Source organism: Mauremys mutica, chromosome 8 (assembly GCF_020497125.1).
Source record: "Mauremys mutica isolate MM-2020 ecotype Southern chromosome 8, ASM2049712v1, whole genome shotgun sequence".
Lineage (NCBI taxonomy): Eukaryota > Metazoa > Chordata > Testudines > Geoemydidae > Mauremys > Mauremys mutica.
The window spans coordinates 88,129,769-88,200,727 of NC_059079.1; the positions used below are offsets into that span (position 1 = coordinate 88,129,769).

Below are 70,959 nucleotides of genomic sequence, written 5' to 3' on the forward strand. Positions count from 1 at the left end.
CATGATGGGGCACTATGACGATCTTCTCAGACCACATTAGCTCAGCTTTGAAAGCCTGCACTGGCTCCCACTATTTTACCACATCAAGTGTCTAAGTCTTTGCTTTTCAGGTTTTACATCTTAGTCACACCATACATGCCCATCCCATCTTCATTTTGCCAGCCAGAGAGAATTGAGTCAATGGGAGTTAGAGCTAAAGGAGTTTGGCACTCAGCTCACCTAGGCTACCTTAATCTCTCCTCAACACCGACTTCTGTCCCAACACTTGTTTGGGAGACTCAAGTGAATGATGGTGCAGGTTGTACATGTCAGTCAGCAATAGCAAAAATTTCAAAGAAAAATACAATTGCAAAATGACTGATGGTTACAATTGCTACCTATTAAATATATTATTTTGGTTTGTTTCCTCTTGCTCCCTCCTCCCATTGTGAGGCACTCACTCAATTTTGAGTGAAACAATCTAGTTATGCTGCACAGGGACTACTGTTTATCATTTGTGCATAAAGTACAATGGGGCACTGATCCTGTTTGTATTGTAATAGCACCTGAAGGCCTTGTTCTAGCCCCATGGAGAATGTTGGCTCTTTGCTTCAGAGATTGCAGGACTCTCTTAGCACTGATTTGTGAAATTGGTTGTTAGGAGGGGTTCACACATACTTGGAGGCAGCTCAAACTCACATTTGCCAGATATTATCTAGTTAGTCCATAGAAATTACAGCCTATTTGATTTAAAAAACAAATTCTACTTAAAATTGGGAATAGGCAAAAGCAGCAAGGCAAGGTAGTTTGTTTTAACACTACAGTAGCCAGAGGGTGTCTTACAATAAACTTGGTTGTTTTTGTTCTGCATTGAAACAAAACCTTTCAAGCATTTTTGTGAAATGGACCTGTGGTGAAGTGTATGTTTTCTGATCAAAAGTCAGGTTTTTTACTCAAGTCTTTAATTGAAGAGCCTGGGATTTCAGAAGACTTCCCAACTCACTCAGTAAGTCTCTGCAAAAATATTTTGCTTTGGTGATACATTGACAAAAATGCATTTGGTCAAAAAAAGGTGCCAACCAGCTCCAGTTAATGCACTACAAGGTAATGTGCAAGCTATACTAGAAAATAATGAATAAACTGAGCTTCAGAGTAACATTCATCCTGAAGTCAACCTACCTACCCTGATTGTTATTTGACCAGTATGCTGGGAAAAGCTAAGCTAATTTTATATTCTGCTATTACACCTGCCAAAAATCCCTCTGTTGTGGAAGATTCCACTGAACTAAGGGTTATGCAAGCAGTAAGTTACTGAACAAAGTCATATTGATGGCAAAAGGTTGTTTTATTGTCAACATGCTACAGCTTCTGAAAAGGTAGCTGTACAGCCCTATTGTGAAGGCTGCTACATTTATTCAGCTGTGGGAACCACTGCTGATTTGAATGAACTTGACAGGATAGGAAAGAATGAGCAAACTGAAGTTTATTAGCCCACTGCTACATGCTCTCTTATTTTAGTTTGATTGTGTAGCATCAGTTAGGATTTCTGAAACTCTGTGCCTCTTTCCCCACTAAGCATTTACTTAATGCATGGGTCTCTCTCTAAAGGGGGAAAAATAAAAATGACAGTTTGCATGTATATTTCGTGTTACAGGAGATCCTAGCAGACAAGAACTGTTCAACCCCTAAACAGGGTTAAGCTGCAGGGAAGGATGACCACTAATTTTAGATTGAAAGTGTAGCTCCTTCACTAGTAATAGTGAGCTGGCTTGCTCTACTTTAGATAAGTAGAAGAAATGCTTATCTAACAAGCTACCAGGAAAAGCAAAGCATTTACTCTGCTTGGCAGGAATTAGTGAATTTCATTGTATAAATTGCTTATATAATGTCTTAGCACAGCTTGATTGTTTTCTGTCCTTGCATCATGAAGAAATCAAATTTAATCAAAATCTGATCAATCACTTACTCACTTGACATCAACTCAAAGCCTCTGGCATGTCTCAGCTGGGATAGGGCCATGTATCTCCAGGTCATTTGCTCTTCTTTTAATCAGAGTGTGGTAGTCAGCCATTACCCTACTGCTGAATGCAGGTCATTTCCATTTCAGTTAAGGGACACAAAGAACTTTTCTCCAGCTATTAAGTTGGCATTTACTGACAATTAACAAAAGAGTGAAAGTAACAAATTAGACTTACCACTCAACATGGGACCCTATACCAAGACCTCCAAAAAAGCAAGCACCAAGGGGAGCGCCTCAGACAAGTAAGCAGTCTTGTTTGATTCAAGTCAGCTTTCTGCAGCCCTCCTCTGTAAGACTGCTCCTCCTAGAAAAAAATGTGGGTGGGCAACCAGCCCACTCCTTTTATGATTCCTCATGCTCTGAAGAGGAGAGTGTCAATCATTATCATACAATTTTAATTTAAACCAGTTAGTAGTAAGACTGAGTTTGGTTTCAATTGTAGTTATCCTTTGATACTGCACTAATTGCTGAAGTCTCCCCCATGCCAATTAGTCAGAGGATTAACTTAAATGGTTATTGAGGAAATAACCATGTTGTGAATCACCTCATTGTTTTCACTGGCTAGTGTAGCCTGTACATATTGGTGTCACTTACAGCCTTTGCTTGAAGTTCAGCTCAGCAGACTACCTCCTTCACTATCATTTGATTTTGTTATTTGTAAACAAATACAAAGTTTAAAAAGGAGTATTAATTGCTTCATATTTTCTGCATAACAAGGTTAAGATCTCAGCTGGAATAGTACTGGTCACTGCATCTCACAAAAGGGGACCACAGAATCAGGAGGCTCAAAGAAGGGTAATAAGAATGATGGGGCACAAACAGGAGAAGATTGAGAAGCGGATAAGGAAAATGTATATTAAAAAGGCAGATGAGACTGTGCAGGTGAGACACTCCTTAAAGCAACAGCAAGGGGGGGGCGGGGAAGAACTTAAGCAACAAATTCAAGATAGTAGGAAATGGTTTATGTAATGCAGAATGTAGAGGCCAAGAACTCATCTGGACTTGGTAAGTGACTGGACATTTATATCCTTATGAGAAGTTAAGCCTCTTGGAAGCAATGTGAGAATTGCCTACTAGCTTTAGCTGGTCACCACTCCTGAGGTAGACACCAGGGCTGGAACAAGCTATCCAGCATCTGTTAATTGCAGGGTTTCTTGTATGTTTGTCTAAGTGGTCTGGTGCTGGCTACTATTCAGGCAGCCTACCAAACTAGATGGATCATGGCCAGTACTGGAATTCATATGCAGGGCAGTTGCTCTAATACCTAGCTCTCATTTAGTGCTTTATGAAGCTCAAGATCACCACTATCAGTGAATAAATGGAGGAACAGAGAAGTGAAAGGCCATCTTCAAGGTTACCCAGGAGGCCCATGGCAGAGAGCCAGGAGTAGAACCCAGGTATCCTGATTCCCAATCCACTAGGCTGGATATTCACTGCAGGGAGGAGAGTTGTGTTCAATTTAAGTGAAGGACAGGGAGAAAAGGGTAAAAATATGTATTTATGCTATTGTACCTAGCTCATCCAGTTGTTTTTGGCTAGTATTTCTACAGAGAAAAGAAACTGGATGCTTAATGCATGGAGTAGCATCAAATGCAGCAATTACCAAGGACAGTTTCTTATCTGAAAAGATTAGAAAGTGCCTACCCCAAGTCACCTTTGCTAGAGACCTGAAAGTTGTAACGAAAGCAGTAGGAGCTCCGTCTCCACCACAACCCAGGAATAAAGCCATTTCAGTTAGGCACTCAAGTTGAGATTTTGGCTAAAGTTTCTTTGCTAAGACAAAAGCCTAGCTTTGGTTAGATTTCAGGTGTTGCTCAATTGAAAAGCAAGACTCTAGTTTTGCTGCAATCCTTTGTCAAACTAACATTCTGTCACTGTAGTTTCTGGTAAGCCCCTGCTGCTGAGGCAAGATTGTTTCTACACAGATCAGACCCAAGTCTTAGGTTATGTTATGCAAGTTAGTCTAGTTCTTTATTATTAAGGGATACAAAAAGATTCAAGCTGTTCAGTGCTCAATAAAAACAAGCTTCCAAATTCACTTTTAGAGTCATGACAAAGGTGGCAAGTCAATGATTTCATCCAAGGTAGAGAGAAAGTTGGCAGTTGATTGTAGCAATTCTGGAAAAGTTAAAAAGGGAGCAAGTCAATTTCTCATGAAACCCCACATGCTATTAAGTAGGTTAGACTCCCAGTAACTGTTAAGGGTCATTACCCATGCATTCCCTGTCCTCCTATCCACCCACCACTCCATCAAACAAAACAAGGTCTTACTTACCACATTCCCATGAAATGGGAGACAGCTTCACAGGTGAAGCGACCATGTTTATACATCTGTCAGGTATATTTTTGTCAAGTATCAACAGAGGAACCCCAGTCAGGGACATGTGGCTTAGTCTGTGTTCTTCAGGAACGTCAAAACTCTCAAAGTCTGTTCAGAGAGATTAGTTTATTTCAAGTTTGACAGAGTTGCATGGCTTTCCACCAGACTACTGTTAGTGTGAAGCCTGTCCCCTTAGACCTGACCATGTGTTAAAGACTGATAGTTCACAGGAAGCTAGATGCTACAAGTATGTTTACTCAGTTCAAGATAGCAGGTACTAAGAACTTGACAGCATATGGAATCATGTAGGCAAAGGCTGTGCAATTCATTTGCCTGCATCTTCATTGGTGTTTATGCAACATCCCTGTGGGATGTCTCATTATGCAATTATTTAAGTCCAATTTAGCATAAGGCATGACCTGCCACTTGTTGCACTAAAATCTCTAGCAGGCTGGGCACTAAGTGCTCACCCCCCAGTGAATAAATGAAGCATTTATTCAGAGCTGGCATGAAAGCTCAAGGGTGCCTATCATCGCATTTTGTGTGACAAGACATGGAAACACTTCATCAAGGTTTGTTTTTTTTAAATAAACATGATCTCATTCTCTTGAGATACCCTTCAAACTACTTCAAAAGTATTGCCAATATCTACCAAGGTTCCCATGTGTGTTTTAATAAGCCTTACTAGAAGTACCATCAGCCAAGATGGTACTAGTTCTGAGGAAAGAAGAATCAGGAACATAAATGCTGCATTTGGAAGACTCAAACATCTCCCTCAAGACAAAAAACTGAATGTTTACAAAGCAATTGTTACCACCATCACAATATATAGCAGTGAGACATGACAACTTACCAAGAAAGATACACAAAAGTTGGATGCATTTCATCACAAAAGAATCTGAGAATATTGGGAAGTACATAGAGATAGGAAGACTAATGAAATAGTCAGAAAAATTACTTGACAAGGCACCCTCTCACAAATAATCTACAAAAAAAGATAGTGGCTGGGACATGTGCTGAGAATGGAAAAAAGAACCACTTACCAAAATACTGCCCTTGAATGGAAGCCAGAAAATGCAAGAAGAAAGAGGAAGACTGAATAACATGGAAACAAACAGTTCTGAATGACATCAAGCACCTCAACTAGGAAGATCTGGAGAGAAGAGCAGTTGACAGGAAAGGATGGCAAATGTGGGTAGCCCAATGTGCAGCAAAGCATGAGATGGACCAAGGTCTAAGATAATAGCCAAGGGCTTTCAAGAGTTACATCCTAAGCTAGCTCTACAACAGTCTAGCTAAAACCCTCCTTTGGAAAGCAAGGTTAGCCTGAAAGTCAAGTCTTATCTTTAGGTCTACTTAAGAGGCTAGGACAACAATATTTTCTTATATTTACATCAGTTCTCACCAAGAGGATTGTAGGGAAAGAAGTTTTCAATTTCTGGATAGGCTTCTTCCGTGGCCACATTGCAGCTTTCCACTTGAGTTGTCTTTCCAGTAATCTAAGAGAGTTTGATTAGTCATCCTCCAGTAGTCTAATTTAAAGTGTTTGTCCTCTATACTGATGAATTGCCTCCCAAGGTGTGTGCACATAAGCAAGACTCCTTAAGCTAGTTTTGCTTTTAATAAAATATTAATGTTCCAGTTTGATTGCTGGGAGTTCCTATAAGGCCATAGGTGACGCAAAGGACTCTGTATCTGCCAGATGACGACGACATGTAGTTCACTCAGGGGTGAAAGTAACTTACAGGACTTACCAGTACTCTTTGAGTCCTGAGGGGGCGTGGCCTCTCCCGGAAGAGGCGTGGCCTCTCAAGATTTAAAGGCCCTGGGGAACCAGCTGTGGCTGGGAGACCCAGAACCTTTAAATCAACCAGAGGCTCCCAGCTGTAGAGGTGGCTGGGAGCTCCCTGGGGCTCAGGGGCAAATTAAAGGGCCTGGGGCTCTGGCCACCAGGGGGAACCCCGAGCTTTGCAGGGCTGGGGCAGGGATTTAAAGGGCCCAGAACTCCTGCCACCGCAGGGAGCTCTGAGCCCTTTAAATCCCAGCCCCGGCCTGGCCGCCAGAGCTGCAGCCGGGACTGAAAGGGCTCTGGGCTGCCTGCAGTCACGGGCAGCCCAGAGCCCTTTCAATCCCGGCCGTGGAAGTCAATGCGGTCCAGCACGGCGTACTGGCTCTTGCCAGTACGCTGTACCAGCTTACTTTCACCTCTGAGTTCACTAGATACTGAGCGAGACCAGCTCATTTTACACAAGGCAGACAGATTTGGAGGGCAGGGTCTAGCTGATCAGGTAGATAACGTAGTATGTTGGATCCCATTACTGGGGATTTGAGTTAGGGTCACTCCCTTCCCTAACTGCTTTTCTACCAGAAAAGAAAGTATTCCCTACAATCCAGGGAAGATTTTTGGATTATTAGCAACAGGCTCTTTGGCTTCCATAAACATGGAGTCTTACTGCACTCAGACACCATTTCCCTGTACAGAAATACCAGTATCCAGCCTCTGTGCTTATTTCCAGGAACTGAGTAGGCAGAAAGCTATAATGCATGTTCAGTTCCTGCTGAAGCCTTTATGTACGTACTTTCTTGGCAGGCAAAGTCTGTTTTTTCTGTTTTTGAATTTCCTTCTTGTTTGTAGTTCCCAAAGTTCTGTTTACATTTCCCAGAGCCTTTCTGACAGACTGAGACCTGGCTGGAGTTGCATTAACTGTTCTTCCAACAAGTGGAGTCTGGGTCTGTGATCTTTCAGATAAGACTTTTGCTGCAGGGAGAAATTTAGAGTTTTACTTAGATGAGTCAGTACATAGCTTTGCAAGTGCTTGAGACAGGCTACTTTTAGCTATTTCAAGTTTTCTGCCTAGTAAGATGACTACATGACTTAAGTGCAGTTAAATGCTTCCAGAGTTAAGAATCAAAGGTGTTGTCTACATTTAAAACCTCTATTGGCATAGCTACACTGGTCAGAGCTGTGAAAAACCCCACACCCAGAATGCCAACAATGCTGACAAACAACCCGAGTGTTTATACAGCTATGCTGACACGAGAGAACTTCTGTTCATATAAATAACTTTGTTTGGGGAGGTACTGTTCCTATACCACCAGAAACACTAACAGAAGGAGCCTAACCTGTGTCTGCACTAGGGCCATGCCAATGTAGTCATAGCCTTAAATGACTAATTATCTATAGTCACATCCACTCCAGTGGACACAGAGGGTATGGCTACACTTACAAATCTGCAGGGCCAGCGCTGGTGTGTGGCCACATTTGCAGTGCTGTTGGGAGTGATGCATTATGGGCAGCTATCCCAGCATTCAAGTGGCAGCAACAGTGCTTTTCAAAAGAGGGGGGTGGGGTGGGGCATAGTGTGACAGGGAGTGGGGGGAGAGAGAGAGGGGATTTTTGGAGCCAACACTGTGTGTTTAGCTTCCTGACTTGAAAAATCAGAACATGTTCCTGATCCCTTACCCTTAACTCTTAACTGCAAACAGCCTGCAGCCAACACCACTCCCTTTCTCCCCTCTGCCCCCACTGTTTCTGTCAAGCAAACACTCACTCCCTGCCTGCCTCATTATCTCATTTGATTGTTCACAGATTGATCACAGCAAACAGGAGCTGTGTTTGTAGATAAGCAGCTCCGGGATCAACGGAGCTCGGAGTTCACAACAAAACAAAGAGAGGCTGCATAACAAAACAAAGAGTAATTTATAAAAGCATTCTGGGATACATCCTTATACCCTGGAGGCCAATCACAGCGCTGGTGTGTGGCCACACTTGATGACCAGCGCTGCAGCACCAGCGCTGGAATCCTTATTCCCCATGCTGAGTTAGGTGTACCTGGCTGCAGCGCTGGCCGGAGTTGCAGCACTGGTAGTGCCCTGCAGGTGTGGCCACTTACTAATTGCAGCGCTGGTGGAGGCTTTCCAGCACTGCAACTCGCTAGTGTACCATACCCAGAGGGAGTTAGCTCTGAACTCTCAGTTACAGGTTCTCCGTATACCCCTTACAAGAGACAATGGGAAGGTAAAAGTAGCTTACATGGGGTTCTGAGGATAGGTGTTTACAACACTGAATCTTTGACACAACTTTCATGCTATTTTTTCAGATCTGAAGAAACAGTGAACCAAGCATGTTCCTGGTTTATTACACTAGACATCTTGTTTTGGTTCACAGATTCAAAATTTAATTTCTATAGCAACATATACTCACAAGATACTGAGGACAACCTTAGCCGATCCTTAGAAGCAGCACCAACATCTCCTTCATTCTCTTTGTCTATGAATATAAGGGTTGTCATCTTCAGTGACGAGATCACTGCAAAAAATAAAATAAAAAAAACCCCAAACACCACACTTGTTTGTTGAGTTACTGCCAAGTCCTCAGGGAAAACAAGCATTGAGGACAGTCATGACTTTGGTGCCTCTCCTAATACAAGCATGCATTGGGGATTCTGTCTTTAAGAGGGAGTATTTATGACTATGCTGTCCATTTGTTTCCTAGATGAGAGTCCGTTTAAGTGAGACCTGTCCCCAGTTTGAAAAAGCTGTATTTAGAGATGTATACACACACCTTATTTTGGGCACCATATTCTTGCTGAGTTTTAAGCCTGACATCTTATTGTAGGAAGTCCCATTGCCCAATCTTGATTACTTTTTCAGAAATCGTTGGTAAATTAGAAGAAACCCATCAACATTAACCAAGTTGCTTAATTACATCTTAATATGTTCTGTTTATTCTCTTATTAAGAAGACTACTTGCGAGTGCAAATTAATGTTGCCAGTATAATGCCAAAAATGACAAACTGTCAAGTTTGGAAACCCAATCACATGATTTCCCAGCCTGCTTTAGTAGTCTGCAGTCAGCTCCTGACTAAGTTAAAGGGTTAGTCAGAGGCAGTTTTCAATAGAGACTTCAAAGTAGGCATCAACTTGAAAATTTCCCACACAAGCATCATTTGTGCCTATAGTTCACACCTAATCATACTATAATTTAAGGAGCTAAGACAAGTCTGTTTCCTCAGCCTTGGGTTAATCAGTAGATCATGGAAGTCTGATGAAGGGAAAACATTTCTGGAAGATTGTTAAACTCAGATTAGTGTTACTGCACCTGAACAGCTCATGCAATGAGGTGGCAGTAACTAGACCGCCACTAGTGTTAGCACTTTGCATCTTATTAAGTGGAAATGGGGACAGAGGAAGAAACTCAAAACAGCAAACCAAGGTAGTACTTGCACCATTTACCTCAAGAGATGAGAGGGTGAAGATTGTGCCCTCAGGGATGTGACAAAGGAAACATTGCCCAGAATGATGCTATTTGCAAGGGATTACAGTGAAGCAGATTATAGTTTGAAGATATCAGACACTTAGAACAGTCCCCCCTTCCACCCACCCATGCACACCCACACCATCAAAGGAGCCTGCATTTACCTGGCCAGAGTCCCCAGGAAGCGCTAGGGGGAGCCAGAACAATGCAATTCTTAGGGGAGACAGCAACATGTCAACCCACTGAGAGCAAAAGAGCATAGGCAGCAAGTCATATGGGCCCCATGCGCCACCAATGTTCAGGAACATGGGCTCAGCGCCACTAATGTTTGGGCTTATGTTTTCAGAGCCATTCCAGCCACAGGACAGACTGGGGCAACTGCCCTGGGTCAGACATTTTGGGGACCCCCACACTTCAGGGGGACATGGGTCCAAGAGGACACAAGGCATTAGTAGGGGACCTGGCCCCAGCCCCCCTCCATCCCCTCCCACTTCCCCCAAGCCCCCACCCTGCCTCATTCCAGCTCTTCCCTCAAGAGGCACCACAAGCCATCAGGGTAGAGTTACAGCCAGCTTATGCACTACTCCCAACATCCCCCTGAAGTACAGTATCCCCCAAAACACAGGGCTCAGGGCAAGTTCCCCAGTCCATCCTATGGACTAAACAGCTTTGCTTGGATCCATTCTGGGCACCACCAAAAAAAAAAAAAAAGCCACCACACACAACCACCACAAACCTGGCACCCATACACCAGAGCTTAGCCACAGCTTCATCCCAGAAGCTGGGGAAGCCTCCACTCCATACCCAGGAAAAGCCAGAAGTAGTGGAGATTAACGAGGCAGGAAGACAAAGCCAACCCAAGCCCTGCTCCCCACCCCCTGCAGGGGGGCAGCTCAGCAGCTCACTGGAGCAGGCAGCCGCCCGTAGAGAGAAGGAAAAGCACTGACACCTCCACAACCCAGAGCCCCTGCAGCAAACCAGCCTAGAGCAGCCTCTCCACAGACCCAGCCCGCAGGAGGAACTCGCGCCCCCAGCCCAGCGCACTCACCAGCTGTACGACGCAGACACCACCTGAACCTCAAGCCATAACACCCCCCCACTCGCGGGGCCGTTTTTAAACATCAACCGCTTCTCCCATTGGCTGCTTGACACGGCGACTAACGTTCCGGCTGCTCATTGGCTGAGCCAATGGGTGACGGGATGTTTCTGGGCCGCTCTCCACCAATAGGGAAAGGAGGAGCCGTTGTCAATCGGGGGGGGGGCTGTCAGGCCTAGGTTACTGAGGGTCACCCTTGCGCGTAATTCCCAGCCTGTGCTGCTGTTTGCCTGAGAGCTTTAAATCCCTTCTCCCCTGACTGCTGTTTATTGTTTTGCATTTCACTGAGGCTGGGCAGTGAAAGTGGTTCGGCTTTCGGGTTCTCATGAGCTATTTAGCTAATAATCTAGATCGCTACTAACCGTGGTACTACTTTATACGTAGGACTGATCTGTTACGCACAATCTGCTTGCTGCAGCTGCCCTGGCCACAGACAACCCCCGCCCCCAGAAGTTTACAATCTAAGGCCTGGAGGCCCAATCCTGCCAAGCGCTGAGCAACTCCTGGGAGGCACTGGATGTGCTCCTCTCCGGGAGGCGTAGCGAGTTCAGCCCCTCCCAGAGCTGCTCAGCCCCGGGCCCTCAAATCAGGGCTACACTGGCCACAGTGACATCTCAAACGCTACCCCGGGCACAGGACCCCAGCCCTACAGCCCTTACTTCATACACGCGGCAGGGACGTGTCCAAATCCAAGCCGGACCCGTTTGGGTTGGGGTTTACACACAGAGCGCGTGGACGCATTTAATTCGGTGCCATTCCGAAGTATTTTATTGCCAGGGAAAGCTGCGTAAGTGCTGCCGAAGAGCCGGAGAGGGGACGGCCGGGGGGCCTGGCGGAGAAGGCTAACGCGCAGCTAGCGCCGGCTGCCGCGGGCAGGGCTCCGCAGCGTCGTGGCCGCTCTCAGGGCGTGTGACCGCCCGAGCCCGGAGCCCCCCGCACGCGCAGCACAGACACACGCGAGTGTGGGGCGCGGGGCGAAGGGGAGGCCCTTCGGGGCACGGCTGCGCTCGGAGCCGCCCGGGCACGGCACGTCTCGTGCGGGAGAGGCGAGGGTCCGCCTGGCGTTGACAGGAGCAGCCGCCCACACCAACAGGCTCCTTTAAGAGGCGGAGCCAGAGCCGGCGGTGCGGTGCATTATGGGATAGGGGAGGGGGAATGACTTGAGGCCTAGTTGGTAAACACGGAGCCGGGGCCTGTCTTGTGTCGTCTGCGCTCTCCGGGTAGGTCCGGCTGCGTCCCGCCTGCTGGCCTGGCCGGGTCCGATTCTCGAGCCTCAGGCGCTGCGGTCGCGTGCGGGGATGGAGTAGGGGCAGCAGCCGCCTGGACATGAGGCACCGGGCCGGCAGCTGCCCTGCCGGGCTAGGCACAGCAACCCCCCCCCCCCCCGACTAGGGACCCTCCCGCCTGGAAAGGGGATCCATGGATGTGCGTCCCCCTGCCTCGGTGCCCCTAGGCCGCCGCCTACGCGCGATTCCCCGCGCCCTCCCGAATCACGGGTCCCCAGTAACAGCGCAGGCCGGGCCGTGTGGACAAGAACCGGCATCGGGTCACTGCCCTCAGCGGTTAGTCCCGGTGCGCTGCGGGCGAGTAGCAGACACGGGGGAGCGGCTGGGGCAGGTGTCAAGGGCTGCAGCTTGGGCTCTCTGAAAGGTTCGTGAGCCTGGTTAGTCCAAGGCCTGCTAACGAAACCAGGTGACTTTTCATAGGAGGTTTCTATGATTTGAGACAGGATTCCTGAGTTTCTTAGCCAGCTTTGCCCCGATTTGTCCTCTTGTGTAAAGTATCTGACTTTACTGTGCGTTGCTGTTTTTCTGGCTGTAAGATTGGGATAACACTTGTGCTACTTTACCTGACTTGTGCAACTTTACCTCTTTTATGCATGTTCATAAAAGGCCCTGAAGCCTTTGCAAAAGTACTGCATAAGGGCCCGGTGTCTGCTCGCATCCCAGAACAGAAGTTGGTCCAGTAAAAGAGATTCCCTCACCCAACTTGTCTCTAAAGTTTATCTTGTTCTTTACAAGACCTGTATTTTGTTATCTATGATCTACTTGGCCACCTTGACATGCGATTGATAGTCCTGAAACTACTTGCCCTGGTTTTTAAAAACATATTTTGTACAATTTTCTACTTTATTTGCAAGAGATAAGAAAGTATCGTGTATTTTTCAGTACTAGTTTCTATACTTATTTAACTGTTTAACATGGTTATAAATCATAAATGCCAGTGATTTTTGTCAAGCATACTGGCTTAACTAGAAAACTGGAAGGAACTAAGTGATGTGAAAAAATATAAAAGATTGTTGTCAGATAAAAATAACTAATATATTAAAGATTGATTTTCCTTTAGTTTTTAATAATTCTATATAGTGTTAAATCGATTGCCCTTTTCAATATACCCATATGTGCTCATGTCAAAAGGAAAAAGACAATGGCATCTGGGACTGTTGAAATAATTAACTCTACCCCTGCGGGAGGGTCGAATGATGTAAGCTTGGAGGAACCAAAGAAGATGACAAGAGAAGACTGGAGGAAAAAGAAGGAACTAGAGGAACAGAGAAAGCTGGGTAATGCGCCAGCTGAAGTGGATGAGGAAGGAAAGTAAGTTTCATCTAAGACCCATGCTTGATTTTCTGTTACAATAAAACACACTTGCCCTTCTCATTACTAAAGAAAATGTTGAGGAAAATGGCTAAATTCCAGTAACGCTGGGGAGACTTTTTGTGAAAGCTGAACTTTGTGAATTAGCTGTTAAAGCCTAAATCATCCCCACTTTTCTGCAAGTGTAGAGTTTCCTTTAACAAACAAACAACTAGTACTAATCTGGTGTACAGTGGGTGGAGATGCCAAATACAGATGGGGGCTCTTGTGGTTGCGTATAATGGAATTATGGTGTTAGGCAGAGGGTGGGACTGGAGAGTCTGTTATGCAGATTTCCATTTCTTTTCCTCTACCTCCAATCTGTACTAAAAGCTATGTCACTACTTTTGGCTGGAGTAGTAGTCATGGTGAAGTAGTCAGTTTTGCACCTCAGAAAAGGGTATATCCCTGGTATACTGTAGCATCAAGCCCAGTTACTTCATTTGGAGGCAGGATGTGAGCCTGTGTGAATTGACTGTAACAAAAGAAAGGAAAATCATTGTTTGCTTATTTTGACAATTATAGTTAGTTTACATTCATTAAGATAATGTTTACTGCGGCTCATCTGTCACAAAAAGACTAATGCTGAATGTAATAGACATCTTTAAAAGAAATTGTACTGTTTTTCACTTACGCCACATTGTTTACATCATTAGCATGTGTCTAAATATTTTTATATCTTTTTACAGAGATATCAACCCTCATATTCCTCAGTACATTTCTTCAGTGCCATGGTACATAGATCCTTCAAAAAGACCTACATTAAAGCACCAGAGACCTCAGCCAGAGAAGCAGAAAGAGTTTACCTCATCTGTGGAATGGTACAAACGAGGGGTTCAAGAGGTAAAATATCTTTATGGTGTAGCAAAGATGAGACTTATGGAACATATTTTTGGAAAGGGAAGAATTGTGACAAATATATGAGAATCTTCTTTGAATGAAATTGATTTATCCTTGTGATGATTTTATTCTGAAAAGTGTTTCACTGTAACTAATCTAAGTTTTGGTAACTCTAGTGTTCAGTTTTGTCCCCACTTATCCCACATAGAAATATTTGTTCCTTCTTTTTCACTTGCTGGAAGAGCTGCACCCCTATAAACAAAGACTGAAGAGCAATAACAGTATATCTAGTCCTGTTTTTTTTTCTGTTGTGATCTTATCTGACTACTGAAAAAAAATTTGGAGCGGACTATTAGTTTCTCTCTTCATAGAGGAAAAATTGGGGATGTGCACTGTATTTTAGTGTAAGAATTACCAAGCAGGGCTCCCAACAAGTTTGATCTTCGTTCTCCTTTGATATCCAGTGGTTTCCTTAACTGTATTAAAGAAATGTAAAATTTCCTGTAATCTCTCACTAACCCTAAAATGGTGTTGGATTGTAATCCAGAGGTTTAATTTCATAGTTTATTTAGACACAGGGCTCCACTAATAGGCTTCAGATCTCTTCTAAAGGGACTGTTTCTGTGAGAATAGTTCAGTCTTTATTACTGTTTTGATTCTTTGCATCTGTACAAAGATCCAACAAGGGTGGAATTGCTTTCACTTTTCTTGGTAGTGTAGAAACTGCTACTAATAACTGAAATGAGACCTCTGTTTTAAAATAGGTCATTAAATAGCAATCAAATTAAATTACTTTAATTTACATGCAAAACTGAATGTATTTAATTGAATAATCCAGTCTAGAGGAAAAAATCTGAGAGCTCAATCCAGCACTATTGAAATCAGTGGGAGTTTATAGATTTCTATTATCAATTATTCTGAAATATCTATTCCCTCTTGTTCTGTACTGATTGGGCAGAGCGGGGGAGTGAAAGGGGAAACCTTTGCCATAGGCTTTCCAGAGCATTTGGGAAACAACTGAAACTGTGTGTTTTGGCTTTGTAGAGCTGATTTTGTGTACGCAGATTCACCTTCACTTAATCAGGCTAATGAAAAATGCAAATCAGCCAAAGCTGATTCTTGGGAATGTGTGTGTCCATCATGCTATTTATATCACAGTGTTTGTTCCCTTATGTTTAGAATGCTGTTACAACTAGGTATCGCAAAGGAGCCTGTGAGAACTGCGGTGCAATGACACATACAAAGAAAGACTGCTTGGAGGTAAACTTGACTATTTTTGGTGTCTGACTGTTCCTTGGAAAATATTGCTGTGAATTTGCATTGATGGAAAATATGTAGTTTGGCACATCTAAACTGGCAATTCAAAGTGATTTTAATCAATCTCTCACATACAGTTTGAGGTGTTTGAAGGCTATTGAATGAAACCAGTTTTATGTAGGAGGAATATGTAGGGGAAAAACTCAGTTACCATATCAAAAGACTTATCTTTTCAAGGTATTGCGGGTCCACTCATTTATAAAAATATTTGCCAATATGGATAAGAAAACGGACTTCAGTCTACCACATCTCACCCATGCCTTTCATTGTATAATTTATTGAAGTAATTGTCTTACACTGCTTTGGGTCAAGCACAGTCCAGGATACCTTTTTCAGCTCCAAATCTGTTAAAATGGGATTTCTTGAAAGTACACTTAAATGTCTGATGATGGGACCAACTTTAATCTGTTCAGTTTAAAAAGTAACTTCATGTACTGCATTTGCCTCTGAGTCTTTGTCAACTTTTTTTGGGTGGTTTTTACAATCTCACTTTATTTTAAAAAAAACAAAACTTTTTTTCCTCTCTCCTTTGAGTGTATGATCCACAAAAACAGGGGAAATTGACACAGGTTTTGCTCACATGTATGACTTTGCAGAAATCATCTCATCTTTTTTTCTAGCACTGGACTGGTACAGCTCCACCAGCTCTAGTGTTAGACCAGCATTGTTCTACACTACCTGTGTTCTCCAGATCTCCTCTGATTGGCATTATTAGTCAAAAACACCATTGTTAATCTATACTAGTATTCTTGCCATTTCTAACAGTGATCCAATAGTGGGAGAATTCCAAAAAACTACCTCTGTTGATGCAGCCTAACTGTCTAAACAGGGAAATGTACAGTTAAGGAACTGAAAACTAATCTTCCAGTTAGAGTTTTTTTCGGTGTTATTGGCAGCAGTAGATAAAATAAAAGCAGCTACACTTTTGTCAGTTGTTTTAGTCAATACCTTTTTAAGCCGACTTCAGTGTATAAAATCTAGAAGTAATAATGAACACACTATTTGCAACCTACAGTTCTAAATATATATCTAAGAGGAATTAAGTTTTGTAAAGAGATGTATATAGGTGAGTAATGTGGCTGTCCTTTAGACTAAAATAATGCAAAAGTAATGGTGGCTTCCCTTTTTCAGAGACCTAGGAAAGTTGGAGCAAAATTCACAGGCCTTAATATTGCACCAGATGAACATGTGCAGCCTACACTAATGTTTGATTATGATGGGAAGAGAGATCGTTGGAATGGTTATAACCCAGAAGAGCACATGAAGATTGTAGAAGAATATTCCAAAGTTGACTTGGTATGTAGGTATTTAGTTGAATAGACTTACTAAACATTCTTCAGCATGTGCTGCATTCGTAATCCAAAAGATATGTGGATTCTCTCTTTGATTGCTTAGATTTCTTTTCTTGTTGAACTAAAAACTCAAAAATAAAAATGGAATTGCAGGGAGATTCACCCGGTAAATGAACTGCAGATCAGAGTTGCATACACACTATTGCAAGCACTTCTTACATTGACTTAATTTTTCTGTATATATAATCACCCACAGTAAATACTTGATATGGGGTAGGTAATATTGATAATGATTTACCACAGAATTAAAATATTTTAGCTTAGCTGGACTTTTAATGTTTTCAATAGCAGATATGAATGCCAATGCTGAAAGCAGACACTTTTAATTTTAACTCCGTGAAACTGACATGCCGTACTGTGTCAGCCCAATGAGCCTGAGTATTTTAGAGAGTATGCATCTGTAAACTTGCTTATATTAAGTAAACTGGTTGTGACGGTAAGATGGCCTTTAGATGCTCTTCCCTCCCTCGAGTGATGTAGCCAGTAGCTAGAGATTTGGAAGAGCAGTATAAAGACAAACTTTGGGGCACTGGATCCTTTGGATAAGTCGACACTGCAATAAAACACCTGAGGCTGGCCCGAGTCAGTTGACTCAGGCTTGCGGGGCTATAAACTTGCAGTGGAGATGTTTGGACTCCAGCTGGAGCTTGGGCTCTGAGACCTTTTTCCCTTGCAGGTCTCAGAGCTCCGGCTCCAGCCCAAACTGAAACATCTACATTGCAGTTTTTTAGCCCCACAAACCAACCTCTGCAAGCCTGAGTCAGCTTGTGTTTCGTTGCAGTATAGACATACCTTGGGGGGCTATCAAAGCTGGAGACTGTTCACTACCAGTTGGTTGGTAGCAACAAATTCGGGTCCTAACGAGTGCATTTAAAGTTCTAAATGCACCCAGAGGTGCTTATGATGAGTGTTTTTGATCATTCACTTTTATTTAACAAAATAAAATAAAAACACTCTTTCCATATTTAGGCTAAACGTACTCTGAAAGCCCAGAAGTTGCAGGAAGAGTTGGCTTCAGGAAAACTGATGGAGCAGGTGGTAAGTAAGCTAAAACCTGGCACATTTTTCTTAAAACTGAAACAAAAGAAGTGCCTTTTTTTTCCTGTTCTGAATAGAACAGGTCGTCTCTGCCTTCAGATGCTGGTAGCCCAAACAACTAGTAGAGGGCATTACGACATATATGTGCTTCATTTGCTGTCTTGTATCTTTTTGTGTTTGTGCAGATCTGAAGCTTCTGTTTTGCATCTGCTTGCTTTTCAGCATATGCCGTTGATAGGATTAGCACCTAACACTGGGGCAAGGGATAGAGCAATGATTTTTTTTTTTTTTTTTTTTGTCGGTCATTTTTATGAAGTCTGTTTATCCTATATTATCCAATACTCTAATCATTTTTATAAAGTAAGTACACTAACAAGAAAAATATACTTTACTTTAAAATACTCTCAATTAAGTGAAAATGGGTTAATAGTAAGGCTCCCGTCTCCTGACAATTGATGGCCTTGCCAAGACATGCAAAACAGAGCTTAGAGAATCTTGCTGTCAATTAGTAACTTTTATTCAGGGAATACTTAGACTTAAGAGGTTTTATATTATTTGACTAACTTTCTAATTATGAAATCTTCCCATGGATTCATTTGTCAATGGTTAGTATAAACATGTATGAACTCGGCTCACTATCTGAAATCTGCACTTTACATCTTGTTCAGTTTTTTGTGCCAGTATTTGTAGGTTCTTGGTTAAGCTTTATTTTGAGGTTGAGGAATATCAACACACATTCCTCTTGGCTTGCAGATCTCTTTGCCATGGCTTTAGTTTTCATTTTCCTTCTCGCTAGTGGCTCTTGGATTATAATTAGGGCCTTAGTAATGAAATTAACTGAATATTCTTGTAAGAGGATTTAATGGTAACTTTGCATGTCTTAAAAAAAATAAACATAGAGATGGCTATAAGTGAGGGCAGTTCTCGGAATATAGTATACTGTGTTTACTCTGTTACTGATCAACAACAAACCAAAGAATTTATGCCATTCATCCTCCATTTTCTAGGGCAGGGGTCGGCAACCTTCCAGAAGTGGTGTGCCAAGTCTTCATTTATTCACTCTAATTTAAGGCTTCACGTGCCAGTAATACATTTTTACGTTTTTAGAAGGTCTCATTCTGTAAGTCTATTACATATAACTAAACTATTGCTGTATGTAAAGTAAGTAAGGCTTTTAAAATGTTTAAGAAGCTTCATTTAAAATTAAATTAAATAGCAGAGCCCCCCCCCCCCCGGACTGGTGGCCAGGACGTGGGCAGTGTGAGTGCCACTAAAAATCACCTGTGCCATAGGTTGCCTACCCCTGTTCTAGGGAATGTAACCACCATTTTTGTGCCTAGATTGCAGAGTAAACTTGGTCTCTAATCCTGACACAGGATTACTCTTCTTCCTAAGGACTAAACAGAACAATCAGAGCTAATTAAAGATAGCTCCCATCTCTTTCCTTCTCCCTTCCCCAGCAGGAACCTCCATCTCCCTTTCAGAGCCAAAAGGAAGGCCTTGTCACTCCTCAAAACAAGCCATTCTCTGAGGGTGAAAAACTTCATGCTCTTTGTTTCCCTTCTCTGAATGGTCAGACACACTCTCCATAGTTTGATCCCAATGCCAGATCTCCTTCAGCCTCCCCCAGTGACTTCTGGCACAAGGGAGGTGGCAGAAGTGGAGCATGTCAAGAATGCAGGGCAAGATTTCTGGGAGAGGGAATGTGGAGTGGGACTAGATGGGTTTCTCCCAGGACTCCTGGTCCTTCCACCAGTGTCCATGGATCTTCCCTCCTCCTCCACTCCAGAGGTCACCTCAACCTGGAAATTAATTGGTCCCGCTTAAAACACTTTATCTGGCTTCCTCTGGGTTAAACTATGGGATCTGGTCTCTAAACAAAAAATGACCAAGGTACTTTGCAACCGTGTTAAATCATCAATTCCAAACTATGTTGGGTTTTTTTGGTTGGTTTGTTTGTTTGTTTTAAATAACTTGAATTATTAAAGGTCTCATGAGAACTGAATTTGGAACTATCAGTGTTGATAGACAGTAGAACTGACTTTATGCTACACTCTCACAGTTCAGGGACTCATCACTCTTGCGAGATATATAGTGGTTTGATGTGAAAATAATTTAAAATATTTTTCAAAAAGGTTTCTGTGCTGTAAGAGGCTTGTAAACTTTAAAGCAAAAAATGTATATCACAATGATCTGTTCTGCAGTTTGTTCCATGGTTATCACGTGTGTCTTCCACTGCCTTTGGGGTAAGCGCTGCTTTGATTGTTTGTTTGTCCAACAGTTTCCTCTACTTCACTCTCCCAAATCTCTTCCCACCCTAAAGTTTTGTATTTTCTGCTGATGTGCTTTTTTTTTTATTTTTTCCCCTGCAGAACTCCCCAAGACACCACTGGGAAGAGGAGGAATCAAATTCACAGACAGTAAGACACTTATCAAATGCATCACTCAAGGGAAGGAAAACCAGATGCTGGAAGGGGTTGGAATAGGACCTGCTATGGTGGCTTCATGCCATCTATGGATTCCTTGAGCAATGGGAGCTCAGCAGGGGCCTGGAGTTACTGGCTTTGCAGCTGCTTTGTACTCCCAGAGTGGTGCAAAGCAGATGGAGTTGGGTTCCAAGATCTGGCTCTTTGCCTTTGAATTTTATTGTGGTATTAACTCTTAGAAACAAGTTGTCAGGCAGGAGAATAACTGACTTGTAAAGAAAATCCAGGCCATATCAAGAATAGTGGTCATATTTTTTTATTGCAGTTTTATTTTAAGTGTATTTTAACTCTTGGGTCTCATAAGTAGAAATGGAAATCCTGTAGCAGATTTATTTCTAAATTTTTCAGTGTAACTGTAGAATAGATTCTAACACTTAACCCAGAATTTACATTGGAAATGCCTAATTAGAGAAACAGGGGGATGGGATGAGGGGGTTCTTGAATTTTTTTTTTAACTAATCAATTTAAACTAATAATCAGGTTGTTGTATTTATTCTTAGATTGAACACCCATCATTTTACTTAGTAGTTTTCTGACTCTGTTTTCAGGAAAGAGATCATAACAGTGAAGATGAAGATGAAGATAAATATGCAGATGATATTGATATGCCCGGACAGAACTTTGACTCCAAAAGACGCATTACAGTCCGAAACTTGCGTATTCGGGAAGACATTGCTAAAGTAAGCCACAGCAAATGAACTGGGTTATATTATTATGACTTTTTTTCTTTTTTTTTTTTAAATGTATTTATATAAACTTATTGTTTCTAAGGTTGTGTTCTCTTAACTAGTAGTTACTACTAGTGGACTCAGCATGGGGCTTGGAGCCTGTGGACTTAGTTTCTGGTCCCAGCTCTGCCATTGATCTTTCTATGTCACCTTGGGTAACTCATGACCTCCCTTTACCCATTTCCCCTTCTGTCAACATATACAAATTCTGACTTTTTAGATACTGCTTTTCACCTACAGAGCATCAGGTGCTTTACAAAGGTAGGCAACCTATCATGGTTATCCCAACTAAAAGGAAGCTGCTCTAATAGCAGTTGAGGCATGTCATCTAACACTTTAAAAGTGTCTATGAAGGGATTACAGTAATATTTTCAGTTCTGTTAGAATCCCAAATTTCTAAGTAAACATTTTGTATGTCTCCTTTATTTTAGTACTTGAGGAATCTAGATCCAAATTCTGCCTATTATGATCCCAAAACGAGAGCAATGAGGGAGAACCCATATGCCAATGCAGGCAAGAATCCAGACGAGTAAGTTTGAAACTGGGATTTTGGCTACACATCTCTAACAAAATGAGTTAAAGTTAAAATTGTCTTAATATTAAGCTTGTTTCTCTTTGCTGTCCTGTGTATCTTGCTACCAGTGAGCAACTAGTCAGTTATGGAGGAGGGAATCTTTTAATACTTTCTTGGTTATGTTCTTCTGATTATTTTGTTTTTTTCTTCTAACTTACAAGTTGACACACACAATGCTGATGAGGATCATTTAGTTGAGTATTGATATTTAAAGTGATCTTGTCAATTTAATTACCATGGGATTGATACTAATTATTTGAATACAAATTGTAAAATGGGCAGAACAGCAAATTGCAGGTTACAGCAGAACCCCTCTGTAGTAGAGGTGGTATCTCTAGACCACAGTGATGTATATGTAAATGTATTTCAATAGTTGGATGTTTGCAGCTATTCTCCTCTTGATCTGCAATTATCACAGCAAAAATACTCCCAAATTCAGATATCCCACTGTCCAGAAATTGAACTTCATGCTTCCCTGTCACAGACTCGTTAGAATCCATAGGTTGGGCCAGTAAGCATTCAGAATATTGCAGAGCTAACGTGTAAACTCTCAGGGAGAAAGCGGAGGAGTAGTGATGTGAATGACATTTGTGTGTTCTTCTGTGGCCCAGGTGGGGAATAGAAACAATGTTGCAAGAGGGTCTCCCATTTGGGGAGTGTTGGTGACATGTCCTTTTCAAGCAAGAGAGATTCAAAGTTACGACAGTAACAAAATGCCAGTAATGGATGAAAGAACTTAACAGGGAGTAAAGGTGTTGCACATTACTTAAATAATTGGGGTGGATTTTTTTGTTTGTTTTTTTTTTTCTAGAGTCGGTTATGCAGGTGACAATTTTGTTCGTTACACTGGAGATACCATTTCAATGGCACAAACTCAGTGTAAGTATTTCATTAAGTCAGAAAAATCATACCTTTAAAAATTGAGGTGCCATATTTCTGTGCCAAGGCAGAAATGTATCTTGTTACAGATAAACTTGACTGCATGATGACTCTTAGCACCTTTAATCTATTCTTTGTCTATTTGAAAAGCATGTATAGGATTCAGAATGATCATTTAATTAAGTGATGGCTCTTTGTTTTATATATAGTGTTTGCTTGGGAGGCTTATGACAAAGGCTCTGAAGTTCATCTTCAAGCAGACCCTACAAAACTGGAGCTCCTGTACAAATCCTTCAAGGTGAAAAAAGAAGATTTTAAGGAACAGCAGAAAGAAAGCATCCTAGAAAAGGTAACACAGAGAAATGTCCAACAAACAAGAATGCTGTAAAGAGGGGGTCCAGCTTGGGTTTTTGCTTTTTTTTCATTTAAAAAAAAAATCATTAATAATGCTGGTCAAACCACCTGTTAACCTGATCAAACTCTAAAATTATGTAGCCTTTATACCTGTTGGGTCGGGTAAGTATTTTTTTTTAATATAGACACATCAGTATAGTTGTAGGTCAGTTAGCATTTCTTTCTCTATAGGTCACGGGGCTCAGCTGTCAGAATTTACCTCTGGTGAAAACTTGGCAGTGTAAGCTGTGGGGGTCCAGATTTATGTTTTAAAATACATACAAGTGGTGGAAAATAGTCTTTGTATTGTTAAAATTGATCTTTTAGGAAGAAGGTAACTTGGGATAGTTTAGACTAAGTGTTTGCAAATATTTCACAACTCATACAAAATAAATGCTTTTCAAAATCTCATTTTTCAGACTTTGGTATCGCAACAATGAGCGCTGTTTCCTTTTATATAAACATTTTTCTATTTTGCTGTATTGTCAATTTTACTTAGACAACGTGGTAAAAATCATGAAGATGCTAACATTTGTTAAGCACAAGTTGACAACAAACAACATATTGTCTAATTGTTCTATATTTGGATTGTTTTTCTAACTTTGTTTTGCTTTGAAAACTTCTAATCGTTTAAACAAGATTTTCTATACTTAAATTGGGATATATCACTGGAGCTGGTAATATTTCTCCGAACAAAAAAAAAATCTGAAGTGTTACCACTGTAGCAGAAAATAAGATCTTTTAGCTAGCAAGTCAGAAGCACAAAAAATGGATCCTTTTCCATTTTAATGTTCTAAGTGCTTGCATAGCACCCAAAGCACAGGGAAGGTAGTGAGGTGATGTGTTTGAAATGCAGATATAGTTGCAAGTCTAAATTACTTTTTTTGCTATAGATCTTCAAAAATGTTGCTTGTATTGTTGTAGTATGGAGGACAAGAACATCTAGACGCTCCACCGGCTGAACTGCTGTTAGCCCAGACAGAAGACTATGTGGAATATTCTAGACACGGAACAGTCATCAAAGGACAAGAGAAAGCTATTGTCCGTTCTAAATATGAAGAGGATGTAACTATCAACAACCACACAGTAAGCACCTAGACTAAGAAACAATAGCAAGAGCTAAATTTCCTGGTAAAGCAGAGGAAATATGACCAAGTGCCATGGGAACCGATGCACTGTCTACTAAAATAGTGAACTTATCTTTTTGGATTAGTTGCTTGCTTAAGTCTCTCCCTCCAAGCAGGAGAATTTAATTACCTTTAACAGGAGCTGTGTGTGAATCAAGTGGAGAGTGTGTAGGGAACTTTCAAAGGCACAAATGGCAGTCATGCTTCCAACTCCCCTTGAGTTGTTCTGGGAGTTGGGCACCTAACTGTCCTTTGCCTTTGAAACTCTCCCCCACTTACTAATTCTTGTGGATCTTCAAAGTTCATCAGTTTTCCCTCCTAAGATTTTTTTTAATGAACTACTATTTTTCTGAAGAGAGTTAAGCAAAAATCTAGCATGATTTGCAATGTTCCTGTTACGTGATTGCTTCAGTACTGTCTCTGTCTTGCAGTGTATATGGGGTTCATATTGGAAGGAAGGCAGATGGGGATATAAATGCTGCCACTCGTTTGTCAAGTATTCCTATTGTACAGGAGAAGCTGGGAAAGAAATCGCTGTAAGTAACATTTCATTTTTAGACATTAGAATAATGGGATGCTGCTATAAAAATGTCTAAAATAAGGCTAGTAATTCAATTTGTCTTTCCATTTTGGTACACGCATAGTGAGTTTTCATGCCCTTTTTTATCTTCATTATGCAGAATACTGCATCAGACTTACCAGAGGAAAAACCTACAGAGGAAGAGTATATGGCAAAATCCAAAACGTTGATGGAGGTAGGTTACCTCCCCTCCCACGTGTCTTCCCTTTATAAAAGGAAAACTACTTGAAAAGATTGTGGGAAGGAAGATTTTTTTTTTTTTTTTTTACATTCTGTTTATCTGGAGTTTTAAAAGGTGGAGTGGTGTAGTGATTGTACTACGAAGTTGCATGGGCCATCTCTTCTGAGCTTGACTAGGAGATTTATAAAGTATTGGATCATTAATGTCCCATCTCTCAATGTTCCCAACTAAACTCCTGAGATATAGAGTTGGAAGACCCTAGAGATAAGTTCCTTGGACATGCATGTGCATAACCCTTGGCATTTCAGTCTCAAACTCCTGCTTTTCTACCTCCCAGATACATCAAGAAAAACAGAAAGATGAGAAAAAAAAGAAAAAGAAGAAGCAAAAGAAGAGTCCAAATTCAGATAGTGAGGGTGAAGAGAAAAAGAAACATGAAAAACTGAAAAAGGTGCACTGTGTTTTTCAGACAGTGTTCTTGTTCTTATTAAGAAATATTTGATCAGTAGTATGAGGGTCCCAAAATCATGGTTCTTGTGGCGTTGTATATAGGGTTTCTCTGCTGGTGACTGAGTTGAAGTGACTTTTAGACAGAGTTGTTTAGCTGCTTTGAAGTAAATGGTTAGAACAGTGGGTGATGATACCAGAAAAGTGGAATACTAACCTAATTAATTGTGTGAAGCAAGGTGGGAAACAAACCAACAAAATCCCTCTCTCCTTAAAGTGCCTTTTATCCCAAGGAGAAAATTAGGCTCTATCCTGAAATTGATGGTGTGCATGAGTAGATTACGGTAACTGTACAAAGTCCCAGTGAAGTCACTGAATGGGGCTCCACAGAAATACAGCAGTCTGCCTGTGTACTATCAGCAAAATTAAAACATTAGGCATGACAAATGCTAATTTGGCACTTTAGTTGGAGGTTAAACACTTAAGGCTTGTAGGTGTAAAATGAGAACTAGCAGTAGCTGCTTTTGTGTGGATTATAGAATTGTACTGTTCTGTCTCCTGCTCATATTTTAGTTGAAGTACTAGAATCTGTCATGATTGTTACCTCGTTTCTGCTTTTCTTCAGGCATTAAATGCAGAAGAGGCTCGTCTCCTCCAGGTTAAAGAAATCATGCAGTTAGATGAGAGGAAGAGGCCATATAACAGCATGTATGAAACACGGGAGCCTACAGAAGAGGAAATGGAGGCTTATAGAATGAAACGCCAAAGACCTGATGATCCCATGGCCCCCTTTCTTGGACAGTAATTATGTGAAAGACATTCCAGCACATAGTTCTTGGCTATTGTATACGATACTTGGTAAACTAGTAACTGGAACCTTTCTGCCTGCGTTTCTGTAAAAAAACTGCACAAGTCTGCTTTGCAGAAATGGCCTGGTTTTTGCCAGGGAAAAGAAGTCTATGAATGAAGCTAACGGCTGGTGCTATAAGCATACTAGTGCTTTCTTTTTTAAAAAAAGTATACTTGGTACAGACTTGTACTACTGAAAGGGTAAGTTGATACCTTCTAAAATTCATCATAACAAGTAACGGGAGAGAGGAACCTATCAATTCAGGAAAACAAACTGCATCTAAACCAGTTGGCCAGCAAGTGTCACTGTTATGTAAAAATTGATGAATGTAACAGACTATGGGCAGGTCTTTGCTACCCACTGGATTGGAGGGTAATGATCGATCTATGCGATAAAAATCGATCCCCGATTGCACTCCCTGTCGACTCTGGAATTCCAGCTTGCGAGAGGTGGAAGCGGAGTCGATGGGAGAGCAGCAGCGGTCAACTCGCTGCCATCCTCACGGCCAGGTAAGTCGACCTAAGATATGCCGACTTCAGCTACGCTATTCACGTAGCTGAAGTTGTGTATCTTAGGTCGACCCCCCCCACTAGTGTAGACCTGGGCAGAGTCTACACTAGGGACCTCACAGCAGAACAGCTATACCGCTGCAGCTGTGCCACTGTAAGATCTCCTGTGTAGCCACTCTATGCCAGCTCTACAGCAAACAGCTCTACAGCTGGCATAACTAAACCATCCCCAACAAGCAGTGGTAGCTATGTCGGCAAGAGGCGCTTTTGTCGGTGAAACTTTTTGTTTGTTTGTTTGCGGGATATTTTTTTCACACTCTTGACCGACAAAAGCTTTGTTGACAAAAATGCTTATGTATACAAAGCCTTAAAAGTGGTAGACTATAACATCTCTTAAGAGTTTTTTTGTGTGTGGCTCAGTGGGGGGAAAAGTAATTCTTTATCATTTGATAATTTTAGGAATGCAAAAATGTGTAAAAACTGATGTGATTGGATGTACAGACTTGGTTGAATATAATATAAATGTTAATGCTGTCTGTTAATTGGGAATATTTGACTCTTGTCCTGAAGAGATTACAAGAAGCTGATATTCTACACAGAGCTTTGACATTCTTACTGTGTTTTAGCTAACAATGTAGCTTTATATGCGTACACCCCATATGCAATGCTGAGATCCTGTGAGATAAATTGCATTTATTGTGAAACTTTGACTGCTTCACCTGCTCTGTCCCTATTCATGCATATCCAACAAAATTCAGTCTCACATTCCAAACATTTGAGCAGTTCAACCAGCCAACATTATTATGTATTTTAAAAATAAAAAATGACCACATTTCTTTAACCCTTTGCAAGATGGGGTTCTGGTAGGGGCAATCTTCAATATTAAGTGACAGATTTAAGGTCCAATATCTTATGGTATCTCAGTTTAAAATACACTATCTACACAGTTGGAAAGGTGTGATTCCTAAATTTCCAAAGGGGCAGAGATGCAGCTTTTGGTTCTGTCCCTGGATGGCTGAGATATTGGATATGACATTTTCAGTGTAAACTCTTAAACATTTTTAAGAAATATATAATCTCTCTCTCTCTCTCTCTCCCTTAAAAGTCTGTATTGGTAAATTAATATTAACAAAACCTGACTTTACAGCTAGGAGGATTAAGAAAGTAGTCCTAACAGCGTTTTTAAAACATGTAATATCTTTTTTCTCTTAAATATATGGATATATTGATTTCTAGTGGTGTGATATAGGAATATTTATTAGCATTGTTTGAGTTATGCAGGTCATCCCTGAATAGGAAAGTTATACACGTGGGAGTCCTACTCACATGCTAGTCCTACTCACATGCTAATAAAATCCTTTCTACCCTAACCATATTTTTCCTTTTTTAATCTTTTTATAAATAGAAGCCCAATTACAATATAGAAAAAATACTGTGACATAATACTATTTCAAATAACTGATATACCATAACTTTCCTAGTTAAAATCTAGTGTGTTACAGTATACAGTTGGGTTGATTTCTTGTCACTCCATTTTGTATTGCATTTGTCTTGTCCCTGTTTTTAACACTCCTATCAGTTCTGGAGCATCTTTTACTATCAGCCCATTCGTACAAAAACTTAAATAAAAAATAAAATAAGCTACATCTATCTAAAACATAATGCAAGCAAGTGAAAAGAAAAGCTTTTGGTAACAGAAATAGGGGGAAACGGTTGTACTCTTTTTTTATTTTTACACTTCCCTTATATGGTCTAACCAGAAATCCCATTAGAAATATTATGCACAGATGCTTTCTTGCTTGTGCCAAATATTACCACAGTTTAAGCCTCTGTGGAACTGTAAAAATCTCACTCTGCCTAATGATAGCTGACTAAAGTCTATGTGGGCAGATTAATGAGACCAAACACATCCAGCCACTAGGCACGAAGTGGAATCTCTGGTAGCTCACAACAGCCCTCAGAAACAACCACCCAGATTCTTATTTATATGGTGCTTTTAAGATCTGAACATAGCCATTGGCTTACAGCTCTGTAACCACACACAGCCTTACTCCTAATTAGGCCATTTTCAGACTTGTGCGTGTCAGTATTAGGTGTATGAAAGTTTATATTTAACAAATACAAAACTAGCCAATTTCAAATGGATACAGAGATTCGACTCCACAAGCAACTAGAGGCAGAAACGTAACCCACAATCACTCCTTAGTCAAAAGCCATTACACTGTCTGCGGAGGTCTGTCAGACCAAGAAAAATGAGTGCCAGAGTCAAAGGCCTTTGACTGAAAATCCCCCCTGCAATACATATGCAAACTGAGGCCCTGTGAAGGAGAACGTCAGCTGTCATAGCAGGGCAGGAAGAGAAGGAGTCTCCTAGGCTTTAATCTACATACAACCGTGGTCGTAGTGTAAGCTTAGTCTGGACAGGGTTCTGGCCTTATACCTCTGTGGCAGGACAAACAGCTAAGTGCCCCTAAATGAAATCAGGGTTGTGATGAACTTGAGAGGAGGGTCGAGTCCCACAGAGAGAGCAGCAACTGGAGAGAAGACCTTCCACTTGTGACTGTCTATTATTTGTCAGGCCTTCCTTTGTCTGTTTAACTGGGACTCTTCTTGAAATCTGGAGACTCCACTCTTGCCTGAAGAGCAGAGAGATTCTACCATAACATTGGACTAGTGACACGAGTTAATTGGGTTTACTGGCCTGTGCGAATGCTACCATTGTAACTGGATTCGCCCTCATGGTGTATTGAGGAATTCTCCATCTTTCTACAATGGACTGAGTTTTTACCAGTCATGTCAAATGCTCTAGTTAATATGTTTATAAGTTTCTTAACTTTGGCTCCACTTCACTGTAAGACATCTGTTTTCCCACTGGAATGTGGAACTCTAATAATAGTGGGAGCTGTTTATAAAACTCCTTGAGTACTACAAGGAAAAACTGACCCTTTTCCATTTACATCAGCATTTGATGATTAAATTTGCATTAGCAGCCAATCTGAGGTCATCCCAACTCCTGACATTTAGGGGATAGTATGGGATATGGTACAAAAATTCTTTAAAAAATAATATTCTGCCTTTGCTCAGCAGCAACTATTTAGCTGAAGTGTGGAACCTATAGAACTAATTTCCCTATTGAGTTCTGCAACTGGCTTTATTTGTACCATCACCATCTCTCCATAAACACTGTGATGGTGACACGACAAGGACAAACATTCCTAATTCACTCCAAACAAATTTCATCTTCATAGATTTTAAGGCTTGAAGGCAACATTATGATCATCTGATCTGACCTCCTTCATACTACAAGCCATAGCACCTCACCCAGTAATTTCTGCATCAAGCCCATAACTTGTTTGAGCTATAGAATATCTTTTCGAAGGACATCCAGTCTTGATTTAAGGATGTTGAGAGATGGAGAATCTACCACATCCTTAACTAAATGTATTCCTCTTGCCAATTTTCCTCACTATTAAAAACTTGCACCTTATTTCTAGTCTGAATTTGTCTAGCTTCAGTTTCCTTCTGTTGGATTCCATTGTGTCTTTTTCTGTTAGATTAAAGAGTTAGCAGACCTTTTCCCATATAGGTACATCTAGATTGTCATCAAGTCATATTTTAACCTTTTCTTGGTTAAACTAAATAGACTGAGCTTCTTTAGTCTCTCACTATAAAGCTGATTTTCCAGACCTTGAATCAGGCTTGTAGCAATTTTTCAACAACCTTTTTGAAGTGAGATTGGAGAATGTGGGGATTTTCTTAAGGCTTTGTCTTTAGTTGTTTGATTAGATATCTAATATGTGCCTCACCTTGGCAGGTGGCAATAAATCATTTTATTCACCTTGAAGTATAGAGAAAAGGCATAGAGAAAAGAGGACAATTTAAAAAATACACACCTAACACTCACTTTCTTCTGCATTCCCTGCTTGCCTTGTCTCACTCATTTGTTGGTCTGGTTTTCACTACCATTTCTCCCCCACTATCATTTCTCCACTGATGCAGCTGCACTGCTGTAGCTCATCTGGAGAAGATGCTGTCTGCCGACGGGTCAGCATAATAAAATCTCCAAGAAGCAGTAGCTATGCTGACAGGAAAAGCTCTCCCACTGACATAGCGCTGTCCACACACCAGTGCTTAGGTCAGCATAACTTACGACACTCGGGGTGGCTTATTCACACCCCTGAGTGACACACCTTCTATGAACATAGCCTAAGTGCTTGTCTACACTAGAGGATGTCTACCATATGAGCGAGGGGTGCGATTCCCATTTGTGTAGACATACACTAGCTGTCATCGAGCAAGCACCCTAAAAGTAATAGTGTAGTCACAATAGCATAGGCAGTGGCAGCACAGACTAGCCACCCCTGAGTACAAAGCCACTTCAACTTTGTTGGTATGTACTTGGGGTGGCAAGCCTGTGCGGCCACTGCTGCTGTCCATGCTACCACGGCTCCACTGCTATTTTCATCATGCTCGCTCACGGAGAGCTAGCGCAAGTATGTTTGCTTGAGCTGGGAACCCCACACCCCTAGCTCATGGTGTAGGCATAGCCTGTGTGTGTTAAGATTGCAGTTCTTAAATAGCAGAGCTGATATTGTCAGTGGCATCTTTTAAGTTAAAGGCAGAGCTTCAACGCGCTTTGTCAGGGTTTTTGGACAGAGACAATCATTCACTAAAGATGGTGCAGGGACCTCTAAACTCCTTTTAGCTAGGGCAATAAAAGTGACTCAACGGTGAGTCCTGCAGACAGAAAATGTCTTTGCCACATCAACATCTGCAGATAAAAAGTCAATCTCCCACATCCCACCATTTATCTCTGAAAGTACATACACTTCCCCTCTTCCTTTTCTCTTTCCCATTCTATGCCATGCATCTATATTTTAGGCTAGCTGCAATCCATCTGTAAGCTAGTGAAATGACTCAGCAGAAGAAAAAGACCTTCAGTCAACACGGTCTTTTCCACAAGGCCGGTGTTTCTAGCAAGACAGTAACATATATTAACAATCATAGAGTAAATAAGAAAAAACAAAACAAAAACCACCCCAACTCAGTCCAATCCCATTATCTCTGGGTAGGGAACCCAGAATTATCTCACCTTTGTCGCCCAAGCAGCCACTTCTAGCCCTTCCCCTGAGTATGTTTAAAAGGAGAGAGATAGCTGAGCTAGAGTTAACCCTGCCTCAGTTGCGTCCCTGCTTCTTGTCATACAATTTGTCTGTATACACATTAAAAGTTGTAATCTCACTAAACAGTTACAAATTCAAGATTACTGTTCTCTAGGGCACTGTCTACACTAGGGATATTTACCAGCCTTGCTAACACTTCTTCAGCAATATTGCAAAGTTAACTGTGTTGGGAACCCTAGTGTAGATGGGGTCTTAGCTGCTGATGCAATTTTCAGCTCCGTATGGATTAGATTTGCTCACAATGATACAGTGTTTAAAACTGTGTTAGCAGGCAAAGCCCCTCCAACTGAACCAGTATTAGCAGTGGTGGGATTTTTTTCCTAAAATGTCTCTAATGTAGACAAAGCTTTGATCTCCCCATGTAACTCTTAAGCAGTGACTGGCTAAAAATTCATAAAACTAACATGTTTATTCTGTTTCATATTATGAAAGGCTAGTTTATTTATTTAATACAAGGACATTGCCAAATATGTGCTCCAGCAGAACTTTCTGAAATCCTCTAAGTCAAAACGCGGTGATCCCAGGCTAAGCATTACAGTACAGACATATTTTCCATCTACAGATAAAAGCGCTAGAGAAAGGCATGACTACTCAAAACTGTTTCCTTTCTATGCACACAGTCTAAGTAGGGCAGAATTCAACTCTCTCTGCATCTGATGTACAGCAGATCTGAACATGAACTAATCAACTACTGATTGTTAACAATATCCTGGATCAAATATTACAGCACCCATCTCCACACTGTACTTTACCTTTTCCTCAAGTGCTGTTGAGCATTTTGAATTATCCACAATTACTTTTATAGCCTTTGTGTGTGTGTTTTTTACCTCCCTTGTACACTGTGCCCTTGGCCTGCTTCATGCTTGGAACAAAGTGGAAGGCTTTCGCTATAATAATTATCCAGTCTGAACAGCCGAATATACGCGGCCTCAATCTTTAGCTCACATCTGGTATGAGCTCACAATTGCTGGGGGGGGGAAGGGTGTGGGCTAAGGCATGTTTTAGCAATAAATAGTTTACAACATTTTGACACCCTCTGCATCGACGCAATATTTGGAGGAAGGTCAAGAAGAATAAGGACTTTCAAAGTAGTTTACAGTGGGGACTTCTTTTAATGTGGTTTTTAGGAGAAAAAATGATCCCCACAAAAAATTGTATCATTTTAATGGCTTTTTAATACCTTAGCATTTTATTATGATTTATTTGTATTGTGGTGGCACTGAATAGCTTCAGTCATGCTGCAGTGGTCTGTTATACTAGGTGCTATACAAACACAGAATAGAAAAATGGTTGGTTGGTCGGTCCCTGCCCCTAAGAGCTTACAAACTAAGTGTTGTTAATACAATCTAGGCACCATCTTAGTATATAGAATTTTTTTCAAAGTTCTTTCTGAGAAGGAATCCTGAGCTACAGCGGTCAAAGAAAAGTGGTAAGTGAGTAGTTGGAATCCATCTCAGGTGTGCACAGAAACCCAGTGTTTTAGTCCTAGACAATGATGAGGCAGATTGAAATTCTCTGTCTCATCTGGCTCTGTGAAGACGTCTTTAGCTTTATCTCTTTACCCTCTCGGCTTTATTTCACTGCCTTGATCTCTTCAGGAGGTGCTATCTATGCAGACATCTATTCCACATACATCGCTGTGGTATTTTAGTGCCTGACTCAAGTCTAAGTGACTTCAAAGCAGGTTATAAATGTGCACTCTCACCTTAATTGACACAAGGGATCACTTTCCTCATTCCAAAGATGACTTTCTAGTTCATAAGGCAGTCACATTCTGCTCCTGAGCCACATGTACAAATCCCAGTGACAAAGCAAGAGCTTGGCATGGGTCTTCTGAGCCTTGAGGTAATGATATCAGAAGGACAGAACAGGTCATGCTGGTGGGGGAGTGGCACTATATGTGAAACTGCATGGAAACTTTTTAAAGAGACCATAATAGAGGCTCAACTTAAATATATACCCCAAATTTAAAAAACATAGTCAGAGAACCAAAAAAGTGCCACTGTGGCTAAACAGCAAAGTAAAAGAAGCAGTGAGAGGCAAAAAGGCATCCTTTAAAAAGTGGAATCCTAGTAAATCCTAGTGAGGAAAATAGAAAGGTGCATCATCATCATCATCATCATCATGTTCCCATTATGCCTCTGACATTTAGGACAGCAAAGCAGCTCCTCCACTCCTGTCTGTTTCTTCCAAGTCTTTCAACGGTTCCCTGGCTGTGTCCCAGGTTTTTCAGCTCGGCTTCCACAGCTCTTCACCATGTTGTTTTCAGGTGGCCTCATTTTCGCTTGCCTTCAGGTGTCCATCTTATTGCTACTCTGGTGATAGAATCAGTTTCCATCCGAAGCACATGGCCACTCTATCTCCAACGCCTCCTGGCATTGATGGTGCTCATATCCTCTTGGCTGAACTGTGTCAAAAGATCTTGGTTTGAGATTGTTCTGGGCCAAAAGATATGGAGGATTTTTCTGAGGCAGATTGTATGGAATGAAGATAGTCTGACATGTCCAAACTTTCTCATTCCCTAGCATTCTGCACTATAAAGTAATGTTGAAAGTATGCAGCTCTGATAAATCTTGAGTTTGGTTTTGGTGTTGTATTTTGATGATTTCCAGACTGTATTTAAGCTCCTGAATGTGTTCCTGGCTTTACTGATTGTGTTCCGGGTGTCCTGACTTGTTCCACGGTCCTGGTTGATGGTGCTGCCCAAGTATGTGAATGTTTCTACATTGGTGAGACCATAATCCTCTATCCGTACTGGTGATGGTGAGGCAATATTAAAGGCCATGATATCTGTCTTATTACGGTTGATTTTCAATCCAATTTGCTGGCTGAATGTGTTGAGTTGAGTTGTTTTTTCTTGTATATGGTGTTGGGTATGTAATAGGAGAGCAACATCATCTGCGAAGTCCAAGTCTTCAAGGGATGAGAAGGGTGTCCATTTAATGTCTCTTGGCATGTCTTCTGTTGCACGCTACATTACCCAGTCGATGGCAATGTTGAAGAGGATTGCAGACATGACACACCCCTGACATACTCCTGTTTTGACTTCAAAATTGAGTTCACTGTGATCAACATTGCATGTAAAGTTGAAATAAAAGCTTTTGATGATGTTGATTATATGGAGAGGGATTCCATATGCCTGCAGAATGCGCCATAGGCTGGTCCTGTGAATGTTATCATAAGCCTTCTCAAAGTCTATGAAATTTATGTAGAGTTGCCGTTGCCATGCTAAGTATTGTTCTATTATGTTTCACAGAGTGAAAATCTGGACTGTGCATCCACGCCCTTTCCAAAAACCAGCTTGCTCTTTTCTGAGAAAGCTATCAACTGCGTCTGATATATGCTGGACTATGATTTTACACAATACTTTGCTTGGCACAGATTAAGATGTGATACCACACCAGTTATTACAATCACTGAGAGTTCCTTTTTTTGGTATCTTCACTATAACCCCATTGGTCCACTCATCTGGCACTTTTACCCTTCCCAGACTGATGTAAATAGAGGGGCCAGGATAGATGCTGCTAACTCTGGATTTACTTTGAACAATTCTGCATTCAAGTTATCCTTGCCAGGAGCTTTCCCATTTTTAAGGATTTGATGGCTTCAATTATCTCGTCCATAGCTGGGGTGTCTGTGTTGATATCAAGATCTTCTTCTGCCTCCTGGATGTTTGCTTCCTCTTTAGGTGGCTCCCTGTTCAGCAATTCTTTGAAATGCTTTGTCCAGCGCATTTCTTGTTCTTTTTCTGTTGTTAATAGGTGGCCTTGTTTGCACCTGATGAGAGTATTTCTTGGTGTCTGCTGTTTATCACTGATAAGCTGTGTCATTTTGTAGATGGTTCCTTGTTTACCACAAGTAGCTGCATCCTCTGCTTGTGTTGCCAGATTATCAATATAATGTCATTTGTCCACTCTCACAAGGCATTTGACCTCCCGGTGCACCTTGCTATACTGCTTGTGGTATTTGTCCTTTGCTTCTGGGATTTTCTGTCTAAAACTTTTTTCTTCAGGGCTTATCTGGTTTCTGTGGCATTCCATGTGCTGGGTGTAATCTACTCCTTCCTTCTCTTCTGCCTGTAGCCTAGACAGGCTTCACTGCTCTGTTTATACATTGCTGTTACTTTGTCCTGCTTCTTATTGATCTCCTCATCTGCATTCCCCTCCTCTTCATCAAGATCTGCAAGTGCTTGAAATCTGTTCTTTAACTGCAGAACGAAGGCTTTCTGTATTTCAAGGGACTTTAGCTTGTCAATGTCATAACATCTACGTCCCTTGTTTGGTGGACTCACACTTCTCAGTTTTAGCTTGATGGAGGCTGTCACAAAGTGGTGGTCACTGTGTACATCTGCTCCCCTTCTCACTTTCACCTGTCAGTGAGTGTCACCATTTGCCACTGATCGTGATATGGTCAACCTGGTTTTTATCTCTGCCATTTGGAGAACACCATATCATCTTGTGAATTTCACAGTGTTGAAATAGGGTTCCGCCAATGACTAGGACATTCATATTACAGAAATCATTGTACCTTTCTCTGTTTTCATTCATGGTGCCACACCCATGTCTTCCCATTGCTCTGTCATTGTTTGTGTTGTCCTTACCGACCTTGGCATTCAGGTCTCCCAGGACGATAGGTAGGTCGCACCATAGTACTCTCACTAACTCCGCCTGTAATGTAAGGTAGAATGTGTCCTTTACTTCTTCATCACTGTCATTTGTCGGAGCATAACACTGAATCGGAGTGACGTTAGTGTGTTTCCCTTTCACTTTGGCTCTCACAAGTTTGCTGGCATGAAGCTACTGGCATGAAGGCTGAAGTGCTCAACATTGAGAGAAAAACCAAACTTGGTTTTTGAAACATACGGACAATGTATGAAACAGGGAAGCTAGCTCAGGTCACAGCAGAGATGAGACACTACAGCTTACACATGCTGGGGGTCAGCAAGAGCAGATGGACGGGATCATGAAGATTAACAACCACCTTGGGAGAAACTTTGCTGTATTCTGGATGGGATGATGTACAACACCATGAGGGTGTTGCCATCCTTTTGAAGAAGGGAGTGGAGCATTCCCTGCTTGAATGGAAGTCCATTAGAAAGGAGCATAAACTCTGGCAAGATATAATTATATATAAAAGATATGATTAGGAAGGCCAAAAAAGAATTTTAAGAACAGTTAGCCAAAGACTCAAAAAGTAATAGCAAAAAAATTTTTAAGTACAACAGAAGCAGGAAGCCTGCTAAATAATCAGTGGGGCCAATAGACAATCGAGATGTTAAAGGAACACTCAAAGATGATAAGGCCACTGCGGAGAAACTAAATGAATTATTTGTATCGGTCTTCACGGCTGAGGATGTGAGGGAGATTCCCAAATCTGAGCCATTCTTTTTAGGTGACAGATCTGAGGAACTGTCCCAGATTAAGGTGTCATTAGGGGAGGTTTTGGAACAAATTTATAAACTAAACAGTAATAAGTCACCAGGACCAGATGATATTCACCCAAGAGTTCTGAAGGAACTCAAATATGAAATTGCAGGGCTACTAACTGTAATCTGTAACCTATCATTTAAATCAGCTTCTGTACCAAATGACTGGAGGATAGCTAATGTGATGCCAATTTTTAAAAAAGAGCTCCAGAGGTGATCCTGGCAATTACAGGCCAGTAAGCCTGACTTCAGTACTAGGAAAACTGGTTGAAACTATAGTAAAGAACAAAATGTCAGACACATAGATGAACATAATTTGTTGGGGAAGAGTCAACATGGTTTTTGTATAGGGAAATAATGCCTCACCGATCTATTAGAATTCTTTGAGGGGGTCAACAAGCATGTGGACAAGGGGGATCCAGTGGATATAATGTACTTAGATTTTCAGAAAGCCTTTGACAAGGTCCCTTACCAAAGGCTTTTAAGCAAAGTAAGCTGGCATGGGATAAGAGGGAAGGTCTGTAATGGATTGGTAACTGATTAAAAGATAGGAAACAAAGGGTAGGAATAAATGGTCAGTTTTCAGAATGGAGGGTGGTGTCCCCCAGGGGTCTGTACTGGGACCAGTCCTATTCAACATATTCATAAATGATCTGGGGAAAGGGGTAAAAACAGTGAGGTGGCAAAATTTGCAGATGATACAAAACTACCACGATAGTTCAGTCCCAGGCAGACTGCGAAGAGCTACAGAAGGATCTCTCAAAACTGCATGACTGGGCAACAAAATGGCAGATGAAATTCAATATTGATAAATGCAAAGTAATTCACATTGGAAAACATAATCCCAACTATACATATAAAATGATGGGGTCTAAATTAGCTGTTCCCACTCAAGAAAGATCTTGGAGTCATCGTGGATAGTTCTCTGAAAACATCCACTTAGTGTGCAGCAGCAGTTAAAAAAGTGAACAGAATGTTGGGAATCATTAAGAGGGACAGATAATAAGACAGAAAAAATCATATTGCCTCTATATTAATCCAATGTATGCCCACATCTTGAATACTGCCTGCAGATGTGGTTGCCCCATCTCAAAAAAGATATATTGGAACTGGAAAAGATTCAGGAAAGGGCAACAAAAATGATTAGGGGCATGGAACGGCTTCCGTATGAGGAGAGATTAATAAGACTGGGACTTTTGGGCTTGGAAAAGAGACGACAAAGGGGGGATATGATAGAGGTCTATAAAACCATGACTGGTGTGGAGAGAATAAATAAAGAAGTGTTATTTACTCCTCATAACATGAGAACTAGGGGTCACCCCTATTTAATGAAATTTAATGAAATTAATAGGCAGCAGGCTTAAAACAAACAAAAGGAAGTATTTCTTAACACAACACACAGTCAACCTGTGGAACTCTTTGCCAGAGGATGTTGTGAAGGCCAAGACTATAACAGGGTTCAAAAAAGAACTAGATAAATACATGGAGGATAGGGCCATGAATGGCTACTAGCCAGGATGTGCAGGAATGGTGTCCATAACCTCTGTTTGCCAGAAGCTGGGAATGAGCGACAGGGGATGGATCACTTGTTGATTACCTGTTCTGTTCATTCCCTCTGGGGCATGTGGTGTTGGCCACTGTCGGAAGACAGGATACTGGGCTAGATGGACCTTTGGTCTGACCCAGTCTGGCCATTCTTATGATGTTATGTGAGCATTTTCCATTCGAGGAAAACAGAGCTGAGCAATTATGGCAGCTAAACTGGGCTAGTGGGAGTCCTTTTATTTGGCAAGATGTGATCCACCACCTGTATGAATTGATTCTGATTCATATGGGGCAGGGTGATATGTCACCTTATAGTTTTCATTTAATGGGAACCACACATGACAACCCATCTAATAAGTATTCAAGAATCCCATGAGTGTTCCATGCCCATACAGTACCTTTTTCTGCAATCAAATGCCTTTTTTTAAATGTAAGGATTGTTTTTTAAATGGGAAGGGATCATTGTCTAGCATCTAGAGAACAGGGAGCCAGGACTCTTGGGTTATAGTCCTAGTTTCCCTTGTCTGACCTTCAGCAACTCCTGTGGACATTTCTGTGCCTCTTCTGTAAAATACTTGCATAGCCAGGGATGTCATGAGGCTTAATTAATTAAGAAAATAAACACAGCTGGACCCAATCTCAGCATGTTCCAAGAGCAGTAGGAGGTGAAAGTTATGAAAATCAGAGTGCTTTGGGGGAAATGATTCTAGCTGAGTGCTCACAACTCACTGATAATCTCCACTGGATAGAAAACATCTCAAGGTTAATCATACAAACATAGAAGCACAGCAGATTTACCCCTATGTTTTGACTGAGGTGATTACAAGTAAATGAGACACATTTGTCTGAAGTAAACAGATTCCTCCATCATTCTGAGCAGTGTGAGCAAATAGTTAATGTAGCGCTCAAGAAAGGGCTATGACTCAGAACCTGGAGGCCTCTATTTATCCTAAGTCCAGAGAGAGCATGGGCAGCTGCAGGCAGACTTGACTTCTACTACCCCACCTCCGATGTGGAGGAGACCATGAAGGACGCAGGGTAGTTAGTTCTGCATCCATTTCATTGCTTGGGCTCTGTGTAGTACATGTAGTCAGTAGGATGTGCAATTCAAGTTTGTCTCTCTAGGTCTCCTTTAGTTTGTACTCTGACCTTTATACAGGATAGAGCAGTGTAGCTTTTAAGTAAATGGATGGAGTATGTATTGCAACAGCTCTGGTGTCAGCTCCAGCATGGGCGGCAGGTACCACAGGCTGGGGGAGGCTGTGCCTCCCGAAACAGCCAGGCGTGGTCTCGCTCACACTCTGCCCCCAGGTTACCCCCCACCCTCTGCTTCCCGCTCTGAGTCTGTGTGCAGCTCCAGTCCCCCAGTGCTGGCCCCAGCTGGGGCAGGGCCGTGCCACTCATCCTCCCAGTGATCCACAGTTGGGAGGGCTGCGGCCACACACCACCCGCCCTCCTGGCACTCCAGGCCATGTGGGGAGGAGTTAGCCTGGGGAGAGGGCCAATGGCCACAGTGGGCAGGTTCTGGGCTCCAGCGGGGGGCACAGAAAGGGCATGGCCTTGAGTGGAAGGGGCGGGGCTGGGGGCTGGCACTACTATAATATAAATAAATAATAATAAAACTTCCATTGACTTCAGTGTGAGAAAGCTCAGTGCCTGTATAAGATCAAAAGGCTATATTTTCTCCTTATCATGAAAAAAAAATCAAATAATTAGTCATGCTATCTACGTGGCTATATGAATTTCCCTCATTGTCCCTAGCAAACCTAGGCCCTCATCACAAACAGTATTTGATGGACTCAGACCAAAATTTAATAGTATTATTGCACACCATATGTCCACCAGATGATGAACTTTGAGCAATGGGGTCAAAGGGAGAAAGAGAAGCTGAGAGCAAAGAACAGATTGTGTTTGTGGATTTCCTTTTTCACTCTTATCTTCATCAGGAACAGCAGCTTCACATTATCACCCCGGAAGAAGGGCCCCAGTTGCCTGCAAAATGTAAACAGTTCAGTTCTCCTGATTTATTAAATCAACTCTGGGAAGCAGTGAAACAAGTCTGATGCTGGTGGGCACACATGCTGCCAGCTGTCACTATGAGTGTCATTCTATCAACACCAGGGTGGTGGCCACCAGCAGAAGACTCAGGAAGTCCTGTATTAGGCGAAACATGGAATTCCAGCTGCTTGGGGAGAGGAGTTTCTCCACACATGTGAAGTACTAGGAAGCTGCATTGGGCTTACAGCCCAGAGGCTAGGGTGTCAGCCTGGTACTTTAGGACATCTGGATTCAAGTCCCTACTCTGTAACACACTTCCTTGGGGAAGTCACTTAGTCTCTCTGTGCCTCAGTTCCCCATCTGTAAAATAGGGTCTCTTGCACTGCCCTACCTCACAGGAGTGTTTTGTCAATCTATACATCAAATATTGTGAGGTGCTTGGTTTCTCTGGCAATGTGTGCCATATAAGTACCTAGGATGCATGGATGAGCAAAAGGTCTACATATAGCTTTCCCTTAAAGCTACCCTTTTGTCTCCATGCTAAAGATGAACAAGCCTGAAAACAATTCATATCCAGATGCCTGTTTAAAGGTTGAGTGTCAGATCCTGCCATCAGATGCATGAGATTACTGTGTGCATTGGGAAGCAACTTCTTACTCACCCTGATTCCAGAAAAAAACGCTTTTCAAATATCGTTGTGTTAGTCCATCTCTCTGAGAGGCAGTCAGTCACTAGGTCAACAGAAAAATCCTTCTGTCAACCTAGCTGTGTCTACACCAAGGGCAAGGTTGACCTAACCTTATTACAGTGCTCAAGGTGCAAAAATTTTCACAGCCCTGAGCAACATACTGTAGTTAGGTTGACTGAAGTTTTATGTGTAGACCAGCCCTAGTCATTCCAGACACTGGCCATTGGCAGATACTTGAGGTCTAACTATTCTATTCTTGCCTGTCATAGACCTGTTATGTGACCATAAGTAAGTCACTTCACCTCTCTTTAGTGAAGCAAATGGCTGATGAAAATACTTACTTCAGTAATGCATTTTGAGATCTATAAATTAAGGTTGCTACACTGCTGTTAGTATTTTCTTCCTTATCCACCATATAGATTGTGTTTGCTTTTCCTTGTGAATACTTTTAAACGTTTATTTTTGCTTTATAATTTTCAAAGCACAGGAGAGAATTGCCAAGAAAATTCCAATCCTATAATAACTGTATCAACTTCAAAATATTAATACACCATACAGTAATAAATAAAAAGCAAAGAGTTAGTGTCATTGTTCTTGAATATGCAGCAGAGGTGAGTAAGAGAAAATGAGGCTTCCCAACTAAAGTAAGGTACATAGAGCTGTTGAGTTGCACTGCCTGGTTAATGATGAGGTCAGTGATTTATTCCATTGCCAATGTTGAGTCTGAACTTTTGATGAGCTTAAACTTAATCCAGACTTGATGTCTCTGTCTGAAACTTTTAATCAAAGCTCTGACCTGCGAACTACTCATGACACCCCCCCTCCCCTTAAGTAGCCATCTCCCCTTTTGTCTTTTTAAATCTACATTTTAACCTGTTTTATCCTGTAGAATCTTGATTGATTATGCATGACCATTATGATCTGTTAATCACTTTGTTTACTTCTGTGTATAAATATTGATGCTCACCCCTAATAAACTTGCCACACTTACTCCGAAGGCTTTTAAGCTAAGGATAGTGTGAGCCCGTTGATCAACGAAGTGTTGTCTGGTCTCTGACAGATTTGTGAGCCCCATACCAACTCCGCACGAACTCGGGTGCTGGAGAGGTGAGTAAGGACTTGCTTTTTTACCTAACACCATCATTACTTATTTCACTTCCAGGCTTGGGACTAATCTCCTGCCACCAATTTGCCTAAATCATTTTAGAATTGATAACAGAGTTTCAGTCCCCAGGATAAGATCTTCCTCTCCTGCCAATGTGCTAAGGATCAAGTGTGATTTTTTTCCCTGAGTCAAGCTAAACTAATCTGTCTCCCTACAAACACTCCTTGCACAGACACACGGACTGCATCAGGCAAACTCTCAATCATTTACCCATGAATCAGTCAAGGTCTGAACCTTTTAGAGTAGTTTGAAACAGAGAGAGGAAAGCAGGGGTGGAGGCAATCTGAAGCATCAAGAGCTTTTCAGCCATATGTGTGTAAAAATTCTCTTCCCATATCATGTGACACAAGGAAGAGGCTCAAACCCATTACACAATAATAAAAATATGCCTTTGGCAAAGTTGAGCCAAAACCTGAAGCTGCTGCAGGAAGCTGGGAATAGAAGCAAAAGGAATAAACTTTTTAAAACACAGCTTGTGGACTTGAATTTTCAAGCTACTCTCAGAAAGGAAGTTGTCTGCAGAAATAACCGGGATTCATGCTAAACTGTGTGACAACAATTTGCAATGAAACATCTGCTTAAGATTCAGTAGATTTTCCAGCGCAGGTCAAGATCTTACTGACGAGATTAGTCCTGGTAAGTAGAACTCCCCCCCCCCTTTTTTTTTTAAATCCTTAACTTTGAAACACTGGCTAAATACGGTCTAAATTACTGAGCAGTCAGGTTTCCAAGTTACGCAAAGGAATCCTTAATGGCAACAGTCTTGAATTAAAAGAAATATTACAGTGGGAAAATGCTCATCATAGAGTTTTCTAGGCTCAGCCAGCCCAGGGAAGTTTTTTCTCTGTTCTTTAACTGGTGACTTGTATAATAAGGTTTTCTACACAAAGCTACTGAGGGATTGGCACAGGCATCAGCTGCTTGCTTAAAGGCAGGGACAGTAATGCAACCCAAAGAGTAAGAGATATTGTTCTCCTTTTTTTGAAGTGTAACGTTATCACCATTTGGCCTAACAACAGATGATGGGCCAAATTCAGACCCGACGTAAATCTATTGACTTTCATTGAGCTACACAAGCGATTAAATGCATCCATTTTAAACATGCCACCCTAGTTATTAATAGCACACCTTGTTTAAATCAAATCATTGTTTTATTTTGTGTGGATGAGTGCTTTGCTGCTATCATTAGGGTGATATTTTATTATAATGACCAGTAATGAGAATTCTAATAAGAGGGAAATCAGTCATTTTAAGAACATTAGGACCTTTTGAATTATACCACAAGAATCTGGGGTGAGGAGGTTGTTGTTTTATTTAATAGATGTCCAAATATTTATGGGAAACATTGGAATACAAGGATTTAGCTAATCTTTTAATTTACAAATTGGTGTTAGAAAACACTGTAAGGTCATAAGGCAGCAGGGAGGAAATATAATTCAGGCAACACCAGTGAATAGACTGCATGGTCAAAACTTACAGTCCCTATTCAGACAATACAGAACCATTTGTCAATTACTGTGTGGTGAAGGTTCCCTCCCACTCATCCCCTTCAAAACACCCCCCACCTCCAACTTGTACTTTTTAGCTTCCTTGAAGGAAATTTACCATTGAGTTAGGTTATCTGTCACCACACAACCACTTTCCTACTTGGATAAACTGCTCTAGGATTTTTACTCTGACTTTACATTTCCAAAGCAGCTGAAATGCAATAAAGAATGTATACTATGGTACATGACAACAAAAGGGATGTTCTTCCAACCTTCATCCATGGCTCATTCGTGGTGTCCGGCCAAAACTTTTTCTTGCCTGGATTCTCTTTTCACTTCCTAATTTTTATTTTTATTTAATTTTGCCGTATCGCATTCCCTAACAATGTGCCCCACAACTAAAAGCAGGAATACCTGAGTTCTGACACTGACCCAGTCCATAGTCACTTCTCATTTTCCCCCCAGAAAAATGAGTGTATTAAAATGACATTACTAAACTGAAGGGGTAATGAGAGGATTATTATTATTTACTACCAGTATTGTGGGAGCAGCTGGGAGCCACAGTCACAGACCAGGACCCATGTAAACAGCGAACAAAGACAGTCCCTGCCCTGAAGAGCTTTCAATAATTAGCTGACGTTTGTCTAACACTATACATGTGCTGTGTATTATTACACAAGAGATATATTTTTGATCAAACATTCAACAACATCCTGAATATAGAAAACATTCTCATAGAATGTTGTTCAAACTGTAATATCGCAGCTGAAATCTTCCAATATGCCAACTTTCTTTCTGACCTTTGCTACTGGGATCATTGCCTGTAGTTTGGAGAGGCCAGGGACATGTGTTGATTTGGTTGCAATATGCTTTTTGAAGCTGAGAGAGAGAGAGAGAGAATTGGAATCCCTCAGTGGGCATCTATCCTGCCCCCAGGGAGGCTTTCTTCCTAAACTTAACAAGATAGTGATTGGCTTATGTTCTGAAGCACGAGGCATTATAGCCCTTCCAAAAGTCCTGTTTTGCTTTTCTAATTACTACTGTAAAGGATACCTTGTTGCAATGAGTTCCACAGGATAATTAAGCATTTATCGGTTTTAAATTGGCTGCCTTTCATCAGCCACTGTGCCCTTATTCTAGGATTATGACAAAGTCAACCAAAGTGTTCAATTTACTTTCTCTATGCCATTTGTTATTTTGTACCACTCCATATTGTTCCCTTTTATTCATCTCTTCTCTAAACTAAACAGCCCTCCTCTTTTCAGTCTCTCTTCATAAGGAATTTTATCCATGCTTCTATTTCTGTTGCCGGTCTCAGAATTAGGGTGGGTTTGGAATTTTTCAACAAAACTGAAACTTTTCACAAAAAGTTCTTGGTTATAGGATCCACTGAGCAAGCTACCTGCCCCATATCTGCAAAAGCTTGGTGGTTAGGGCATTCATCTGGGGTGTGAAAGACTCAGGTTCTGCATCAGGCAGAGCAGAGACTTAATTTGACTTTCCCACAGCCCTGTTGAGTTCCCTAATGACTCAGCTGTTTGGGAGGGTTTCTCTCTCTCAAAAAGGTCTTGGGGTTGCCCCCAAATAGGATGGGAACATTTTTGAAATCTCAGAGACTTTTGCAAGATAGGAAAACCATTTCCCTGCCCAGCTGCTCAGAATGCCCTCTATTTCCATTAGGCCCTATTTGTGATGGGTGAACAGAACTGAACACAGAATTCCAGGGCATACCAGTAGTATTATAATATTTTCAGTGCCGTTCTCCATCACATTCCTTAGGTATCCTACCATTCTATTAGCTTTTTTTATTATTATTGTTGCTGGACACTGAGCAAAGGTCTTTATTCATCTGCCCATGGCGATACCTGTTCTGTGGTTTCAATCTCCAACGCTATTAATCTGACACCTTTCACCAGCCATAAATTAATTTAAATATGTATAAAGCAAGAGAGAACACAGGAATGAGCTGATCAAAATAGCTCAGGAACTGAACCCTTTCCAGAGATCTGTTTTATGTCTCTCGCTCCTCTGCATGTTCTTAATTATATACATTGAAAAAGTGTGGGGCACTCAATACAATGTTAATTTGTAGCATATTTTCCCAATGGATTTGCAATAAGAAGTTACGTGGCTCTTGGAGGACACAGTACTACATATTCCCTCCCTTTCAGAGAGCATGAGCAGGGAAGGATGTTAGATGTATGTTTTGCACAATAATCTCAGTTTCTAATGTCTGGGCTAATTAGAACGTCAGTAACCTGATCCAAAGCTCCTTTAAGTCAGTGGGAATCTTTCTCTTGACTTCAGTAGGCTTCAGATGTAGCCCCAGGAGACTGCTGTGTTCCTATTGACTAGAAGCACCTGGTAACAGATAACAGAGTTCATACTGTCACAATTAATGCTCTAGCCTGTATCTGTGTCCATTTAACTACACTTGCTTTGCCTAGCTACAGATATTCAGAAAAGAGTGCTAGAGAACTGTCTGGAAGCTGGTTAGATTGAACAAAAACTAATCTTATATTAAGTTAGTAGAACATAAGCATCTGATAAGAAAAATCCAACTGGGATGATGGATGAATCTTTTATCCTATATATATTTAGAAAGAGGGGTATCTAGGGGTACTAGGGGTCACCAAATGAAATTAATAGGCAGCAGGTTTAAAACAAATAAAAGGAAGTTCTTCTTCACGCAGGGCACAGTCAACTTGTGGAACTCCTTACCTGAGGAGGTTGTGAAGGCTAGGACTATAACAGTGTTTAAAAGAGAACTGGATAAATTCATGGTGGTTAAGTCCATAAATGGCTATTAGCCAGGATGGGTAAGGAATGGTGTCCCTAGCCTCTGTTCGTCAGAGGATGGAGATGGATGGCAGGAGAGAGATCACTTGATCATTGCCTGTTGGGTTCACTCCCTCTGGGGCACCTGGCATTGGCCATTGTCGGGAGACAGATACTGGGCTAGATGGACCTTTGGTCTGACCCGGTACGGCCGTTCTTATCTGTCACAGCTAGGGTGAGGAAGCTCTATGATAAGGGAAGGGGCTGTGTTCTTATGTGTACCTCTCTCTTTGTCCATTAATTAAGCATACTAAACCTTTTAACCTGGCAGACCCAATAAATACCATAGTTCAGAAATATTAAAGTCACACTAAATCATTTGGTAGGAGTCACAAAGATATTTAGGCACCTAACTGCCTTCAATTTTTAGGCACCTCCTGATTTCAATAGGAGTTAGACACCACCCTTTCTGATTTGGCTTCTCTGCTGTCAATAATCTGCAATGGTAAAGGTGAGATAACTAGAGATTTGTATGGGGCAGAGGTAAATTGGCATCTAAAATGAGGTACTGTGGATTCTGAAGGCCTGTGAGGCAAATCCCAGTCACTACAGATGGCACTCTTGTAAACACCATGCTGAATGTAGGTAGTTTCTCACCAGTTCTACATCTGTGACATTCAACCTACTCTTAGCACAGAAGGAGACAATAAGTATGTAGTGAAATGACATTTTCTAAAGTTTCTGAATAAGGGATGGTCAAACTCCTCTCCTCTATAGAGATTTAAACACACAACCATGCTGGAAATTTTGCAGGGGTTTATGCTTCTGCAAATCCCGCCCGCACATAGATATTAGTTTCTGATGTCCATAGCATCAAGTAAAGCATGCTCCTGCCAGGTTCAGAAAACACAGATCAGTTGCACGAGTTAAGCACAAGGGGGCAGCTTCAGGCCCTGTGTCTCAGTGAACCAAATGAGATCTTAAAAACTCATGGTAAAAATAGGAAAGGAAGCCCCCAGGACTTTTCAAAAAGGTTGTTTACACAGGAATACAATGGGTAAAGAATTCTGACTTGGCTAGTATTTTATTCTCAGCCTGTGGTTAGTAATCAAAACAGAAGACTAACTCTGCTTTTAGAAAGTCAAACTCTTGGCTCCAGAGATTCAGTAGTACTCCTTCGATCTCCACAAAAAGAGTTCATGACTGGATTGTAACATCTTGCTCAATGACTGCCCAAAATGCAGTCAAAAATCAGTTCCATCACCAGTTTAAGCAGGATATAAATGGGTGATTATATCTGGTGGGTTGGTTCAGGAGCCTCTGTAGTTAATAATTATTCAAAAGTGGAGTCTGGGGGAGTATTGTTATTTAAAATTAACATATGAAGTCAAATGTTCTGGTTTTAGATTATGATGAGGTTTATCTCATTCAGAATCTCCAATGGAATGTACACAGAGAAGACACCACCTTGTGAGACAGTTGGCATTATCTAACTGCAGCCAAGTCTGCGCTTAAAAGTTAAATTGACCCAGCTATATTGCTCAGGGTGTGAAAAATCCACACCCCTGAGCGACAGTTAAGCCAACCTAACCCCAGGAATAGACAGCAAAAGCTTGATGGAAGAATTCTTCTGTCAGCCTAGCTACTGCTTCTCAGGGAGTTGGATTAACTATAACAAGAGAACTGTTCCCGCTGCTGTAATGAGTGTCTACGGCTACGCTGAAGCCCTACAGAAGCACAGCTTACGTACTTTGCTGAACATGGAGGAAGGGTGTCCAGCAGTTAAGGCGCTAGCTTAGAACTCAGGACCCTTGGTTTGAGTCCCTGTTCCACCACAGACTTCCTGTTTGACCTTGGACAAGTCACTAGTGCCCAGCTCCTCAAAAGGTATTTAGTCATTTAACTTCCATTGATTACACTGCGGGCTAGGTACCTAAATGCCTTTGAGGATTTAGCTGGGGCCTCTTGGATCCTCAGTCCCCCCATCTGTAAAATGGAGCTAATAGGACTGCCCTACCTCACAGTTGTGAGGATAAATACATTAAAGATTGTGAGACACTCAGATGCTATGGTAATGGGGGCCATATAAGTACCTAAAATTAAACATGTATCTATTGCTATCTATCTGTTTTAACTTCTTTGTGAGTGGAGTAATTATCCCAGAAAAGTCACTTTTATTCTGGAATAGAATTTTGAGGAGCTATTCTGGAATAGTTTATTCGCAATAGCTATACAGTAAAATTTCTCCGAGTAGATAAGCCCTTACATTGTATAACAGGTATACAGAGTTTCTGTTGTCCTCCACTTTTACTTCTGAAATTCAGCTTCCACCTTTTTTAACGTACAAAGAATTTTACTGAGGGAGATATAAGCACAATGAAGGAGTCAGTCCTACATGGCGCTCAATGCCCTCATTCCACACCTCACAGGATCAGGCCCCTAATTCACATATTGTCATAACTGTCTCTAAGGCCTGGTCCACACTAGGACTTTAATTCGAATTTAGCAGCGTTAATTCGAATTAACCGTGCACCCGTCCACACCAGGAAGCCATTTAATTCGACCTAGAGGGCTCTTTAGTTCGAATTCGGTACTCCACCCCGACGAGGGGAGTAGCGCTAAATTCGACATGGCTATGTCGAATTAGGCTAGGTGTGGATGCAAATCGAACTTACTAGCTCCAGGAGCTATCCCACACTGCACCACTCTGTTGACGCTCTGGACAGCAGTCCGAGCTCAGATGTTCTGATCAGCCATACAGGAAAAGCACCGGGAAAATTTGAATTCCTTTTCCTGTCTGGCCAGTTTGAATCTCATTTCCTGTGTGGACGTCGTGGCGAGCTCAGCAGCACTGGCAGCGATGCAGAGCTCTCCAGCAGAGGAGTCCATGCAATCTCAGAGTAGAAAGAGGGCCCCAGCATGGACTGACCGGGAAGTCTTGGATCTGATCGCTGTGTGGGGCGATGAGTCTGTGCTTTCGGAGCTGCGCTCCAACAAATGGAATGCAAAGACCTACGAGAAGGTCTCCAAAGCCATGGCACTCAGAGGATACAGCCGGGATGCAACGCAGTGCCGCGTGAAAATCAAGGACCTGAGACAAGGCTACCAAAAAATCAAAGCGGCAAATGGATGCTCCGGAGCCCAGCCCCAGACATGCCGCTTCTACGAGGCACTGCATGCCATTCTCGGTGGGTCTGCCACCACTGCCCCACCAGTGACCGTGGACTCTGAGGATGGGATAGTGTCGAGGGGCAGTTTCTCGGCGATGTTCGCCGATGGGGAAGATGAGGAAGGGTTTGTGGAGGACGGCGCAGCCGACAGCGAACACAATACCGCTTTCCCCGACAGCCAGGATCTCTTCATCACCCTCACAGAGATCCCCTACCAACCCTCCCCGGCCGTTAACCCGGACTCCGAATCAGGGGAAGGGTCAGTCGGTAAGTGCTGTAAACATGTAAACATTTATTTCTTAACAAAACAGGAATAAAAACTATATAAAAAGAAGGTCAATGCATATAGGGATCGAACAAAAATCCTCTTGGGACAGTTCTATGAAGCTCTCTGAGAGGTACTCAAAAAGCCTCCGCAGGAGGTTCCTGGGGAGAGGTGCCTTGTTGGGTGCTCCATGGAAGTACACTCTTCCGCGCCAGGCCATCAGGAGGTATAATGGGAGCATCGCCTCGACCAGCATGGCAGCATAGGGCCCTGGTTTGTGCAGGGATTCACGCAGCATGCGCTCTCTGTTTCTCCTGGAGACCCGCCTCAGGGTGATCTCGCTCGGCGACTGCTGCATCTAATTAGGGGAATTACTTTAATGTTACTATTGTGAATGCTTGACTTTTCCTTTGCATAACAATGACCGTCGTTTAACAGCCACGTGTTGGAGGCTGCAGAGGAAAAGCATACAGGGATCTTTCCCGGGGACAGCCGCGAGGGGCTGGAACAGGGTCAGACTTTATGCTTTCCAGATTGCCTGCAGCAGGAGGGCACTGCTATCCATTAACTGTTAAGCAGCCTAAAGTTTACGGCTTACCAGGCCTGGCTGCTACACGGATTCTGCTGTCCTGCTCCGCTTGTCCGATCTCCAGTGCAAGACCCCAGGCAATGAAAGTGAATGCCGAAAATTCGAACTTGTCCTGAGAGCACATGAGATTAGGTGCCCTCAGGGGCGGCTCTACAAATTTGGCCGCCCCAAGCAGTCATGCCCGGGAGGCGCCCCCGAGCCGCGGGAGCAGCGGACCTCCCGCGGGCATGACTGCGGAGGATCCGCTGGTCGCGCGGCTCAGCTGGACCTCCCGCAGCTGCGGGCGGTTCGCTGGTCCGGCGGCTCCGGTTGAGCTGCCACAGGCATGCCTGCGGGAGGTCCAGCCGAGCCGCGGGACCAGCGAACCGTCCGCAGTCATGCCTGCGGGAGGTCCACTGGAGCCGCCGGCCGAGCGTCCCCTCCGCAGTCATGCCTGCGGCAGGTCCGCTGCTCCCGGGGCTCCGGTGGACCTCCCGCAGGCATGACTGCGGCAGGTCCGCCGGCCCAGCCTGCCGCCCCCCCGGGAAAGGGCCGCCCCAGGCGGGTGCTTGCCCCGCTGGGCTCTGGAGCCGGCCCTGGGTGCCCTGTATGGTCTTGTTCACAGAAACTGAGTAGACTGTGTTCAGTGTTCGCAAACATGTATCTTTGGAAGGAAATCACTTCCTTTTTCCCATCACACAGCTGCAGCTCTTTCCCAAACTGCCCCAGCATCCCCCTCACAGAGGCTGGTGCAGATTAGGCAGCGAAAGAAAAAGACTCGGGACGAGATGTTCGCTGAACTGATGGCCTGCTCCAGAGCCGAGGCGGCCCAGCAGAGCCAGTGGAGGGAGACCCTCTCTCAGCAGCAGCGCTCACACAGCGAACGGGAGGACAGGTGGCGGCAGGAAGACCAGCAGGCGACTCAAACGCTGCTTGGACTAATGAGGGAGCAAACGGACACGCTCCGGCGTCTTGTGGATGTTCTGCAGGACCGCAGGCAGGAGCAGAGAGCCCCCCTGAACTGTATCTGCAACCGCTCTCCCCCGCCACAAAGTCCTGTCCCCCCCTCACCCAAAATCACAAGAAGGAGGGGCGCTAGGGGCCGTGAAAACTGTCACTCCACCCCAGCAGAGCGCTCATGTACCAAACAGCTCTCATTCCCTAAAGTTTGAGAATTGCTTGGCTTCCTGGCTCACCCGATCCCAAATCCCAGTTTCATCCCCCAACTGTGTAGTTGAGTATTAAAAATAGTTTGCTGTTCATTACTGTTTCCGTCATGTTTCTTTGCAGAAGACTTTGTGTGAAGGGGGGGGTTGTTAATTGCATAGGACAGCCACCATTAACAGGGTACAGACATGGGGGCAGGATCAACAGCAGGTCACACACAGAGTGCAGTCACTAGGCACCCGGGTCACTGTGCGAGGTGTCTGCTGCCCCAGGTCAGTCTGGGAGGTGTATGTTGCCCCAGGGTCCGAGCGCCTGGCATCCACAAACGGCAAGGCAGGCTGCCCTTACCATGCCCTTCCACCCTAGCCATGAACCTCTCCGATGCCCTGAGCCCCAGCCAGAGCCATCATCCTCCCACACCTACTCACCCTTCCCACACACCCCTCACCCCTTCCTGCAAACCCACCCCTTCCTGCACACCCTCCGGTAACCGTCCTCCCCCCAGAGACCACTGTAGGAGCAGGAGCCTGTCAGTCTTCAAGTGTAGAAGCGGTCTGTACATCACTGCACACCGTACCCACCACAGTCTGCGTCCCTGTTGGAACCCTTGAACGAGAATTCGTTAGTAAAGAAAATGTTAATTAAAAATGTTCCAATAACTTTATTTTTAAACGTCTGTTTGAAGGGGGGAAACCTGGTGAACGGGGTATGTAACCGCTGAAAAAAGTCAATAGTAACTGAAACAGGGGCAGGTTCAGCTTCTCTGTAAAGAGACTGGACAGTCATAGGTTACCCTGCTCTCTGAGGAACCTAGCTTTCAAAGCCTCCCGGATGCACAGCGCTTCCCGCTGGGCTCTTCTAATCGCACAGGTGTCTGGCTGAGCGTAATCAGCAGCCATGCGATTTGCCTCAACCTCCCATCCCGCCATAAAGGTCTCCCCCTTGCTCTCACAGAGATTGTGGAGCACACAGCAAGCTGCAATAACAATGGGGATATTGGTTTCGCTGAGATCCGAGCGAGTGAGTAAGCTCCTCCATCTCCCCTTGAGACGTCCGAAAGCACACTCCACCACCATTCTGCACTTGCTCAGCCGGTAGTTGAAGAGCTCCTTGTCACTGTCCAGGGCGCCTGTATAGGGCTTCATGAGCCAGGGCATTAGCGGGTAGGCTGGGTCCCTGAGGATCACTGTAGGCATCTCCACATCCCCAACACTTACTTTGTGGTCCGGGAAGAAACTACCTTCCTGCAGGCGTCTAAACAGACCAGAGTTCCTGAACACACGCGCGTCATGAACCTTGCCCAGCCACCCGACGTAGATGTTGGTAAAACGTCCCCTATGGTCCACCAGTGCTTGCAGCACCATTGAAAAGTAGCCCTTTCGGTTAATATACTGGCTGGCCTGGTGGGCCGGTGACGACCTGGACGTTTCCCAGGGTCACTACCTTTTGAGAGCAGTAGGTCAACGATTGCGTGGGCTACTTGCATCACAGCAACCCCCACGGTAGATTTGCCCACGCCAAAGTGGTTCGCTACTGAACGGTAGCTGTCTGGCGTTGCAAGTTTCCAGAGGGCTATGGCCACTCGCTTCTGCACACTCAGGGCTGCTCGCATCCGGGTGTCCTGGCACTTCAGGGCAGGGGCCAGCAAGTCACACAGTTCAAGGAAAGTGCCCTTACGCATCCTGAAGTTTCACAGCCACTGTAATTCATCCCAGACCTGCAGCACTATGCGGTCCCACCAGTCCGTGCTTGTTTCCCGGGCCCAGAATCGCCGTCCCATAGCATGAACGTGACCCATTGCCACCATAATCTCCACGGCGCGGCGTACCGTGCTTTGTGAGAGGTCTGTGCCACTCTCACACTTCATGTCCTCACCACGCTGCCAGAGCCTCCTCGCCCGATTTCTCACCAGCTGACTGTGGAAGAGGTGTTCGATAAGGTGCGAGGAGTTGACAACGGCCATAAGTGCAGCGATGATCGCAGCAGGCTCCATGCTCGCAGTGCTGTGGCGTCTGCGCTGTCACTGACCAGAAAAGTGCGCGAACAGAGTTCCCGCCGGCGCTTTCAAGGAGAGAGGGCGGGAGTGACGGTTGAATGATGACAGTTACCCAAAACCACCCTCGACACATTTTTCCCCCAGAAGGCATTGGGGGCTCTACCCAGCATTCCAATGGGAAGCGGGGACTGCGGGAACTGTGGGATAGCTGCCCAGAATGCACCGCTTCCAATGTCGACGCTTGCCCCGTTAGTGTGGACTCACAAAGTCGAATTAGTGTCCTTAGTGTGGATACACAAATTCGAATTCATCAGGTCGAATCCACAAATTCGACCTAAGTTAAATCGAACTACTCTTGTAGTGTAGACATACCCTAAATTATATCATTAGGTCCCTCTTCTGTCACCCTCACTCACAGTATGTTGCTCCTCACTCCATGAGTGGTATCACTGAATAGGTGTAAAGGGTATCAGAATCTGGAATACTCTGAAACCAGATTACTGTATATTAGTGAGTAGACGCTGCTGCTATTACATTTAAATTGGTTTATTTTACATGCTAATGGGCTAACGTCCATGAAACACCACAAAAGTGAATGGGATTACAGAGATGTAACTAAGGCTGTGGCTACACTTAGCACTTCAAAGCGCTGCCGCGGTAGCGCTGCCGCGGCGCACTTTGAAGCGCTAAGTGTAGTCAAAGCGCCAGCGCTGGGAGAAAGCTCTCCCAGCGCTGTCCGTACTCCACCTCCCTGTGGGGAATAACGGACAGCGCTGGGAGCCGCGCTCCCAACGCTGGGGCTTTGACTACACTGGCGCTTTGCAGCGCCGCAATTTGCAGCGCTGGAGAGGGTGTGTTTTCACACCCTGCTGCAGCGCTGCAAATTTGTAAGTGTAGCCAAGCCCTAAGAGCAGAATTTGCCTCAATGTAACAGTCAGGGAGAGGGGAGGAACTACAAGAGGAAACAGACATAACCAGATTTGGATTTTAGTTAATGGTACCCATTTCCAGTGAGGCTTGAGCTAGACTTCTTAACCAACCAACACGGAGGCACAAAAAACAGAGGGAGGGAAAATGAGCCGACTTGGTGTGAGGTTAGGAAAACATCAGGGGATGAGAATACAGTATAAAGAAGGCAAAGCAAGATGGGGGATCCTGGAGGGGGAAGTGAAGAGGCAGAGAATAAAGTACTGAAGAATGTCAGTGATCTCCTGCCAGCTCTGACAGCTGTGAGGAGATAACAGCTGCAGCCTATATTCAGAGTTAGAGAGACTCTGATGTGTGTTTTTAGGCTGTAGAGTGTGCTGCTTGCTGTGGACTGGAATTGATGGAGACATGATAAGGAATCAGAAGGGTAGACAGACATCTTTGCTCAGCAAGTCTAAGAGTGAGCAGAGGTGGATGTTGGATTTGTAGCCCTTGGGCTAAAGCAAGTTTAAAAAAAAAAAATCTTAGCCGAGATTTTTGCAGACTGGGAAATAAATGGATCTGCAAAACCAGAGTTCTCAACCACACTTGACAAGTGCTGCTGACAGTTCAGGAATCCCTTGGAGTATTCAGGAGTTACCTCTTTAGATCTCTGAGTAATGAGAAACATGAGAGTCCAGCAGTAAGGATTCTAGCTCTGTTAATATGCAGCAAATCACTCCCTTCACCCCACACCATTACTGCTACTCTGCATTTCACAGCTTTCAGGGATCAAGCATAAAAAGGAGAAATAGCAAAGAAAGAAGGAGATATAATGAGAAGGGTTGGGGAAAGAGGTGACAGGGAGGGAAAGGAGGGGAGGAAAGAAAGAAGGGTCTGAGGAAACAAAGGCCCTTTTTATTATTCTCAAACCTGCTTGTCCCCGCTTCATTTCTGGTAACCAGACTGGCAAACCCCAATTTGGGGGTGATCTTGGAGTAGATAAGGCTCAGCTGTCCAGTCCATTTCAATGCAGAGGTCATAAGAGAACAAAGGAGAGGGGTTAAGCCAGGGGCATTCTCATTGAAGGGAAGAGGAAAGTGGATGTGTAGGTAAGGGTAACAATGTGACTGCAATAGAGAGGATCCCAGATTCAAATGGAGTGGTTCATGTCACTCCTCCAGCCACCAAAACAATACAACTAGCCCCAATTGAGAAGAGAAACACTCCTTCTCCTCCCGGCAAGGTGGGTAGGGATACTTTTGTGTGTGTACTGGCCTGCCATGGTACATGTCAGTAAACCCCTCTGTTTCCATTATGACAGGTTTCACCATGATCACTGTGGTTCTGCTCATCTGGACTGTGCCCTGTGTAGCTAATCAACTTCTCAGTGGCTTTGTTAAAGGAGAATTTCCGAAAGGTTCCCACCAGCTCATATGCAGCATGCCAGGGCCACAGGGCCCTCCTGGCCCTCCAGGAGCACCAGGGACTCCAGGAATAATTGGGCGAATGGGGTTTCCAGGGAAGGATGGAAAAGATGGCGAGGACGGGGAGAAAGGAGAGCATGGAGAGGAAGGTAAGAGGGAACTGCCTCTTAAAGCTTTGTTAACACTTCAGGCTATCCTGGTGAAGAGTAGAGGTTCAGAAAACACAGGGAGATTGGGAAAAAAAACCAGCTGCTCCCAGACATAGGTGCTGAGCATATAGTGGGGGCACTGAGAGACATTGAACCAAACTGTAAACCTTCTATATGATGGAAACCACTTCAAGCGAGCAGCCCTAGTTCCAGCACCTATGCTCCCAAACCCATACTTGGGCCATTGTCCCAGTTCTGGGTTTCACCTGAAGTTTCTCACCTGTCACGCAACTGTCTTGTCTAGCAGTTCCAGCCCTGCTCCTAGCTCAGTCTCACGTCTAGCAGCTCCCAGAAAGGGGCCCAGGTCTGACTCGAATTTGGTACGATCTTTCTGTACTCAGAGACAGGGTAATTCAAGCATTCCTGCCTAAAGTATTCAAAGCTGATCAAAATGAAGATGGAAGTAATTCTATTTCACATACAAATGATCTGATTCCGCAGGTTCTGAGCAAATAAAATGGAGCCTCAGATAAAACAGTGACTGAATTAAGTGAAGCACCCTGTTCCAAACAGGTCATGTTAAACCACGGGGGGAATTTTATTTCACACTAATTCATTCATGATTCTTTTCTTTCATGCCTGCCTAGAAAGTCTTAGGTGACATCTCTTATTGCGGACCCTTCCCAAAGTGAGATTTTGCTATGTTGTTATCTCAGAGCTCATTATTACTCCAACATGGCCAAGTGGCTGCAGGAGCATTTCATTTAGTAAAGTCTTCTCTTTGTGAGACAGCATGTTTAGTGGTTGGAGAGGAAGGATGGACCAGTGTTTAAGAGGCTCGTGTGGGACTCAGGACTGTATTCATTTCCCTGCTCTGCCAGACTTCCTCTATGACCTTGGGCAAGTCACCTAGCTTTGCTCTGCCTAAGTTCCCCATCTGTAAAATGGGGATAATAGCAGTGCCCTACCTCACAGGTGTGCTGTGAGGATCCATACATTAGAGTTCAAGGTATTCAGATATTACAGGAATGAAGGCCAGATTCTTCTCTCACTGTCACCTTCCCAACTTCCTTTTGCTTCTTACACCCACAAGGTGAATCCTGTCTTAAATTAGGCTCTGTTCTTCCACATTGTATGCGCAGGGAGACTCTTCTCATAGAATCATAGAAATGTAGGGCTGGAAACAGGAGCTGCTCTAGGTATTTTGCTGCCCCAAGTACGGCAGGTAGGCTGCCTTTGGCGGCTTGCCTGCGGGAGGTCCCCGGTCCCGCGGATTCAGCGGCATGCCTGCGGGAGGTCCGCCAAAGCCCCGGGACCAGCGGACCCTCCTCAGGCATGCCGCCGAAGGCAACCTGCCTGCCACCCTCATGGCGATCGGCAAAGTGTCCCCTGCGGCTTGCCGCCCCAGGCACGCGCTTGATGTGCTGGTGCCTGGAGCCGCCCCTGGCTGGAAGGGACCTCAAAAAGTCATCAAGTCCAGCCCCTCTGTGCTGCAGCAGGACCATCCCTGACAATGTCCAACTTGTTCTTAAAAACCTCTAGTGATGGGGATTCTGCAGCCTCCATTGGAAGCCTATTCCAGAGCTTAACTACCCTGAGAGTTAGAAAGGGACCCTGAGAGGCAGGACTGAGGCAGGACCAAGTGTACCTAGACCGTCCCTGACAGGTGTTGGGAGGTTTACATCCTGTTTCTTTGAACAAATGTCTATGGCACAGAAACTCCCATCCCAGTCAGTATTAGCTGGCAGTTTCAGCAGAGATGCCAAGGACAAACGGACATGTGAACTGAACTCTCTTCCTACTCCTCCAGGTGGTCCCTGCAACTAAAGCTCGAGGCACCAAGAGAGGATGGTGTGGGGGGGAAGCCTGCACTATTTCTATCTGGGTTGTCCATGGATAAATGGAGGAAGTCACTTTCTAACATTGTCAGGCTCACTCTGCACCCTTCCAGCAGTACTCATTTAAATCTGTTGCAAAATGTGAGCAAACCTGAGGTTCCTTTGTTATAATGCACATTCTGAATGTTTGTGTTAGAAAAGGCAACATGATTGACAGATCTCAGTACCCATCCAGCCCCAGGTATTATTTCAGTAAAATCACCCATAGATGGGGATCCTGGCTGGTTTCTTCCCGTACGATAATTTAGTGTTGTAATGATAACGCCGCCCTCACACCTGATCACATTTTTCACTAAAAACCTCACTGAAGGCGATTTGTCTCCTAGGTCCCCAAGGCCGAACTGGAAACCCAGGCAAACCAGGACCAAAGGGGAAAGCGGGTGCCATCGGCAAAGCAGGTCCACGAGGTCTGAAGGGTATTAAGGGAAATCATGGGAAAAATGGAGTGCAAGGAAAGAAAGGACCCAAAGGGAAAAAGGGCGATACCGGGATGCCAGGACCATGCAGCTGTGACACCAAAAAAGCCAAATCTGCCTTTTCAGTCGCAGTCACCAAAAGCTACCCGAGAGAGAGGCTGCCCATCAAATTTGACAAGATCCTTATGAATGAAGGAGGGCACTACAATGCTTCCAGTGGGAAATTTATATGCAGCATTCCTGGTATTTACTACTTCACTTACGACATCACTTTGGCCAATAAACACTTGGCCATTGGGTTGGTCCACAATGGGCAATACCGAATAAAGACTTTTGATGCCAACACTGGTAACCACGATGTGGCCTCTGGATCAACCATTATTTCCCTGAAGCAGGACGATGAGGTGTGGTTGCAGATCTTCTACTCGGAACAAAACGGGCTCTTTTATGATCCCTACTGGACAGACAGTTTATTTACTGGCTTTCTTATATATCCTGACCAGGATTATCTCAATGAAATATAGGAGGAGACTGTCAAAATATAGGAAGCGAGTTTGGGAGCTTATACAAGCAAAGTACAGCTTTAAGTGTGTATGTGTGAGATAATCATAGGACTCTATTGGCTAGTTGGAAGTCTCCCATACCATTAAAGCATTGTATTTGAATGTCATTTAAGTTTTAGCACAAGCTTTCCTATAACCTTTACCCAGGAGCGGCGCCAGGGTTTCTGGTGCCCTAGGCAGAATTCGGGGGGCGGCATTTTGTGCGCACCCCACAGGGCGCGCGGGAGCTTCCAGTTCCACTCCCATCGTGCTGCCAAAGGACCCTCCGCCGAAATGCCGCAGGTGACAGTGACAGTCATTGAGCTGCTCAATTGCGTGCCGCTGTTTTCCACGGCACGTCGGCAGAAGGTCCTTCTTCGGCGGCATGACGGGAGTGGAACCGGAAGCTTCCGTGTGCCCCGTGGGGAGCACACAAAATGCCGCCCCCCAAATCCTGGCACCCTAGGCGACTGCCTAGGGTCGCCTAATGGAAGCGCCAGCCCTGCCTTTACCTAGAGATAAAGGGAAGATACTGAGCATATAGTTTACTTGGAGGTGGGGCGCAATTATCACTTGGTTGGTATCAGGTGTTTCCCACCAGGATTGGGTTTGTACAGCCCCTAGCATAATGAGCTCCGAGGTGCTACAGTAATACAAATAGTCTTAGGATCAGTGGGAGCACTTTAAAGTACCCTTAATGATTGTTTTTTATAGTCCTTGGAGTTGTCTGTTATATTTTCCTCTACAAAGCATATATGCTGTGGTCAGATTACTATAACTTTAACACCAATGCAGAATCTATATTATATTATATATATAAAATTACAAAAAATGAGCCAAAAATCTATATCCTGCATCCTCGTATTGGAAGCACTGTTACTGTTAGAGATAATATCTATCCCCCTGCAGAAAGGATCTTCATTAATTCAAAGTCAAAGTTCAGTAACCACTACAGAGTCGGGCAATTCTTTGTTAAGATCCTAACAGCAGCTTCATAAATGCATTATTAATGGGCAAAGCAGTCTGGTCAAAATAGAACAGGTACAAAGATCTCATCTTAGCTCCTTCATAGTCAATAGCAAAGCTTCCTGTAAGATGCTGGCTGCTCTCAACTCCCATTCAATGGGTATTAATGGCACTCACTACCTTTCAGAATGCATCCAGTATGCACAAAAATCAGATTAAGAGAGACCTGAACTGGAATCCTGGATCTGATTCCACTCAAGTTTTGGTAAAGTTGGTATCTGGATCTGGACCCAAATGTCACATCTCAGGGCTGCATGGGCCAAATGGCCCAGTGAGATTCTGATCCAAATTTGGTGTTTGGGCTCATGCCTCAGACTGAGGACAAACTTTTATTCCATGAACTGTTGTGTGAACTTCTCGCCCTAGCTTTTGCTATGCAGGATCTGTTAGCTGCTGCTAAGGCTCTTTTCTAGGGCTTTAATGCATACACACATATCCGATTCCTAAGTATGGTGACCCACTGCTACAAGATATTGTTTTCAGCGTACCATGGTAAAAATATTACTGATGCTCTGGAATCAACCACATTCAGCTTTGTATTGGTGATAAAAAGTTCAAGAGTTATAACAGATTGTTTTTTAGCATTCTTCCTTTACCTATTAGCATATCAGCTGGTGATAACAGAGGTGTGGTTCTCTAATGTTAGAAGTACTGTAGTAGAATCCAAAGCAAACCTGATATAAAGCTGCTGCAATCTGGCTCTGAGCCCCAGAAATGTCTATTACAAACTCCCCTTTGTAAAACACTCATAATATAGATATCTATCTTGACAGCCAAACAAGTGAAACCCTTCACCTTTTTCCCATTAAACGTGAGCCAAATTCTTTTCTCAGATATGCACTCATGCCTCCCCAGTCATTTCTTTAGTCTCCTTTATTCTATCACTCTAGATGAAAATTCATATGAAGCTCCAGTTCTTTTAATTCTCATGCATTGAAGGGAAATCCTACAAGGTTGGAAACATGTTTATGTTACTTTTACAAGTCACGATATTTGCATGACTATTAACTACAGTAACTGTGCTGTAACCATTAAATTGCTTTTTAAAAACATAAAGCTGAATTTAAACATTGCTAGAATAATCTTGGTTTTATAATAAAGTTTTCCAGTTAGAACTGTGACAAAGTTCCTCCTCTACCTTGGTGGGTCCTGCGCTTGTTGGCGGATTTGCTCACCTCAGTGATCTTCCCCTCTGGTGGATCCCACAGTCTGGGTCAACTCCTCCTGTGTCTGATCAGGAGTTGGGAGGTTTGGGGGGAGCCCGGGCCCGCCCTCTACTCCGGGTTCCAGCCCAGGGCCCTGTGGATCGCAGCTGTCTATAGTGTCTCCTGTAACAGCTGCATGACAGCTACAACTCCCTGGGCTACTTCCCCATGGCCTCCTCCAAACACCTTCTTTATCCTCACCACAAGACCTTCCTCCTGGTGTCTGATAATGCTTGTACTCCTCAGTCCTCCAGCAGTAGACTCCCTCACTCTCAGCTCCTTGCTCCCAGCTCCTCACACCCCAATCTCACTGACTAACTGGGAGGCTTTTAACTAGTTCCAGCCAGCCCTTGATTGGCATCAGGTGGCCCAATCAACGTAGCTATCTCCACTGCCTTCTAGAAAGATCTTAATTGGCTCCGGGTGTCTTGATTAACCTGAAGCAACTGCCATTTGGTTACCATGGTCCTAGGGATTTGGTTAGCCTGGGGCTAACATACCTGTTCCTTACTACTGTACTGTAGCCATCTGGCCTTGCCCCATCACAGAACGTATTTCTAGACTGGTGTGCAACTTGAATCACTGACCCAGACTCGCTGACCATAAGCAATAGGAGCCCCTGAGTGGAGAGGAACAAGAGGAGGCGTGGAAGGAAGGTGAATACCGACTCTACAGCACACTCCCCCTTTCCCTTGGGCTCATAGACACTCTTCCACCTAGCTGGAACCTTGCAAAAAAAATGGAGCAGAGGAGAGTTAAGCATTTTCTCCTCCACGCCCAGTGGAATTCCCATAGGAAAAGCACTTGGGTATTACATTTGCCTGAAGCAGCACCTATTCCTGTAGACTGCCTTCCACACCTGCTGCTGTACACTCATTGAGGGGACTGTGCCAATGGCAGCACTTCTGTTTCAGGGCACATAGAGGCCTGGGTATCTTGGGAGATCTATAAGTTGGGGTGGTTGAACCTCTTGCCCATTCTACAGTGGGAGGCAGAGGGAAGGTTCCCTTGGCAGAAGAGAGAGCAGGAAACTCTGCAAATGGAAACTCAGTTTTCTATTCTCTATGCAGGAATTCTTGTGAGGCAGGAGAATACAGCTCCATATTTCCCCTGAGACTTATCACTTAAAGCAGGGGTGGCCAACCTGGACATGAGAAGGAGCCAGAATTTACCAATGTACATTTCCAAAGAGCCACAGTAATACGTCAGCAGCCTCCCATCAGCTCTCCCCCACCGCCCCGCTTCCAGCACCTCCCACCCATTGGCAGCCCTGCCAGTCAGCACCTCTCCCTCCCTCCCCGCACTTCCTGATCAGCTGTTTTGTGGCATACAGGAGGCTCTGGGTGGGGGGGAAGAGGCGTGAGGGCATAGCAGGCTCAAGGGAGGGGGTAGGAAGGGGTAGAGTGGGGGCAGGGCCTGTGACAGAGCCAGGGGTTGAGCAGTGAGCACCCCCTTGCACATGGGAAAGTTAGCACCTGTAGCTCCAGCCCCGGAGTTGGTGCCTATTAACTTCCGCATATTAACTTCTGAAGAGCCGCATGTGACTCCGAAGCCACAGGTTGGCCACCCCTAACTTAAAGTGCCAGTCTACTCATATTTTCAATGGGTACCCAAATAATTTTCACGTCTCAAGCACCTTTTGTCTGCAATCTTGCAGTTCTTTACAGACACTCATTATTTAAGCCTCAACACTGCTGTGAGGTAGGAGGTATTATGTCTAATTTGGGGTAAACTAAGGCATGGAGAGAGAAAGTGATTAGAGATCAAGGTCACACACAATCGAAGAATTAACTCCCAGTCTCCAGCTCTCATCTCAAAACAACAGTGACTCTGCCTGGGACATCTCATACATACCTATCTCTATATCTTTTGGTCTGGAAGAGATGGGAGATTACCTGTAAGGTAATTCATTATTTTTTCTCTAATAAAATGAGAAAAATGAATGCAAATATTTAGGTCAGACTTGCCAAGTGCAATTGATCTATAATGCAAGAGAGATCACTGGCGTTAGTACAGTAATCTAGGTTTTGCTTTCAACTTTAAGAACAAATTTGAGCTCTCATGTTCTCATACAAGAAATGGGAGCAGGAGTTCTTTCTTTCAAATAGCACAGAATCATGTTACAATAACAATTCCATGCTCACCAGTTCAGGTCTGCAGGCCTTCCTATATACCAAAGGTTCTCAAACTGTGGTCCGTGGATCACTAGTGGTCCGCGAGCTCCATTCAGGTGGTCTGTGGATAGTTCCCTCTAAGTTGCGTGCCTGGGCAGCCACACATGAGAGAATGAAGGGCCACCCACCTAATTAGTGTCTGGACCCTGGAGAAGACGCACATGTAAGGTGAGGTGGTGGCATTGGGGGGAATAGGGATATGGGGGCAGTGGGGTGAGAAGAGGGGGTGGGGGGAATTTGGGATGGGCAGGGCTGTGGTGGCCAAGAAAGAGGCGACTATGACATTGCACTCCATATGCTTTATGAAAATATGCTTACGAATGTGAATATGATGTAACTGGAATATGCTTTATGCAAAAGGTCTCTTGTAAGGTATCATTACAAAGCTATAATCTACTGAGTGTGTTCATCCTATTTGTTTGCATGTATTATTTCTATGTCTGAAGTTAGGAGAATAAGTTATAAACTTGTATTGCTGATGTAAACATATTAAGTGGAAGCCATTAAGGATGCTTCAGAATCAATGAACTGTAAATGGCTCTGTTTACTTGCAAACCTTCCTGTGTACATGTAAGCCAGCCCAGGAAGAATGGAGGCTGGGGTCTCGCATGATAAGTGATCATATCACCTGATACTGGAATCCATCTTAATCCTCGTACTTTTCCATTCAGAAGGAGGGGTGGGGGCCAAGCACAGACAAAGGACTCCCACCTGGTGCAAAAGCTATAAAAAGGGGGTGGAGCAGGACAAAGAGCAGCCAGTCATGAGAAAACCCCTAGTTACCACCTGAGGTGGCTGCTGGAACTAACAAGGACTGTACCAGGGGAAAGGGTTGGGCCCAGACTAGGAAGGTGTCTAGTCTGTGATAGAAGCTTATTGGAACATCTCTGAGGGTGAGATATTACCTGTAATCAGTTTCTTGATGTATTAGGCTTAGACTTGCGTGTTTTTGCTTTATTTTGCTTGGTAACTTACTTTGTTCTGTCTGTTATTACTTGGAACCACTTAAATCCTACTTTTTATACTTAATAAAATTACTTTTGTTTATTAGTAAACCCAGAGTAAGTGATTAATACCTGGAGAGCAAACAGCATATCTCTCTATCAGTGTTATAGAGGGCGGACAGTTTATGAGTTTACCCTGTATAAGCTTTATACAGAGTAAAATGGATTTATATGGGGTTTGGATCCCATTGGGAGCTGGGTGTCTGGGTGCTGGAGTCAGGTAACCTGCAGAGCTGTTTTTACTTAAAGCCTGAAGCTCGGGGGGAGTAGCCCAGACCCTGGGTCCGTGTTGCAGCAGGCTAGCATGTCTGGCTCAACAAGGCAGGGTTCTGGAGTCCTAAGCTGGCAGGGAAAATGGGCTCAGAGGTAATTTCAGCACATCAGGTGACAGTCCCAAGGGGATCTCTGTGACTGAAACCATCACAGTGACTTTCCCCAACTCCAGAGCTGCAGCTGCATGGGAGAGATCCCCCTCCTTCTCAGCCTCATCTCTGTGGCGGGGGAGAGAGTCCCCTCCTTCCAAGCCCCAGCTTGGGGGCTGCCATGGTGGGGGAGAGAGGGCGCATCCATCGCTTTAGAAAGGTAAGGCTACTGATATTAAAATATGAGTTGGGTGCTCTTATTTGTAGAACAAAAAATTTTATTGTTAAGTTTTTTTATATAGCGCTTTTATTCAAAGCACTTTACAATAGTTAGCTAATGGTACAAACAACATTTGGAAAGATCATTAAGTGGTCTGCCAAGACCCTCAGCAATTTTCAAGTGGTCCATGAAAAAAAAAAGTTTGAGAACCACTGCTATAAACCACAGAGAAGTTATTTCCAGGGCTTGTCCCTATGATACAAACTGCAGCTCAATGAACCTAAGGCAAGTACAGAACTTGGAGAGTTAAGAAAGGAAGTGGGAAACCCAGAAACTAGCAAACTGAAGAGGGCAAAGTGGGAGAAATTATCTATTCACACAGGAGGAAATTCACTCCTCAGCTAAGGGTCCACCCAAAGCCTTTGGACCACTTAAGTGTTTCCATGAAATGTCCCTGAAAGAGACAGACAAATGCACTTCAGTGTTGTACTGGTCTTGTGTGGTTTCCTCTGAACAGGGAGAATTTTACCTACAGTGGCTTAAACACGATCATACTATCTTACCTGTTGAAAAAAACTTATTTACAAAGTTTGTCACAGGGGATTCAGACACATATAGAAAAACCGATAGGAAGCAGCATTTAATAAGGAACAGCTGCTGAGCAAGGGCGTTCTTGCCCCCTCACTTTCCACCTGTCACTGGGAGTGGAGAGGCAGTTGGTATAGTGGCAAAGGTATCTGTAGCAATGCCAACCCCCATTATTTCAAAGGCATGACCCAAGCCAAATAATAAATGAAGCCTGAGATTTGCATTGCCATCTCTTGATTTCGGCCACTGGGCCTTTAAGAAAAAACATCAAATATTGTGAGACTCACATAAAAATCACAACAGTTGGCAATGCTGCATCTGTTAGCAAGATCCTTCCCTCCAGTCTTCTGAATTGAGTTCTGGGGTGGATGAAGGTCTTGCTTTTATGTTGTCACTGGGAGAAAGGAGTTGAAAAGGGAGTTGTAACCCTTGCCTCCATGTCAGTTACTCCGATCAGCTTTTGCCTCCATAAGGATCTGTTCTCTCCTGATGAAAGTCTCATCTAGTTCACTGTTATCCACTAGAAAGCGCCATAGTCTCCCTAGCTCTGGTTGCTAATACTGTAGTATGCACGGCTTCCTGGTCTGTCTCAGAAAAGACATGTCTCTTTGGAATTTTACCTTGGTACTCAAGGGGGTGCTCTGCTCATGCACAGAGATTCTCCCTTTCCACATTCAAGGAGAATCAGCAGATTTCCTATTTCTCTAGTGTTAGCTTTTCTTTTAACTCAGGCTGAAAAAGTATAAGGCTTATAAGATGTCTGGCACATATGGCATGTGTATTATGAAACATGATCTAAGAAAATGCATCCTCCTTCTTGGCTCTTTGAGCTAAGCTCATGTGTTTAACTAAATGCTCAGTCATGCAATAAAAAAAATTAGAAAACCTTTTTCTGTAGGGGCTGAAAACTTTTGTGTTCTAGCATATAGGTTGCTTAGTAAATGCTATCACATCATCTGCATTGAGACCTAGTAGAGAAAGGTACTTTTAATCTAGATTGAAGGACTATACTGAATTCACTCAATACAAAGTGATATGCTTACAGGTTTTTACAGTTTTTTCTCTTCCCCTTTTAAGACTCAGTATGAAATTATGACTGTTGCAGTAAAAACTTAGCACCTGGGTTATTTTACTGCCAGAGCTGCAGGGATAGCTCAGGCTATAAGACTAACATCTTGTGCATGTCGAAACACCAGATCATTCCATTTTGAAAAGACAGTATAGGAAAAGTGTTGTTTCTTTTCTTGTTTTTATAGGAAGCACAGAGAAGAGGCGGGTGGCAGACACACACATGCAGTGACCATTTCCCAGAACAACATACACTCTGGTGAACTAGACCAGAGCTTCAAAAAACATTAGCTGCATTTTCCAGGTTCCTCCATCCACGTTCTCCCCACTCTGCTTCCTTCAGCTATGGGAGTCCCTGAGTCACACCACAGCTCCCTTCTGGCAAACCACAGTAGGGTCACCAGAGAAGCTTCACTTCTCAGTCAGCTTTGGCTTCAACTTTCTCCTTGTGACGGTACCTCCCATAAGGCTTTATGGAAATGACATAACTGGAATATGTTTTGTGCTGCCTGTGCCATGTAACATATCTCTGTAAAGGTTATGGTCTACTATATCTCTTCATCCTATTTGTACACATATATAATTTTGTACTTGAGGTTAAGAATATTGGTTGTATGCTGCTTGATTGCTAAGTAAGCTTTGTGAAGCATTTGGTCATCTTCTTTAGGAAGGAATTCGCAAGGTTAAGTACCCGATCAGGAAGCACTTGGGGAACAATACATCTTGGAATGCTCCAATCCACATAAGTCGTCTTCCTGGAGACCTACAAGATACCATGTGGGCAGTGGCTTCTGCCTGTAAAAACGGTGAGTCATGCATGGACATGTGACTTGCCCAGGTAACTCCAGAACTCCATCTTGGAGCTGGACTTTGCATAGGAGTGAGGAGGGGGGTCCCCCCACAAGAGAGAATCTATTTAAACCCATGGGAGACCCCTCCATTTTGTCTTCAGCTGGCTAAAGAAGGAGCCTCTCCACCACCGAGGATATTTGAAGGAAACTAGAACAAAGGACAGTAACTACAGCAGGTGTGAGTGATTGCTGGACCCAGGCTAAAAGGAGATTAGTCCGTAAAACTGAGCATTCTGAAACTGGTGAGGATCTTATCTGTATTTAGTTTGATTAGACATAGATCTGCGCATTTTATTTTATTTTGCTTGGTGACTTACTTTGTTCTGTCTGTTACTACTTGGAACCACTTAAATCCTACTTTCTGTATTTAATAAAATCACTTTTTACTTATTAATTAACTCAGAGTATGTATTAATGCCTGGGGGAGCAAACAGCTGTGCATCTCTCTCTATCAGTGTTATAGAGGGCAAACAAGGTATGAGTTTACCCTGCATAAGTCTTATACAAGGTAAAACGGATTTATTTGGGTTTAGACCCCATTGGGAGTTGGGCATCTGAGTGCTAAAGACAAACACACTTCTGTGAGCTGTTTTCAGGTAAACCTGCAGCTTTGGGGCAAGTAATTCAGACCCTGGGTCTTTGTTGGAGAAGACGCGAGTGTTTGGCTCAGCAAGACAGGGTGCTGGAGTCCTGAGCTGGCAGGGAAAACAGGAGCAGAGGTTGTCTTGGTACATCAATTGGCAGCTCCCAAGGGAGTTTCTGTGATCCAACCCATCACACTCCTCCCACCATATCCTAGCTCCTATGAGCAACACACAGAGTGAAAAGGTAGGAAATACCTGGACCCAGAGTTGCCTGAAGAGCTCACCTCTGCTAGAGGTAATGTCTCCATCTGGTGACCTGGGGGAGTCTCAGTCTGCCAAGACTTAGCAGGTCTATGAGACTTGGACTCTTGCTTTTGAGGCTTAACTTCTCCAAGGAGCTCGGCCTGGATGGTTAGAAAGTGGAGAGATTGATAGGGGTGCAGGGCTGGAAAGCAGATGTGCCTGATGCCTCCCTTGGAGTCTGAGCCTGTGAGGTATTGACACCCACAAGCAGTACTGACATGAATGGGAATTAAGGGTGATCAACACCAATGGGATGCAGACCTGTCCTCATCCCCATTGCCTAGCCCAGATCAGTGACCCCAATATTCAGCCCATCTCCCAAGTTCCATGCTCCCTTCCCCTAAAAAACCATTCTACACCAAAAGGGTTTTGATATTTCAATGTCTATTTGTTATGCTCTTATTCACTTAAATATGAAATAAACATGAAAAACTACCAGTGATAGGTTACGTGCAAAAGTAATACTAGCAAAGTATCTAATGTACATTGGCAGTTTTTAACATAATGTTGAAATAAATGTATCAGCTGGAAACAAGAAGAAACCAGAGCAACCCAGCCAGTCAGCTCTCCACAGTCCACCACATTCTGAGAACCTCTGCTCTAAACCTTCACACCAGAGAATTTTGTTGCTAATTAATAGGTTGATGGGTGGACTTACTATCTCAATCTCCTACAATTGTCCTTCAGGAAAAAAAAGGACATGGATCACTAAAGGTATGTTTACACTGGCAGAGTTACACCGCCGGCAGTTACAGTGCCGCTCAGAGAGCGCTGAAGGGAAACCACTGTTGTGTGTTCACACTGTCAGCTGCCTGTGCAATAGCGTGTTCGCTCACAGCGGTAGCTTCCCAGAGTGCACTGCTCTGAATATCCCACAGAGCAGTGTTTCCCAAACTTGGGATGCCGCTTGTTTAGGCAGTTGTTTACCTGCCGCATACACAGGTCTGGCTGCGGTTTGCCGCCCCAGGCCAATGGGAGCTGCTGGAAGTGGCGGCCAGCACGTCCCTCGGCCCACGCTGCTTCCCGCAGCTCCCATTGGCCTAGAGCAGCAAACCACAGCTAGTGGGAGCTGCGATCAGCCAGACCTGCAGATGTGGCAGGTAAACAAACCGGCCCGGCCCACCAGGGGCTTTCCCTAAACAAATGGCTTCCCAAGTTTGGGAAATACTGCCACAGAGCATCTCTTCCTCTTCTGCTGCTAAGAGTTGTGGGAAGGCGGAGGGAGTCGCGGGGCATCCTGGGTCCTGTCCCAATGCCCCATGATGCATTGCTTTGCATCCCAGCAATCCCTGTGCTTCCGTCTGTATTTGGTGCCATCTTTCAACGGTTTGTGTACTGTGCGCTCTGCCTCTTCGGTCTGCAGAAACGGATCCCAAACTGTTGACCAATATGCTGCTCACTCTCACTAACATGCCGCGAGTGGCAGTAGAGTTATTCCTTAAACTACAAAAGGGGTTCAGCATGTTTCCATAAGGATCAGGGATGCCTTGAGGCAGCAGTATGAACTCTGAAAGCCACTAATATTTGTTGCTATGCTCGGGAGTGCAGTGCTTGTAATGCTAGGAGGTGACTATGATTGGTGCAGATGATGCACCGTGAAGGTTTAAGAAAATTGCCTCTTGCTTTGCAGGGCTCTGTTTGCTTTCAATTAATGGAATAAAGGTTGCTTTCAAACCAAAACTATTATTTTATTTAAAAAAAAACAACAACAATCAGAGGAGAGAGACAAACAAAAAAAACCACAACCCCCCCCCCACACACATCAGAACTGTGGGGGATGGGGGAAGTGAGGGTCCCAGGAGGAGATGAGGTCCTGGGTTAGTTAAAGATTTGTGTATGTCCAGGTATCATATGCAACTTTGTCCTTTGGAGTACAGTGCAGAGGGTTCTGTACTTCAGCTGGGCTAAACAGCAGAGGGACGGGTGTTGAGTGCAGTGGGTAGTGGGAGTCTGCAGTGCTGGACTGAGAAGGGAGGAGTGGAATGACATGGGTACAGACTGGAGCCAGGAGGTTGACAAGAGTGTGTTGGCAGTGTGTGTGGGGTGCCTGGGAAAGAGTTTTGCGACAGTGGCTGCAGGGAAGGGCAGGCGCGGAGCTGCTCGGTTTGCAGTGCTAGTAGTGCCTCCATGTCCACTTGGTGCTCTATAACATTAAGAGCTGCTCGGTGGCTTCATTCTGGTGCCCCGCGTTC

General features: G+C 43.6%; 3 protein-coding genes across 5 annotated transcripts; 2 read left to right on the top strand and 1 right to left on the bottom strand.

The window, feature by feature from the left end:
- Positions 1-3,943: 3,943 nt before the first annotated feature.
- Positions 3,944-11,354, bottom strand: PTTG1 (PTTG1 regulator of sister chromatid separation, securin). Of its 2 annotated transcripts, none has more exons than XM_045027969.1 (6): positions 11,332-11,354; positions 8,524-8,628; positions 6,899-7,077; positions 5,725-5,818; positions 4,275-4,427; positions 3,944-4,117 (listed from the first exon to the last, which is right to left on the bottom strand). In XM_045027969.1, coding segments are annotated over exons 1-6 (603 nt in total). In that variant the 5' UTR covers positions 11,333-11,354; the 3' UTR covers positions 3,944-4,046. The 2 variants fall into 2 exon arrangements, with proteins under 2 accessions (XP_044883904.1, XP_044883905.1); XM_045027970.1 differs by lacking the exon at positions 11,332-11,354 and adding an exon at positions 10,625-10,764.
- Positions 11,330-27,203, top strand: SLU7 (SLU7 homolog, splicing factor). 2 transcript variants are annotated; one of them, XM_045027968.1, is made up of 16 exons: positions 11,330-11,459; positions 13,090-13,269; positions 13,998-14,151; positions 15,328-15,408; positions 16,597-16,761; positions 17,787-17,855; positions 20,228-20,275; positions 20,890-21,021; positions 21,501-21,598; positions 22,455-22,522; positions 22,732-22,871; positions 23,840-24,001; positions 24,474-24,578; positions 24,723-24,797; positions 25,141-25,254; positions 25,876-27,203. In XM_045027968.1, exons 2-16 carry the CDS (start codon positions 13,100-13,102, stop codon positions 26,053-26,055), a joined length of 1,761 nt encoding a protein of 586 aa, XP_044883903.1. In that variant the 5' UTR covers positions 11,330-11,459; positions 13,090-13,099; the 3' UTR covers positions 26,056-27,203. The 2 variants fall into 2 exon arrangements, with proteins under 2 accessions (XP_044883903.1, XP_044883902.1); XM_045027967.1 differs by lacking the exon at positions 11,330-11,459 and adding an exon at positions 11,741-11,892.
- A 15,815-nt stretch (positions 27,204-43,018) lies between these two features.
- Positions 43,019-59,583, top strand: C1QTNF2 (C1q and TNF related 2). Its single transcript, XM_045028352.1, has 3 exons — positions 43,019-43,249; positions 56,275-56,526; positions 58,751-59,583. The coding sequence occupies exons 2-3, from the start codon at positions 56,283-56,285 to the stop codon at positions 59,362-59,364; spliced, it is 858 nt and encodes a 285-aa protein (XP_044884287.1). The 5' UTR covers positions 43,019-43,249; positions 56,275-56,282; the 3' UTR covers positions 59,365-59,583.
- The last annotated feature ends 11,376 nt before the right edge of the window (positions 59,584-70,959 follow it).

Excerpts from the sequence above, each read along its gene's own strand:
- PTTG1 (XM_045027969.1), bottom strand. Across the intron at positions 5,819-6,898 it reads AGACTTTGCCTGCCAAGAAA|ATTACTGGAAAGACAACTCA; the intron begins GTACGTACATAA and ends AAACTCTCTTAG. Across the intron at positions 4,118-4,274 it reads TCCCATTTCATGGGAATGTG|AATTGCTACAATCAACTGCC; the intron begins GTAAGTAAGACC and ends TAACTTTTCCAG.
- SLU7 (XM_045027968.1), top strand. The coding sequence starts at position 13,100 with ATGGCATCTGGGACTGTTGAAATAATTAACTCTACCCCTGCGGGAGGG. Across the intron at positions 21,599-22,454 it reads GCAGGCAAGAATCCAGACGA|AGTCGGTTATGCAGGTGACA; the intron begins GTAAGTTTGAAA and ends TTTTTTTTCTAG. Across the intron at positions 24,002-24,473 it reads TAACTATCAACAACCACACA|TGTATATGGGGTTCATATTG; the intron begins GTAAGCACCTAG and ends TCTGTCTTGCAG.
- C1QTNF2 (XM_045028352.1), top strand. The coding sequence starts at position 56,283 with ATGATCACTGTGGTTCTGCTCATCTGGACTGTGCCCTGTGTAGCTAAT. Across the intron at positions 56,527-58,750 it reads AGGAGAGCATGGAGAGGAAG|GTCCCCAAGGCCGAACTGGA; the intron begins GTAAGAGGGAAC and ends TTTGTCTCCTAG.